Source organism: Papaver somniferum, chromosome 2 (genome assembly GCF_003573695.1).
Source record: "Papaver somniferum cultivar HN1 chromosome 2, ASM357369v1, whole genome shotgun sequence".
Taxonomy (NCBI): domain Eukaryota; kingdom Viridiplantae; phylum Streptophyta; class Magnoliopsida; order Ranunculales; family Papaveraceae; genus Papaver; species Papaver somniferum.
The window spans coordinates 128,719,182-128,789,713 of NC_039359.1; the positions used below are offsets into that span (position 1 = coordinate 128,719,182).

The 70,532-nt window shown below is 37.4% G+C and overlaps 6 protein-coding genes and 1 pseudogene across 15 annotated transcripts; 4 read left to right on the forward strand and 3 right to left on the reverse strand.

Moving 5' to 3' along the window:
- Positions 1–13,366: 13,366 nt before the first annotated feature.
- LOC113349094 lies at positions 13,367–15,555 on the forward strand (annotated as a pseudogene).
- A 219-nt stretch (positions 15,556–15,774) lies between these two features.
- LOC113349093 (TOM1-like protein 9) lies at positions 15,775–19,594 on the forward strand. The gene is made up of 10 exons (XM_026593010.1): positions 15,775–16,034; positions 16,656–16,734; positions 16,917–17,015; positions 17,104–17,217; positions 17,330–17,472; positions 17,596–17,677; positions 17,849–17,934; positions 18,127–18,294; positions 18,388–18,767; positions 18,841–19,594. Exons 1-10 carry the CDS (start codon positions 15,934–15,936, stop codon positions 19,431–19,433), a joined length of 1,845 nt encoding a protein of 614 aa, XP_026448795.1. The 5' UTR covers positions 15,775–15,933; the 3' UTR covers positions 19,434–19,594.
- Positions 19,595–19,772: 178 nt separating this feature from the next.
- LOC113351938 (cleavage stimulation factor subunit 77-like) lies at positions 19,773–21,947 on the reverse strand. The gene has a single exon (XM_026595842.1). It carries the CDS (start codon positions 21,945–21,947, stop codon positions 19,773–19,775), a length of 2,175 nt encoding a protein of 724 aa, XP_026451627.1.
- Positions 21,948–22,311: 364 nt separating this feature from the next.
- On the reverse strand, positions 22,312–26,718 carry LOC113349095 (proteinaceous RNase P 1, chloroplastic/mitochondrial-like). Of its 2 annotated transcripts, XM_026593011.1 has the most exons (7): positions 25,112–26,718; positions 24,939–25,028; positions 24,442–24,623; positions 24,143–24,263; positions 23,618–23,686; positions 23,317–23,440; positions 22,312–22,716 (listed from the first exon to the last, which is right to left on the reverse strand). In XM_026593011.1, exons 1-7 carry the CDS (start codon positions 26,648–26,650, stop codon positions 22,451–22,453), a joined length of 2,391 nt encoding a protein of 796 aa, XP_026448796.1. In that variant the 5' UTR covers positions 26,651–26,718; the 3' UTR covers positions 22,312–22,450. The 2 variants fall into 2 exon arrangements, with proteins under 2 accessions (XP_026448796.1, XP_026448797.1); XM_026593012.1 differs by lacking the exon at positions 23,317–23,440 and having other exon boundaries at positions 22,553–22,716.
- A 449-nt stretch (positions 26,719–27,167) lies between these two features.
- On the forward strand, positions 27,168–31,455 carry LOC113349096. Of its 8 annotated transcripts, none has more exons than XR_003359948.1 (7): positions 27,168–27,253; positions 27,644–27,882; positions 27,987–28,028; positions 28,164–28,226; positions 28,313–28,352; positions 28,715–29,338; positions 30,124–31,455. XR_003359948.1 is itself a non-coding variant. In XM_026593013.1 (7 exons), exons 2-7 carry the CDS (start codon positions 27,865–27,867, stop codon positions 30,142–30,144), a joined length of 387 nt encoding a protein of 128 aa, XP_026448798.1. In that variant the 5' UTR covers positions 27,168–27,253; positions 27,644–27,864; the 3' UTR covers positions 30,145–31,455. The 8 variants fall into 8 exon arrangements, 1 of the variants encoding a protein (XP_026448798.1); XM_026593013.1 differs by having other exon boundaries at positions 28,196–28,226; positions 28,715–28,949; XR_003359946.1 differs by having other exon boundaries at positions 27,644–28,028.
- A 27,592-nt stretch (positions 31,456–59,047) lies between these two features.
- LOC113349098 (protein CURVATURE THYLAKOID 1C, chloroplastic-like) lies at positions 59,048–61,207 on the forward strand. Its single transcript, XM_026593016.1, has 7 exons — positions 59,048–59,188; positions 59,359–59,471; positions 59,856–59,944; positions 60,035–60,121; positions 60,528–60,590; positions 60,679–60,716; positions 60,887–61,207. Exons 2-7 carry the CDS (start codon positions 59,366–59,368, stop codon positions 60,939–60,941), a joined length of 438 nt encoding a protein of 145 aa, XP_026448801.1. The 5' UTR covers positions 59,048–59,188; positions 59,359–59,365; the 3' UTR covers positions 60,942–61,207.
- A 183-nt stretch (positions 61,208–61,390) lies between these two features.
- Positions 61,391–66,741, reverse strand: LOC113349097. 2 transcript variants are annotated; one of them, XM_026593014.1, is made up of 6 exons: positions 66,465–66,741; positions 65,814–66,085; positions 65,067–65,718; positions 64,622–64,821; positions 64,049–64,293; positions 61,391–63,405 (listed from the first exon to the last, which is right to left on the reverse strand). In XM_026593014.1, the coding sequence occupies exons 2-6, from the start codon at positions 66,083–66,085 to the stop codon at positions 61,550–61,552; spliced, it is 3,225 nt and encodes a 1,074-aa protein (XP_026448799.1). In that variant the 5' UTR covers positions 66,465–66,741; the 3' UTR covers positions 61,391–61,549. The 2 variants fall into 2 exon arrangements, with proteins under 2 accessions (XP_026448799.1, XP_026448800.1); XM_026593015.1 differs by lacking the exons at positions 65,814–66,085; positions 66,465–66,741 and having other exon boundaries at positions 65,067–65,149; positions 65,311–65,471.
- Positions 66,742–70,532: the final 3,791 nt, after the last annotated feature.

A 70,532-nucleotide genomic window follows, 5' to 3' on the forward strand; every position in this document is an offset into this window, starting at 1 on the left:
GCTAAAATTATAGCCATGGGAAAAGGAAAGTGACTTTTTATTCTTAGAGCATACTATTTTCTGATGAAAGAAAGGTGGAGTTTGTGATATGTTACGATGCAGATTCACTAGCGAATTCTTTTTTTTCGTGGACAGGAAGATTCTGGGCCACGTGCTCATTTGAATAATTAAGCTTTTTTTCTCTTAATACATAATGATGAAGCACTTAATACTAGTTAGAAATCCTGGGTACTAGATAATGTTGGGGACGAGATATGTACAAATATTATGGGAATTAGTAAAAATCAAATTCGCCGAAAGACTGGTCAACGGTTCGTGATGACTCGGCAATAATACGGAACATCATACGTATGTCTATAATCTGTTTTAAAGATATGAATTCGGGCAAGGAAATTCGGCATATTAAATAGTTCAACTGAGTTATACATAGTCATAACGTGGATTTTGGCCATATACCATATTAAGTCATGGCATTAGGGTGAACAATGGGTGACTCCTGAGTTTGAGGTCACTTATATCCAATCCATCTAAGTGACGGGTGTTAGATGGAGGCAGATGGCACATGGATGGACTTTATGTGGGTGGATTTACGGATTTCATGTTTTTTTTTTCTTTGATTCAAGCCATTGATATATTAATCAAGCACTATCTTGCTTAATGAAGGTTAACAAAAAGTTTGGAGGATCGATCACTCATCCAAATGTTTGAGTATCTCTCTTTTCTAGCATATTTTGCTAACTTGTATGCACACTTATTAACTAATCTATTTATATGTTTACATGACCAAATTTCAAAAAAATGTACAAGACACAATACGTGTTCAATTATTTTTCTTGACTCCCAAGGAACTTCAGCTTCTTCTCCTTGGATAGTTTGACAAGAGCTAAATAATCAGCTTCAATAATAATCTTTTTGTACCCCAACTGTAATGCAAGCTTTACTGATTTCAATACAGCTAGACTCTCCAAAACTTCTGACCCTGAAGCATCCTTGAAATCTGCACATGCTGGGGCTAGGTGGATCCCTACATACGAAAGATTGGTTCATATTCTCCATTCTTAGTGAAGTGACAGAACTAAGCATTTGTATTGATTTTAACTAAATGTCCTTGAGGAGGAGACTATTTATGTGTAGCTGGGATGATAGTTATCTGATTCCTAGGCCTGCAAACAAAAGCATTATCATTAGAGAAATTATTATAGTATGCAGAAGTTGTTGAGCCGTTGAGTGCTTGTTGCTGAAAACTACAATGCATCCGTCCTTCCATTAGTGCCAGCAAATAACAACCATTTTGGCCACCGTATTTTTTTCAGGTAGCTTAACCCAACCAGACACCCATTCTTTTGGAGAGTTTCATTCTGTTTCAGTTACTATATAACCTGTTCCAAACCACACTGCTCTTGCAAAAGGGCACTCCAGAAGAATATGCATTGGTGTTTCCATTTGACAGTTGCATCTTCCACATTTAGTGTTTTCCTGAGGTATCCTCCTATGAATTCTTTCCTTAGACATAATTATATCTCAAGCACTCAACGATATGTCTTAAACATAATTCTTTTCTCGTATGCACATTCCACATAAACAACTTCACCCTGGGTATCATCTCAAGACTCCAAATAGCTTTCCATAATTCAGTTGTTTCATCTTGAATAGGTTCTTGACCATTATGGAATTTGATATTATGTAAAGCTTGATATGCAGACTTCACAGTAACGTTTTCACTTTTAGTTCTAGACAAAATTAGTTTGTCTTCACTATTTAGGGGAATTATAATTGCTAGAATCTTTCATGTTGTATCATAATCAAAAAGACTAAGAATAACCTCTTCTTTCCAACTTTTACTATTTGCATCTACAAGTTCAGACACATTAGTAAAATTGAGATAGTAAGCTGTTTTTGAAGCTGGAGTAGGTGGAGTATCCAGAGATGTTATCCATTTATCATGCTATATGAGAATCTGAGTTCCATCACCTACATACCAAATACTATTATTAGAGTAGATGAAAGTAAAAGTTGAACTTATACTCTTCCAAGACCATGTAGAGTCTGCCTTTTTAGGGGCATAAAGAGCATTACTTTGTTTGAAGTATTTAGCTCTTAAAGATCCTCCCCAAACACTTTTTCACGGTACAAAGTCTCCAAGCAGACCTTGCAAGATGAGCATGATTAAAACATTTCATATCTCTGAAATTTAAACCTCCATCTTCATAAGTACGAAAAATACCAGTCCAGGAAATGGGATATAGACCTTTTTTAGCTGGCTTGTTCCACCAGAAATGGAGTTGACGAGAGTTCATTTTAGATAGGGTTTCTTCAGGTAATTTAAAGGAGCTCATCTGATGCAAATGGACTGAGTTGAGTACATTCTTCACCATCACAGATCTTCCAGATTGAGCCAAAATACTTTCTTTTTAAGCCTTAGATTACTGAAGCTTAAATGGTACTATTACGTTATTACGACATAAAACTGCTAAATTAGAACAAGATTCATGTAATGTCTCCCCACAACTAAATCTAAAGATTCAACGATATGAAACCATTGTTGAAAGCGTCATACACTTCTGGTTACAAATAATACCGGACTAAGTTAAGATAACTAACGTAAATTGTACATAATAAGTTAACAAAAGGGGCTGATTCAAATACCTAAATCTAGGGCACCATAAATGATCGGGAGAAGATTAGGATCACAAATCTCTTGACCACCGTCACATAAAAGAGAATATTTTGATTAATTAATTAAATTAAATGGGGTTGATCATCGCCATCTCTACTGAAACAGTTGAATTAGTCCAAACCCAAAAGAATATATACTGGATATTACCTAATATCTTACATAATTTTAAAAGTATCCACAACCTACAGAGTGTGGGTGCCCAACGGATTTCCAGACTTGTATCCACAACCAACCCATTTTTCTGATGGATTTTAAGAATGTATCGAGGTCCAACCATGTGGATTTGGTCGTATTTAGCAGGTCGGGGGTCACCCCTAAATTAGATAAATTTAGGGTCATGGAGCTTATCTTAGTCACTGAACTATATCTATTGCACGGTCATAAAACAAACCTCAAAATTAGGGGTGAGCAATGGTGGGTGGTGGATGCGGATTCGGTACCTCCTGTGTCCAATCCATTAAAATGACGTTTATTAGAAATGCATCCATATCCATTTCATTATCCAACGGGTAAAATACCCAGGATGAACGGATGAATTGGGTAGATGCGGGTGGATTGACGGAATTCAAAACATAATTACAGAAAATTGATATTGTGTACGATAAACACAGACAAAAAAAATAGTGATCATGCATACTGAGTCCATAGTATTCTCAACTTTGTCCCTCTCTCTCTCACATTTTGATCACAGTTATTTCTCTAGCTTCTAAATGTAAGTATATTTCTCATGCTCTAGATTATCCTGCATATTTTGGTATAACACCAAAACTTCTCTCCGGATTGGGTATCCAACAGATGGGTGATATATCACCCGCGTCCAATCCGTAAAAATGACCGGTTTCAGAAATCCACCCACACCCAATCAGTCGAGAAACGGATTGGGTTTCTACCCGTTGAAATACGGATTGGTTTGGATAAAATCCGTGGATGTGGATGTTTTTTATCACCCCAACTCGCTGATGTTCCTGGCTTCATACGATGAACGACATCGGCGTGCTCCTAAAAAAAAGCCGATAGACAATAATCAAAACACTAAACCTATAATAAGTTTTATCTTAATTAACATAAGGTTCATATATTTACTATGGTATGGCAGACGGCAGCCGCCCAGTTCTCTTTGTACCCCTATAACAATCGTCCTCCATCACCGGGTAACCCGTAAACTGGATCAATAGGGTTGCGAAGAAACATCTTCAGCGGGTCGAGCATGTGATCCCTTTTCTTCTCTTTGGACCATCTTTCTTACCTTGTTGGTGAACTTGTTCTTGAACTTCTCCTCCTTCTTCATCAACTTCCTTCCGACTTTCTTCTTCATCAACTTCCTTGCCACTTTCTTCTTCATCAACTTGCTTGTCACAACATTCTTCTTTATCAACTTCTTCGTCACCACTTTCTTCTTCATTACTTTCTTCTTCAGTAAGCGTAGCAGAATCAGATTCTTCTTGTGTTTGTTGCTCAATTTGAGGTGGTGGGTCATTGATTGGGTACCCTCCGAGCCCCTACGGCGTCTAGCAGCCAAGTTCTTACAACCCTTTCAATGAGGTTTCAGACTCTAAGGAGAAGCAATGTCATGTTTCTTCTTATATTTATTTTCTTCTTGCCTTTGCTTTCCCTTGTTTTCCGTGGACAGTATGGGGATAAACGATAAACAACAACAGAATTCAAAGTATACTTATGAATTCAAGGTAGAAAATCAGTTTACACGATACATATATAAAGACTGATTTGTAACATTGCACAATAACAATAGATTTATATAACTGCTCATGTAATCAGATTCTAACAAAAAAAAATCATACAGAAAAGTTGAGCATTTTTACAGCTAAGAAAACGGTTTATGTGGACTCTAAAATAAACCGATCATGGGCTAAGCAGTTAAAAAGTCAAAGGCTATAATTGGTTTATGTGGACACTTTATGTAATCTGATTCCAACAAAAATAACTTACAGAAAAAAAAGTTATCCCAACCATACCATAATCGGACTATGTGGGAATAAACATGGACCGATTCTGGTTAAACTTTCTCGAACCGGAAGACACATCCAGGATAGTTGGTCTTTGTGGGAATGAACAACAATAGTTTCTTTCACAAGTACATTGACGTAAACCCAGAAAGCTTTGATTATAAAAAATTCAAATTTTGAGCGATTGCGTGTTATTAAAACCTAATTTAGAGGATAGGGTTGATAGAAAAGTATCAGATTCGAGCCATTTCCTCATCTTGTAGTGCGACGGAACTTGGTTCGTCTTCTTCAACTGTTTTCTTCCTCGGTTTGCTTCGAATCGTTTGAACAATTCCGGGATTACTCTCACTGGGATAAGTAACTCGGCTTGTTTGCATCTTGGTCGTTTCGACATTATATAGAAGGAAAAAACGATTAGTTATTTTTTGGGTCGTCGATAATCGACGATATTTTTGTTTGAAAATAAAATAAAATAAAAGAAGGAAAAGAAGAGAAGACGAATCGGTTGATGAAAGAAATAGAAATGAATTTAATTTTAATTTTAGGTTTTATTATTAGGATTTAATGGAGAAATTGGTTGTATTAATATTTAATAGAGGGTAAATTGGTAGTTTCAACATATTGGAACAAGTTCGGTTATATGGGTACTAAACATATAGGGAAAAAAAGAACAGTTCGGTTACATGGCCAAATTTTTTTTTTTTTTTGTAATAAGGGTACAGTTCGGTTACATGGCAGTTTTAAACATTTATGCGAAACAACCGAACAAAGGTGCTAGAGTTCGGTAGTGTGGGTACTAGAAATTTTGGGAAAAATCAAACAGTTCGGTTACATGGATTTTTTTCCTATTTTTGGTAATATGGCTATAGTTCGGTTACATGGCAGTCCAACAATTTTTTTGCGAAACAACCGAACTCACGAGTTCGGTAACCTAGTTTTCAATCCTATAAAACCGAACTGTTCTTCGTGTTCTTCGTTTCATGGAGTTCGGTTAAGAAACTAGGGCAACAATAAAAGACGCTCTAACCGAACTAAACACTGTAACTTCAATTTGAACCCTATTTTGATGATTTCTAATCAATTGAATCGATGAAAATCAAATTAAAAGAAATAGGTTTCTCAGGAAATACCTGAGAATCGGTCCCATGGAAGAATCAGTCTTCTTACTGCGTCTATTATACTGGATTATGGATTCACTTGGCTCTTCCACTTCTTTATGAATCTCAAAATCACTTGGATGATTTGCTAGATGTCCTAATGGGGGACCTGTTCCTTGGAGTCTTTTGGTTTTCTTTCGAAGAACCATTCTTATAGTCGATTGATTAATCGACGATGAAAATTTTATGAATCGACGATTAATCGATGAAGATGACGTTGAAATGGGGAAGAAGAGAAGAACAAGAGAGAGAATAGTTTTCTCCTCAAAACTGTTTTCTTTTTTTCTCTTTTTTGGGTGCGGCTAGGTTTAGTTTAGGTTTTTAATTAGGTTTAGTTTAGGTTTTGTTTTAGATTAAATTAGAGACAGTTATTAAGTTAGGATTAATTTTAATTAGGATAAGGGCCAAATTAGTAATCTCATGATTTTAGGACATCCCTTAAAATTATAGGGTAGGTGGCCTAATAGGACCATGGTCCCCAAAAAAAACCATGGTCCCTAAAAAATTGTTCAAATAATATGCCTAGGACTCAAACTAGGAAGGCAAATTTGGGCCGTATCTTATATGGTAAAGGAGATTAAATATTTGCACTTCCATGAATTCAAAAGACAGAACAGAACTTTCACTACAAACAGATTTTTCTTTCTAAGGTATACATACCTTCAGATTTTTATTTTATATTTGAAGAAAAATAACCTAACAAAACTTGATAATCCGAGGAGTATACTGGCTGCTGCTTCAATGTGGCTGACATTTACGCACCCAGACTAGCTGGCTCTCAAGCCTAATATTTATAAATTGGCCATTTACCCTTGCCCACTCATAAGTGTTTGCCTGTCCATCATTAGACTTCCAGCTCCGGCACTGCTGTAATGCTGCATAAACAGTACAAAACAAACTAAAGGAAAGCTTAACATTTTATTTTATTTCCCTCAACTCTAGTTACCTTTTGTACTATGCATTTGGTTGAGATCTCCTCATCGATCTGGGCCGGTGGCTTTTATTTCCCATTCCAAAAAGAAAGCATAATATTTTGGTACATCTCGACCGGTGATTAGCCATCCTGCAGGTATCATAGTTTCTGCAGACTGGACGTAATCATCGTAACAATTATATTCAACAACTTCTCCATCAGGTAAGAAGGTTTTGAGAGTCTGGATGTTCTCCACTTGAGCGTGCAGCTGATAACCCATGTAGGGGCAGTAGATATTTTGATAAGAACGGGAGCCTTCTACCACCTCGAGATGCTTCGTATGCAGATTGTACAACTCGAGACAAATACCGTCATACCAATACATCAACACCTGATCGGAGCAGGTTAATAGACGCATAGGAGTCGTGGTGGTGGCAGCAGCCGTGGTAGTATTAAAGGGGTCGAAGTTGTCATCACAACGGAAGGAATCGGGTATCAGACGTTCCGGATCCTCAATCTGAAAATAACTAAAAGTCTCCCCCTCGATCCATTCTTGCTTGACCTTGTCCTTCAGTAAATACAGAACAACTTTACAACGACAACAACGAGCACAAAATAATGATAGGCAGAAACTACCGCTACTGTTGCTTATCAATACGTACTCAAGACGTGCAATACAAGGATATCCCTTGAACTCCAGAAAATGATTATCTAGAACTAAATCTTCATCCCCTAAATATTTATGATTTGCCTGTCTCCGAGAAGCTAGAGTTGGGAGTCGAGTGAACTGAATTTTCTCATGATGGAGGTTGAAAGATAGCAACATTTCGAAGTTGAGTCTAGTATGATCGATGTCACTATTTGTCTTCCAAAAAAGATCACCCATACAAATGGTGGCTGATCTAGAAGCTTCTCTTGAAATTCTTGTTACCATTCGCTTCGGAAAACGCGATAAACCAGGTGGTGATGAGATTTCAGCAATAGGAGTTCTTGTCAGTCTCCAATCACTAGTTCCCAAGGTATAGACAGTGCATAAAAATTCATCATTTGTCGTTGAAGTAAGAATAAGTACAACTTTATATACTTGTGATAAGGTATCAAAACCGAAACCTTGACAGAAGTGTACGTATCCATTTTTCTTCGTAAGATTTGGGTGGTAGATGTAAAGTTCATCACCCCTTATCGGATTAACTACGATTCCAGCAGTCATAGGAGATTTATCAACTACTAGTTTAAAGCATGCTAAACCATTACAAAAACCTACTAGTTCAGTTGTGGCTCTTGTACTTAGATTAAATCCATTAAACTTCCTAAACCTGAAAGAATTTTCATTTTCCAAACGGAAAATGTAAGACTTCTTATCAGTTTCAGATATCGGTTGATTTAGGAGATTAAAGAATAGACTCAATCTATTTTGATTGTTAACAAAATGAGAAGAAGCAAATCGTGTATCGTTATAAATTGAATTGTACCATAACTTACTAACGGAGCTGCATGCGTACAGAGCTTGTGCTGGTGATATTCTCGTCAGTACTTGTTCGATGATCAAATCCTCGGGAAGATACGGAAGATCAACGTCTAGTTTTTTCATCTTTTCTCTGGTCTGCTCATCGTCATCGACGATTAAACTTTCCCCCTTCCTCAAACACGCCATAACAATGGCGAAAGGAAAAACACTTGATGTTTTCCAAGAAGAAACCCGATTACTTGGGAAAGTAGAGAAACCCTAGATATGTACAGAATATTACTGAAAATATGCATGGTCATCAATGCACATATATTTTGGCAATTGGCAGCATTATCCGTTGTAAAGATATAGTATCCTCCAAAGATGTGGACAGGTTGCGCGGTTGCGTCCTTACCAAGGACACAGTACCCTTGCCTAGGATACTAATCGCATTGTACGAAATATATAGAGAGGCACTCTACGAAATATTGACAAAGAAACTCATATACTGATATACGAGTTCAAGAAACACAAGTCACATCTAAAGCATCCAATTGTAACAAAGCTGCTAGCTCAAAACGCTCCTGCACTGCCCAAAACGTTCTGAGAAAAAAGACGTGATGGTAATAATCAACAAGGAGCCCTGCCAGCTTTCGAGCGCCTTCGCACCTCGTGATTATAGGTAGCCTTGGCTGCCAGTTAAGAAAATTAACATAGACACACTCACTGTTCATCGAAGTCAAAGTGCGCATTCAAAACCTTAAGGCTAAGTCCTGTGGACTAGATTGACCTGCTAGATTAACAGAAAAGTGTTGCAGTTCAAAAATAAAGTGTGGTCTATTTGTTAACACTAGTTCTCTCTCCTAGCATGTGCTCACAGGTGAAGTAGCAGCGAGATTGAAGCGCTGAGTGGTTCAACACTAAAAAAGTGAACTTTACGCTGAACGGTTCAGCGCTAAAGGAATATTCCAGGGCATCAGCGCTAAACTATTCAGCGCAGACGTTGGCGTTGTTCTGTTCAACGCTCCCACTCGGCGTTGCACCATTCAGCGGTTGATCTTTCTTTTCCCTACACCTCCTTCACACCACCAATGGCTATATTTTTTTTCAAATTTTGATTTCTCTAAATGTTCCCTTTTTTCCTACACCTAATTTACACTACCAACAGCTATATTTTCAAATTTTGAATTGTGAAATGTTTGACAATTTGTTCCAATGGTTGTTTGTTCCAAAATTTGAAAATTTACCAAAATAAAGGAAATCTTTCGTTAACATTGCATAACAAGGTTACAATGATTTTTTGAAGAAATTAAAAAAGTATATTGAAATTAAAATAACTTAAAAAATAAAAAAAAGTACATCGAAATTGAAATCCTACTTCTAAATAACTTAAATAACTTAATTAAAAATGAACTTCTAAATAACTTAAATTAGTTTAGGGGATTGGTGGTAATCCATTACGGACCAAAATCTCGTTCTTCCGTAGTTTGTAGAGGGGTTTCTCCCACTCCTCTAATTCATTCAAGTTTTGGCGTAGGATCTTCAAGTCATCTTCCCTTTGTTGTGTTTTTGCCAAGATTGTAGAGTTTTCCGTGCGCTTCTTGAGGTACTCTTCCTCAGTTCATACTTTGCAACCCTTTGTTCTCGTTAACTCTTGAATTTGGACATGCATTTTCGGGAGAAATGGGGGAGAAGTGGGTGAGAAGTGAAAATAGGGAAGAAGATCGATCTTCTGTGAAGATATTGATTTTTCTGGGCGCTGAATGGTGTGGCGCTGTCAACTCAGTTGAATGAGTCAAGCGTTGTTCTGTGCAACGTTCAGGTTGGCGCTGAACTATTCAGCGACTAGCTGCTAGATTAGTACTCCCATAGTACTTACGAGGTTGCCCTGACTGACGTGGAAACAGTACTTGACGATGATCCATCTTAAGATCGTGTAATTTTGGTTGGAGATAAGATTTTTTAAGGGCAAATTAATAAAGTAACCAGCTTCAAACCATATAATTAATAAATCGGCCATTTTTTTGAGGTCTTTTATAAAGTGGCCTTTCCGTTACTTCTTTCACTCGGTCCCACCAAAATGGTCCAATCAATTGACTTAGTCAATATTTAGGGTTAAAATTACCACTATATTCTCATCCTTATATCTTACGATCTGGTATTCTTCATGTTTTATTTCCAGGGGGTTAGTCCTCGAGTGATTTCTGGGGAGTTGAGTGTATTTTAAATCTCAGGAATTTTGAGAGATTTTGAGAGAGTGTAGGGAGTTTGAGAGAGTTTGGTGTTTTTGAGTTCAGGGAGTTTGGGGGAGTGTAGGGAGTTTGAGAGAGTTTATTAGAGGGAGTTTGGGGGAGTTTGAGAGAGTTCACTCCTAACTCATTCTCTTTTAAGAAACAATAAACCCTCATTTACAAATAACATTGATCTTTAATCAAAAGAAAAAAAATAAATGAAAATGATCATATCTCTGTATCAATAATATGTTATTTTGTGCAACGAGATAATTTTTTTCCCCTTCAATTTAACGGTCTCCATACAATTCTAACTCCCTTTATTTATTTCTGAAATTAGGGTTCTTATTTGGGGTGGTTAAGGGAGTAGTGGTTGGTTATAGGTGGTGATGGTAGTGATGAGAAAATAGTTTTGACGGTGGTTGCAGAAGTGGTAATGTAATTCAACTCAGGGAAGCGCTAATTGTGAAGACTTCTACTTTTTTTTTTGTTGGTGCATCTTACGGAATATGTAGATCTAAACAAATCTATATATCCACATGTTTTCATGGACTCTAGATCACTATCCTAATATCTTCATAGAAATGTTTCACCGTATCATAATGGCCATCATCTGATAATCATTTCATCATGTTGGGAACAACATTTTTGTTGCTGAGATTTGAGAAATCCGTATGATTTGAAAAGAAAGATTTTGAACCAAATTTGGTTGTGAGACCAAAATACACTAAAATCTCTACTCTTTTGAGAGATTTTTTGTGAGATCAAAATACACTAAAAACTCCTTCAAACTCCCCAAAGAAACCAACTCCCTAATATTGTAGGGTTTTATGACTAACAGGGAGTTCAAGAGCTTTTATTAAACTCCCCAGCGACTAACAGGTGTTTTCTAGGGAGTTTAGGAGACTCCTCTAAACTCCCCCACGACTAACGGGGATTTGGAGAGACTCCCTCAAACTCCCTCAGGACTAACAGGAGAAAACCCAAATACTTTAAAATCTCTCGAACTCTCCCACGACTAACCCCCTCTTCGTTTCTTCTTCTTCTTATTTCTGTCGCTCTCTCACAATTCTTCCGCCGAAACTGGGTTAAAAACTTGGGTTACTGATGAACAAGAAGTGATCAACAGAGAAGACATGATAGTGAAGTAGAAGAATCATGTATTAGTGATGTCCGGAATTTTTGAAGTTTTAGAGTTTCATTGGATGCGGCGAAGATGAAGCACAAATCGAGGATGAAAAAAAATCAGAATCCATGTAAGATTTTTAGAACCCACATAGTATTTAGCTTAGTATTGATGTTTAGATAGGGAAATCGATTTATTTCGATTGATTTGAATTCTAGGGTTTGGGGTTCTTTCCCCCTTTTTGGTTCTCTATATTACATGATTTATGTCTATGATTGATCATCTTTTTTGTATTTTTTTTTTGTTTAGTTAGGGTTTAATTTTGTTAACTTATGTTTAAATTTTTGTTGCAATGGGTTTCTTAGGGTTTCTGAAATTTTCTTGTTCATTTTTGCTGTAGCTGAAATATGGTGATGAATAGTGAAGATTGATGATTATAAAGAGTTCCAGTGGTTTTAGTTGAAATGGATTCACAGAAAAATTTGTTGAGGAAGTGCTGGTGTTGTTGTTGTTTCAATGTTTGTGCATGATTAGGATTGTGGGTTATTTTTGTGTTTCAATGTTGTCGAAATATGAAATTACTGCAAGGTGTTTGTGAAAAGGCCTGACTTTGCAGTTCCTTAGCTAAACTAAGTTCTGTGGTTCTTGGAAATTGAGGAACTGTAGAAGTGGGATGAGTAAATGGAAGATCGGTCTTTGAATTGATTTAAAGGGATAAAATACTTGGAAGAAAATTTGGAGTTTTTGTGAGGATATATAATGCAGACAAAGAACAACTATGGGTACGAAACGGTTGATGTTTTGGCTGAGAGATTTGTCCGAGAAAATTCTAAGGGATAGTTGATGGTTTGTCTTTGAGTTTATGGTCATGGCTAGAAGAATTCATGGCTTTCAATTTGGTTTGGAATTCTAATGAATTTTCAGGACATTTGGAAACAATTTCAAAGTAAAGATGGGGAAGTGACCTGACGCGTATGAATGTTGGGGATTTACATTGAGCTTGGAAGAATGGGATTTACCTGGTAAAACCAAACCATTCTCACCTCATGCTTTCATGTTGTTTAGGAGACTGAGTTTGTGTGAGATATAAATTCAATGCATGGAAGGATATATGGAAAAGTTTACAAATCAATCACTCGTACATCTATCCCCTGCTTACTAGTTCGGACGCTCAACATGTATGTTGAAATTCCTAAATGATGTTCTTTACTTGGTCTGAGTCACTGAGTTGACTCGAAAACGACTCATAACACTAACTGGACCTAGTCCTTCCATGTGAGGGGTGTACATGTCTTTTACTAGGTAGCATAACTGCCACATCTGCAGTTAACTTCTGTTACCCGTTTTTCAGAAAAACGGGACGGAAAAGGTCTATCTCGGCCGGTTTATAGAAAGATTCAAAAAAAACGACCAGTTTCTTAATTATGTGTCAAAAAGATGATCACTTTATTGAAAAATCCTTTTTTTAACTTTCGAAAAGTTTGAATTTTGGTCGCATACATTTTTTCTTTAAAGATGTCCCAAAACACCGTCCACGTACAAACTATCCTGAAGATCCGTCGAAGGTGCTCTGAATTAACCAAATGCTCACTCACACCCCTTTTCCATATGCACCAAAACGTACTAGTCCTCTAGACATCCACGTCATCTCTTATTTATTTATCACTTCAGGTCACAAAATCCAAAAATATACCTGCTTTCTGGTAAATATCTATTTGGATTCCTATAGTCGGCCGGCCAATTCGTCCTTACTTGGTTTTAGTCAGAGACGCAAAATGACGCAAAGTCGGACTCTGCAGAATAATCTGCAGAAACGCACGCCAACCTGCGTGTCATTACATGTGACGAAGATAAGTACTTTTAATCCAGCTGTATCCTATCTCAACCGTTAATCACTACTCCAGAATATCAATCATTCTCCCCTAGTTGGCGTTCCCTACCTACTAGGGATTATCTTTGAGAGTTTGATACACTCAAATCTTTCTTCTTCACACCAAATTCAGTATAATTGGTCTGATCTACCTCTTTTAAGATCACAAAAGGAAGTTTCTGATCAAACTCATCAATGGCTACAATTCCTTCGTATCTACAAAAACCCACATCAAATTCCCTATCAAACTACACCAAAATTGCATCCTCTTTTGATTCGACGCAAAATCTTGGGTTTCAGGGAATTGGGTTTCGTCAATTTGGTCTTACAGCTCATGGAAAATCACTTCAAACACGAGTCAAGGCTGTTCAGACCTCTGGTCAAACAACAGAGTATACTAATAACAGTACTGTAATTCATGATGCTGTTCCGCTTCTCTCATCTTCAGAGGTTCATTTCTTTATCTTAATTACTTGCTTTTATGTTCATGTTTGTGCAATTTTTATTTTGAGTTTGTATTTTCTTAGTAATAGGTTATTGAAAAGCTAAGAGCTTACAGAGGAAATCATGAAAGTAAGGCAGAATTACATGGCTATGTATTCTAGTGTTGTTGGTGGAATTACTACTGATTCTTCCGCGATGGTCATACCCATGGACGATCACATCGTTCATAGAGGACATGGCGTTTTTGATACAGCAGCAATCATAGATGGGTAAGCATATTTACTGCATATTTTTACTTAATATATTCTTCACATAAATGAGTTAGCAATTCAGTTTATGACCAAACCCACAGATGTTGTAGCTTATTATCTCCATTGCGCATTTCTCCACTTTTCTACTTTGCATTTATTTTTGCTTGTTAAGTAACTCACAGTGAAGCTAGTTTCTCAGCTTTTGTGTGGATAATTTTGGTGTTTTAGGAATTCTCCAGTTAAATGAGTACTTACTTTCATGTTCGGTTCTAGCAATAATTCAATCCATTAGTCAGTCACTTAGTTGATTTTCGACTTCTTGGTGGTAACCACTAATCAATCTCTGTAATGTTTTTATCTCCATCTTAGACATCTCTACGAGCTAGACCAGCATATTGACCGTTTCTTAAGGTCAGCAACCAATGCAAAGATCAACCTCCCTTTTAGCCGGGAACAGATAAGAAGCATCCTGATACAAACCGTTGTAGCATCAAAATGTAGGGAAGGATCTCTACGGTATTGGCTCTCTGCCGGACCAGGAGAATTTCCAACTATCTCCATCAGGCTGTCATCAATCCTCTTTGTATGCTATTGTGTTCCAGGATCAAAGTCCTCACCTTCAAGAAGGCGTTAAAGTGTCAACTTCAACGATTCCAATTAAACCACCCCAATTTGCCACGGTGAAGAGCGTCAATTACTTGCCAAATGTGCTTTCAAAGATGGAAGCTGAAGAAAAGGGTGTTTTTGCTGGAATATGGTTGGATGATGATGGCTTTGTTGCAGAGGGACCAAACATGAATGCGGCATTTGTTTCGAAAGAAAACGAGTTTCTGATGCCATACTTTGACAAAATTCTTAGTGGGTGCACGGCTAAAAGAGTTTTGGCTCTTGCCGAGTTGCTTGTGCAGAAGGGAACAATTGCTGGAATCAGGGTGGGAAATATCACTGTGGAAGAAGGAAAAGGAGCCAAGGAGATGATGCTTATTGGAAGTGGGACTCTTGTGCGCCCTGTGGTGCAGTGGGATGATCAGGTCATTGGCAACGGTAAGAACACAAACAGATGTTCAGTTTCAAGTTACATTATGTTTGGGACTCTTCAGGTAAGATTCAATTTAACTTGTCTTTGTGATTGGTTTTTGGCAGGCAAAGAAGGTCCAGTTGCACTGGCACTTCTTAGTCTTCTTCTGGAGGATATGAAATCTGGTCCTGCCTCAGTACGGGTACCTGTTCCTTACTGATCCTTGTGCCATGCTATTTCTCGGTGTACCAGGATAGGAAGTCGATCAACGTGTGGACAGCAGAATAGATAGCTCAATTGCTATATGTTTATATAATAATTGCTCAAGTCAACTTCCAATTTTTCACATTTTCTTTTGTGATTTGAGCAATTTATCTAATCGTGTAACAGAAGTTACAGAACGCATTTAGTTCTTCAACCATTTAGCATTACAAATTTGAAGAAATTCAAACCTTTAGATGGTGTACATAACGTAATAATTTTGGATTATGTCACCAACTCTTAAACAAGTCGAGCGGCAAACCCATTTTCACAGGATAGGCTGCAGCTCTGTGCCGCTCAAAATGGGGTCATCCAGCACCATACGGCCCATTCCCAAAAAAGCAGCTGCGGTGCAATATCCAACGGCAAAAAATTGCCCACCCCTAATAACCATCATGCAGTTTATTAACCATCCGTCCAAAGAAACATGGATCGCAAAATCCGAGAGATTGCTGTTTTGCAGAAACGAAAGAGAAAACATGAAAGAAAGATTAAGAAAAGAAAAGAAACAGAAATTTTAGAGAGAAAAGGGATTGAAATTCTTTCACGATTTTATTGAGAAATTCTTTGAAAAATGGTGCATCATTTGGTTGAAAGAGCAACAAGTGATAAATTAATTGGTCCTGATTGGGCAATGAATGTTGAAATTTGTGATTTGATGAATCGTGATGCTACGTATGATTCTCATCCTTCTTCTTTTTTTTGGTTTCGGTATAAATTTATTTTCTTATGATTTTAGAGATTTTGTATCTGTTGTCAAATTCATTTCTCAATTCTGTTGTATATTCTGTGCTTGCAATATCTTTCTTGCACCAATTTCATGCAAGATAGTGCAATAATTGTATGATAAAGGGTTTAGAAGTCCCCAAAGCTGGTGGCCGGACGGGAGGCATTAGGCCTGAAGATTAGTTGATTGCCACTCACCAAGTCACCATAATGGGATGTTGCTCTATTAACCTGCTTGTCTTCTTATATGAAATTGGTGTTCATGCAAAAACTGCGAATGAATCCCTTGTCAATTTAGAACCCTGTTTCGACCAAGAGCCGCAATGCACAAATGAAGATTCATATTCCTGTAGAATTTGATAAGATGCTGAGTTTCAGTTTACATATTCCAAATGTTTAGCATTCACTCATTCCCTTTTGTGCTATGAACAATGTAGAATTCATGTTTGCTGAGGCTTTTTGGTTTTTGTATTTTTTTTTTTTTGTATGGAAAATTTACCCGAGTGTTCATCTGCTACTGCAATATGCTTGTTTGGATCAATATTCTCACTTTCATTTTTGGTTCATCAGGCAAACCAAGGATATTGTTAGAGGCATTAAGAAGCGGCTTAAAAGCAAAAATCCAAAAGTCAAAGTTCTTGCTCTTACGGTCCGCATCTTAATCCCTGTTGTTAATCAATGTGTTGATCATGTTTATAACTGTTGCCACCGTAGTGGCCCCTTGTGATGTTATAATGGTTGTTCCAAAAAATATAAGCAATATTTGTAGCATTCCAGCCAAACAACTCCAAATGAATGACTGCTAATTTGGTTTCCGTTTTCCTATACCAGCTTCTGGATACAGTTCTAAAGAACTGCGGAAATTTTGTGCATATGCATATTGTGGACAAAGAAATTCATCTTGTGTTGGTGAAACTAGGAACAAAAAAGGTTTGGATATACATAATTTTTGTCAATTCAATATTTGGACCAACCTTTGAGTTTGTTGTAATTATTGTTTGTTCCATGCTTTTCCCAGTACAATGAGGCTGTCTCAGATAAGCTAGACTCCGTACTTGAAACATGGAAAGAAGTTATCGGTAGTGCTAGGCGCAGACATCCACAAATTTATGATGCACAGTGCGATACTGCGGTATGATTAGGATTTGGTATATAGAAATGGTTCTTAATGCCAAGACCCCATTGTGATTTTTAATTCTTCATTTTTATGTTTACTTGGACAAATTATCGGTTTCTGTTTCCAGCGTGGAGGTGGACCTGTATTTGCCAAGAGCTCTGACATGCCCTTACCCATGTATACTACTACTACTCGAATGCATCCTTCTACGTCAGATACACAAAATCATGGAACTGACTCTTCATCTGATTCTGAATTTCCAACCTTGAGGTACACATATGAGCTTCTAATTCCCTATGTGTCACCAATGTTTAAAATTTTCATTAGCCTAACTTTCTAAGGAGAATGTGCTGGCTGCTAAGGTGCTCTCTTAACTTGTATTACTTTTTCTAGCCTGACAGATATTCAAAATGTGAGCGCGCTCATAGATATCCTGTCAGACATGCTAAGTGCTTTAGATCCTGCAGATAAAGAGGTGAAGTGAAGTTCTTTTCTTTTTTCCTAGTTGGTTCCTTTCCACAAACGAGTTATTGCACTCATATCTTGCTTTAAGATCGGCTAACTATTATTCTGCACAAAGCATAATCAAGAAAGCAGCTTGCAGTTTCTATGCGATTTCTGATCATCTCAGTTGGTCGTCTAGCAGGGGCTCAAACAGGATGTGGTTGTTGATCTAGTTGCACAGAGTCGTTCCTACAAGCAGAGATTGGTACACCTTATCAACACAGCTTCGTAAGACTCTTGCTTAAGTTTCATTTCCCATAGAGGAACACCAATATTGCATTACTGGACAGCCCATAATGATTTTAGTTGCAAGTTTTATGTATTTTCAGTCTATTTTATTACCCAAGTTGGACAGTATGTGAAATGTTGTTTATAATGGGCATTATGAATATTTTGCCTGAAATTATGTTAGCTGTTTAGGGATGAAGAGCTTATTCGTCGGGGACTATCACTGAACGATGACTTACATCAAATACTTGCGAAGTATCAAAGCATGGTTTCGGGAACGGCTGTACAAACGGAGAAGCCTGACCCAGATGCACCACTAATGGATATCAAGGATCTTATTGTTACAACGGAAGATGTGGGGTAATGTTCAAATTTCTTAAATCTTCTCGAAGCTTCCTTATAGATACATATCGGACTCGAAAGACCCTAAAAAGTATTGTTCTATCAATGCAGGTCGAGTGCAAGTACTAGTGCAGCAAATCAACCTCCACCAGGTCCCATCATGGACCTTCTCAGTTTTGAAGATCCCGGCTCTTCTAACACAGGCGAAGAACCAACAAAGGAGAACTCACTAGCAATTGTTCCTGTGAATGATAATGAACAACAGCAGCCAAACGGCGTTGCAGTATCTGAGCCGAATAATGCTCTTGTTCTTGCAGGATTGTTTCCTCAGACAGCACCAGATCCTTATAATTCCCATCTAAACTATCCGGCTGGACAAATGTCACCGCACTCGTCGATGCTACAGTCTCAGAATCAGCAACAAATGTTTTACATAAACGGAAATGGAAATTCTCCACGAAATTACAATGAGCAGCCGCAACCTCATTACGGTATGCTATATTTCCATTTTTTTTCGTACTTTTCTTTTCTTTACCCCGTTCTCACCCTTTGAATCTGCAACAGGCGGAAGTTATGAAAGCAGTGGTTCCCTACCACGACCACCTTGGGAAACTGACGACAACAGCGAGCTGGTGGGAAATCATCAACAGCCTCAGCAGCTACAAGTCACTCAATTGGTGGTCACACACACACAACAAATGCCTGGTGCAACTCATTCCTATCAAATGGGAAATGGTAACATGGTTGGGATGCACATTCAACCAATAACGGATTGCCAGATGACAAACATCAATTATCAGACAATGCAGAACAACCAACTTGTTGGTATTCCTTATTCAACCCAAGGAGGCCAAATGATGGTCATGCTCCCCCATCAAGTACATGCTAGTCAGATGAATCCACAGATGATGCAACAGAACAACCAGCAGTTCCAAGGTGGTTATGGATATGATCATAGTCAAGGGGTTCAGTTTATCAACCAGGGTATGCATGGTCTCTCCATGAGAGACGACAGCTCTACAAGAGACTACGCTTCATACGTGCCACCGATGAGGAAGCCAAATTCAGGGGATAATAAGCTGTTTGGTGACCTTGTAGACATGGCAAAGGTGAAGCAAAAGCCTCCTCCTGTCCATGATACAGGTGCAAGTGCATGAGCTCACAGTTTTCGCCATCTTAATCTATCTCTATACACATTATCTGTCATTAGTACTACCTATCCGGTAAAAAGGAGAAATGTATGTATAAAGTTAAACATAAAAACGAAAATTCAACATTTGACGATGATGAAATATAATGCTAACAAATAGTTACAGAATATAATTGCAGTGAATTTCTAACTCAGTCCTGTAATGCCAATTTTCATAATTGTGGTTGGCTTGTGGCCTTGCATTAAATGTTTAAACAAAATACAAAATTGAATTACATTCACAGTGGATTTACAAAAGGCAAATTGCAGTAGAAAAAATGTCAAAATAATGACAATTTAAAGTACATCAATTACTGGAAACTGCCTGAGAGCTCTCTCCTGAGAACGAACTTCCACTACTGCCGGATGCGGATCCAGTTTGTGAACTGGTTACTCCTCGAGCTTTCTTGATTTGTCTAATATTGAAAACATCTCTTGGAACTGGTTGGCTTTGGACAGGGGTTTCATCATTTTGTTGCCTGTCCATGTCTTTTCTCTTTACCCCTGAATGCATTTGTTTAGTTAATTTGACAGGCACACCACCTGGGTTGGGGCGCGACTTGTTTGCGCCAGAAGGATCATTCATGATAATAGGTCCAGGGGCTAATTTTCCTGTCTGTACTGGAGGAAGACTACTCTGCAGTAATATAGGTAAGACTATGTCCACATCCGGCGCAGGCCCATCAACAGAAGGCAAGTTTCTTACAAATCCTGCCAAAGCTGGAGAAAACGCTCCCAAAATTTCATTAAGTGATTTTGTTGCCCCAGTCCCCCCAACCAAAGGTGCAGCAGGAGCAGGTAATAGGGAGATTGAAGTAGCTGGGGATTCTGTAGTTTTAGGAAGTAATGCAGCATCTTTAGCAGGTGTTGCAGATGTTTTTGCATCGTTGACACCATTTGGTAGAACCGACTTTTCGACCTTCTTATTGATGTTCTTCACAAGACAGTCTTGACGCGCCAAATAATCCAGGTCTTTAGATGAGCACGGCGAGAGACCCATAAAACTGTACCTTGATACAACATCATGTAAAGTACCCTCGAATGCAGAGGCTCCGTCTTCTCGTGTTTTAGAAAGAGCTTCTTTCCTCCTTTGCTCTACTTTCAAAATACTAGCCAGATTGCCGTATGTTTGCTCAAACTGGGTATACCGCTTCCAGACCTCTACAGATTTCTCTGGTGGGAGCGAGCTCAAGGCCCGCTCGAACAATGCACGGACATTCTTATCATCATTTAAACGGCACAAGAAATCTGCGTATTCGAGGATGTACTCAGGCTCATGCATAAATCTTTTCATACCAGATTCAAAGACATTGTGCGCCAGCTTTGGATCTTTGTCCTGACAAAATGCCATCATTGCATAAGCAACAAAGACATGATACGTGCAGTTTGGATGCTTATGAGCATCTACAAAGTATTTGCGAGCGGCTTCAATTCCTTCAGTTCTTCTCAGAAAACGGATAAATTGTATGTGTGCCAGTGCACTTGCATTCACCCCATCCCCCAAAAGGCTCTCATAAATCTTCTTTGCAGGAAGAATTTCCCCACGAGATTCCTCCATTTCCGCGTAGGCATATTTCAGCAATTCAGAATCAGGCAGAACCTTCAAAGCCTTCTGATAAACTTTAACTGCAAGATCCATAGAACCATTATCTGCATGCCATGTAGCATAGTCATACCATACATCCGGATAATAACATAAATACATTAGACATTGCTCGTAGCTGAGGATAATTCGACTCTTCGAAGCTTCACTATCTATCCTTTGCGGGTTCCCTTTCTCAAATGCCAAAAACCTTTTCCACGCCATGCATTGCTGCTCTTCCTTGTCAGATCCAGTTGGAGGCACAGCAAGCATATTCCAATCAATGGCATCAACCAATTTCTTTCGCTCTCTATAAACGGCCTTTGCACTGTTGTGTTTCGGTTGGTATTCGGACACTAAACCTTTTGCTAATGCACGGCTGACAGAGTTCTCAAAATTCCCATAATCCTTCCAAATTTGCTCAACCTGATGAGTGGGTGTAACGATAGCCTTCTGGTACACCTTCCTTATCGAAGCCGTACGCTGAGACTCTTCCTGTGGATCTGTAGCCGGCAATGACTTCAAAAACGTAATGTACTCGATCCATACTGGTCCAGATGCTATGTCAGGACCAACATAATTAAGCATAAACTCAAAAGCATTGTTGGTCTCTTCTTGCCCCTCTGCACCCTTCTTGTCATTCAATTTCCTTATCAAACGAATATAACAGCGCCATAGAGCAATTTGACGATTATCTAATAAACAGCTACCGAATACCTGTTTAGCTGCAGCATCATTGTTTGCAATCATGTATGCCTCCACGTACTGCTTCCAGTATTTAGCAGCTGTTGGAAACGCTGAGAGAAGTTGCTCGTATATTGGTGCCGCTTCTGTTATTGGCAAACGCTGAGCTTGATTTGCTAGAATTTCCGAGGCTTCAACATTATACTTGTCACCCATTAAAACATCTCTGGCTTTCTTTACCTTCACATCTGCCATATTCATCTCGGTTTGTCAATCGGCGAGAGATTTTTTTTTTGCAGAAGCTGAAAAAACAATCGCATGGGATGGGAAATATAAGATGGGGAGTGCCTTCCTTTTTTAAGCTTCTGTACGCGTGATGGTAACGCGTCCTAGCTGAGGAAGGTTTCCTTTTTTAGAGTGCTTCTAAATCTAGTAATCTCAGGCCAAAACCGCCTTTTGGCGTTGCTTATTTTTAGAAATTGCGCAGAATCAACTGGAAGCTTTATATTTACAGTATTCCTTGAATAGGAAACCCATTTGAGTTGATTGATGTTTGGAATTTGAAATATACAATCCTACCTGAGACAGAAATCAATTTACATCTCCAGAAATTATATTCTCACACAGCTTAAACTCATATAATAGCATGACAAGTAGGAAAACTAAATGCTCTTCATGGAAGATGTAAGATCTGTGCTTTGAATAGGAAGAGGTGCCACTCAAATTTGGAAGTCAATTGTGCAGCCACCAAGTTTCTCGGCATCCTCAATGTCAGCAATAGGGGTTTGATAGTTTGAAGGGGTTTGATAGTTTGAATTTGATAATAGTGAAGCTGATAAAATATTTCTAAGGTTCCTGTAGGTTTCTTGTGCAGGAGGGGGTTGAGTATTTTCATGTATCGTTGCACCTTCACCATGATCTGACGATGGCTGCTTCATGATTTTACTTGGAGATTTGCTCTTCATGTTGTTTGGAAGATGTGCATCTGTTTCAGGATATAACATTAGGTCAAGAAAACCAGATGATTTACGAAATGGCATTAAGCAACTAAGACCATTTCACGATATGGTAGTAAAGAAGGGGCAGTTAAAATAACAACGAAACGAAACAAATAGACACTATTCGGCAGAATTCTACGCCAACTTGGCCAGCTTCATTCTACATAGAGCCTGCACTTACATGGGTACTGATCAAAAACCATAGTTAAGACTTCTGGCTGAAATGTTGCGACAGATTGTGCTTCAAGTCCCAGTTTTGGCTAGATACTGGACTCAAAAATCATCTTGAACTACTACTTATTTCCGCGTGACTTCCAAAATAGGTTGGTAAACTATATCAAGAAACTACTAATATCACACTTCACTAACAAAGAAAACAAAACTTCTGATAGTGTTTTCTTTAAAATATTTCTTCTGCAAAATCAGGGTGAAAAATGTGGTAGTGTTAAAAATGAAAACCAAAAGTGTCATAGAACTAGGTGCAGGGTCTCATATAACTCGTGAGCTATAAGAAAGTCATAGTCCATCCATGCTCCAGAGAGAGAGAGAGGGAGAATGATATTGGCAAGTTGGGTTCTAGTGATTACCCTCATGTCTTTTGGGAAAATCTTGATTTTCAACATGCATGCGTGTTGCACAAAGCCAAGTTCTATCGCGTTCAGAATCTTGTTCTGATGCAACAGGAATATGCCAGTGTCCACACTCTGATTCCTGTATCATAAAGAACGGGGCAATTATGTAACAATTGTTATAGGTCTCCAGTCTCCACGTATCGACAGGGTGAAAGTTGGTATTTCAGAATCAATGCTTCTCATTAAAGAGATAATACATGAATTATTACTTCACAATCATAGACATTAAAGCAGGCTTGGACGAAGTGAAACTGACCTGAATAACAACAGAACAAGGAGGAGGCATTTCAAATTCTGGACCCCACTCACTGAAATTGAAATGTACCTTCATGAAAATCAGAATATGACTTGTTAGCGCTACAGGTGTAATTGGAGAACATATTCGACTCAGAACCTTTCTTTCATCTGACAGAAAAATAGGAAAATTACTATCTCTTCGAGTGAAAGTCACAAACACAGATCAAAGAGTTGTTAAAGAGTCTGGAAATAGTTTTTTGGGGTTTCCCCGCAAAACTCGCTCATTTACATGTTGCTTAGATATCGCAAACTTGAAGGAGTGAGATAGCAATGCATTAGTTGATCAGAAAAATATTCACTTTTTCAAATACAAAGGAAGACTTCAAATGTTTCTTGTCAGTTCAGTGCAAGAATGATACAGTGTTGTTTGTGTCTGTAAGACTTGAAATTTCAGCAAAAAGAGATTTTTTTCTTTCTGTAGTATTGAGTCTATCAAACCATGCAGAGAACATAAAAGCTGTGTACAATGAACAAAGTTACCTACCTGATGCCTTTCTTTCCATCTTGGGAAGAAATCATTTCCTAAAAGTTGAAATATATGATCTCGCATTTCATCGTTGGTCACCAGTAAGCACTTAAACTTTATAGCTGCATATAACCAGTACCTGGAGCGAAGGTAATTAATCTTGAGGAGTGAGAATACAGAAGGAGAAAGAAAAAGAAAAACAAAGTGAGCGTGAACACCAACAGATACACTGATTTGTCAAAATATAAAAGGATAACAACTCATTTTGGAGCATAATATAAGTAAACTTTGTGGGACCCAGATTATCATATGCTCACCAATCATCATTTGATCCAGTTGGTGTAGCGAAGATTGCATCTGCATTCTTCCACTTCTCTATAATTTTCTTATTTGCTGGTTCTTCCATTTTGCCTCCTTCAATACGCTTATGATGCACAATAATCAGAGGCAACTTCTTTGAAGGAAGCCTCTGGCGAATTCCATTGACAATAGCATTCACCTAGAATTGCGACTAAAATTAGAAGCATGGTAACAGATATATATAATTGTACAATGAAATTATTGAGTTTGTGTATAGTCATCCTAAAAACAACTTGGCAGAGAGCGGAATGCAGCAAAGATCATCAATTGATAATATTCAAGGTTTAATAGGATCTCATTGTCCATGTGGGGCTATTCTCAAAATGCCCCCTCACAAGTGCTGTTATATTGAGCCTTTACACTTTCCACTGTGTAGTGTGGAGCTCGCAAGGACCCTGGTCTGATACCATGGTAAAAGAAAAATGAAGCTAGCCGAAGGGAACAACAAAATTACCTTAGATACTGAAAAGCTCTTTTGGGTAAAAAGACCCACATTAGCACCATCTACCACTGCTTCAAAAGGTCCATAATAGTCTAGCCATTTCTGTAAATAGTATGTCCCTAATTGATAAAAGCCATAAAACAAAGTCGAACTGAAATTGAAAGTTGAGGGATACCTTTTCATACTTGGAATCTCTGAAAGCTTGAGTTTTTTTCTCTCTTCATAGCAATAGATGCAACACATTTAGCAAAGTTCTCAGTCTCAATTGGATCTAGATCAATGGTAACCAATTTCTCCCCACAGCCCTCACAGTAACCATCAGCTCCAATGTACGTTCTTTTCACTGCCCAATTTCCCTTACCCAACCAACCCTGACCATGCCAGCCGCCGCCGCCATTTTTAACTGCTTCCAATATCAATGCCTGATCCCATTTTCTCTTCCCAACTCTTGAAGCTGCCTTACTTCCAAACCATTTCTCAATTAAATCTGCAGTAGAAACTGATACTTTCCGGACACTACTTCTCAGTTTATGCAACACGTAGTAGACTTTATCCGCGGTTCCAGTTTCAACACTTACTTTCAACAGTGCTTCAAGTTCAGGCCCTTCAGGGTAAACCCCATTTTCCAACATATGTTCTTCAACTTTGAATGCCTTTTCAACGTCTCCTTTGCTGCAAAAAGTGAATAATGCAGGTCCATACGATCTTAATCTGGGGTTTATACCAAGTTCTTTCATTTTGTTTACCATCTGGAGTGCCATTTCTCCATCACCAATCGACATTGCCAACCGAGCAACAGAAGTCAAGGCCGCTTCATTCAACGGAATCTTCTCCGCACGCATCTTTTCATAGACTTCAAAACCCTTCATGCGGGCAATTCTCTTGACATTATCATCTAGCCGCACTGCACCATCTTCCTCCTCACTCATTCCTTCAACAACATCATCTCCAACACTCATTATACTGAAAGTCCTGCTATCATTCCCACTTTTCATTGGGGTGACAACACCAACAGCCGCAGATGAACAAAGATAGAGAAGCACAGTATAATGGTACTGACCTAACTCAAGATTCCCTTGTTTCTGAACTGAATCATACAATGCAATTGCAGTTGAAAAATCCCCTCTTTTAGAACACTGATCCAGCTGAATTCGAAATTGAACTTCCACCATATCAAGCTTCTTTTTCTTAGGATATTTCTCCTCATTCACATCAGACTTATTCCCCATCTTTTTCCCTCTAATAATACTACCTCTACTTCTCTTAGGTTTAATCTCTACCTTTTCACCATCTTTAGACCTCAAAGAAGAAACCCCAGAACCCATTTCTCTCTTTCTTCTAGGCTCACCATCATTATCTCTTCTTCTATATTGTCTCTCCAATTTCTCCCCCATTAATGAATTAAAATCGGATTTTTTCTTTACCCTTTCTTCTCTAGACCTTAATGGAGATAACCCAGAATTCAGTTTTTTATCAGAATCAATAACTTGTGTAGCATTTTGATGTTGTTTATTAGGTATCTGTGGTTCTAATTTGCCACTAATACTTGCTTTTGTTATAAAAAGTGAGGAAATTTCTTGATGAAGTTTGTGTTTCAGAGTGAAAGCATGAGAAAGGAAGTGATTGGTGTTTGAATTAAGATGTTTAGATGAGCACTTACTTGGTGTTAGGCTGAGGAAGTGTTGTTGTTGTTGGCGCAGAGATTTGAAGCTGAAGGTGGCCATGGCCGTTGGAACTGGAAGAGTTCTTCCACCAGTTCTATCTTTTGAAACTGCTTTTAGTACTTTCCATTTTTTATTTTTATGTAAAAGAGGAAAGGATAAGGTAGAATTCGCTTACTTGCCCCAGTGAGTTTCTCGATTGTTAAAAGAGGAAATCCGCGAGTTAATGACGATTTTTTGCTTTCCCTGCACAGATTATTTTTATCTAACTCCTTTAAAATCCTAAGCTCAGAAGTCTCCACATTGAACGGTGACCTTCACCCACTCACAAAATTACTTCGTTTCAGAGAAGAAAATGATTTCTACTCACAAAATTAACAAATTTATTTATCCAAGAAAATAAAAAGTAAAAACATCGAGAGAGAAAAAAAAAACGTAGAACAAAACCTAAAAAAAATTCTTCTGCCTTCTTCTCCTCTATTCACTGCCAAAAAAAATTCTTCCTCCATCGCGATGGTTCATTCATCCCGTCTATTTGGTTCTCCGTCCTTTCTTCTTCTTGATTCTCTATGTTTTTCCTGATTTACTATTGATTTGTTTTGTTTTTCTGTCGCAGGTGATATACTTTGATAGGGAATCTGAAAAGAGGACTAATTCTTTTACCATGTACTCCCTCCGTTCTTTTTTAATATGCCAGTTTCTATAAATAAAAGTTTCAAAAAATTAGGCCAGTTTCCTAATTGGGAAATTCAAATGTTATTTTAATTTTTGGGACCACTTTTCTCTTAACTTCTTTTGATGAAAAGTGTCATGTGGACCACTTCACTTTACTTCTTTTGCTAACAAGTGTCATGGGGACCATTTTACTTCACTTCTTTTATTGACAAGTGTCATGAGGACTACTTTCAATGATTAGTTCTCTTAATTTCCTTAAATTTCGCTAAAAACAAAACTGGCCTATTAAAAGAGAACGGAGGGAGTAATTCTCTAAAGGATCAAATAAGATTCCTAATTTGTTGAAACCCTAACCCTAATGTGTTTGATTTTATTTTCGAGGTACGTTATTTTCTCAAAAAGATTCATAGTTTGTTGGTAAACCCTAACCTTAATTTCTTCTTTTTTTGAGTTTTTGGTTGTACCAATGCTCTGATGGGATGGGTTCATCATATATATTCTTAGTGTTTGCTTAATAGTAAAAATCGCAGGATTATAGAAAGTTATTGTATTGCTTGAACAACAGTAATGAGGCTAAACCTCCACAGTACTTTTTATTTCCCATGAATTTCACTGAAAAGGTATGAGCTTTGCAACAACACCCTAACCCTATTTTGCATTTCTCTATTTCTTCTCATAATTTTAGCTTTGATATTTGATTGTATAAGTGTTGTTATGGTGATAGAAGCGTAGAAATTGGAAACGCGACCAGGAAAATACGAGCTTTGTGAGTACACAAATTGTACATATATTTTCAATCAAAAAAAAATCATTGATCTCACACCTTATTTACTATTCGTAAACCCTCACCCTAATCTATAAACCAAATCTTTTGTTTTGTTTTGTTTTGTTTTTTGCAAAGATTAATGTTGATTCAAGGTTTTGTGTATTTAGAAAGAAGAAATCCGGGGTATTATGAACCAAGGTATGTGATCACCGTATTATGGTTTTAATTAAATCATTGTTTCTGTTGATTCTTATGAATCCGTTTGCATTATGAGTGATTTTCAGGTCCTAAAAGTTTGGGACAAAATTGGCTTACCATTAGAAGGTGGGTTTATGTTAACCTCTTACAGTATTTTTTTGATATATATATTCTGATTTGGTCTCCATCAGGTACATATTTGTTAGACAATGTAAGGCAATTTAGAAAACAGGGATTTTATTGTGTTGCATACCGGCACTCTAACATAAGACAGATTGGTAAAATGTATTATGCTGACTGTTCACTTGATTATTCCATTTAAGTTATTCTGCTATACATTTGAAGGGACCGTTTTCTTTTTGATGTTTATTAAGTTGAAATGCAAGGAACTATTAATTCACAAATTTGAATTTTCTGGTATTAACAATTATTTTCTCAGTGTAGTTGGAAAACTCAAGCTTGAGGTTGTTTATGTTTCTGTTTTGTAGTTTCTGGGTCTTTATGGAGACACTCGGTCAATCAAGAACGCTTAGAAACAGCATTCAAAGCTCCTCCTGTGCCACAGGGGCTCTTTTCATATTCGATGGGTGCATATCCAGCAGCGCAAAACGTGTGGCCCGCAGGTTATGGATCTCAACCACATGCTTGGAACCAGGCTTCCACGTGCATAGAGACAACAATGGAACACTGGATGCACTCAACAGGCGGGAATTCATAGTAAATGTGAACTTTTTTAATTTTTTTGCAATTCACAATTCTCACTACCCATGCTCATTCATTTGATTCCTGGGACACTCATAGATTTCTCATCTCCCTCCACAAAAAGTATCAGATGTTTAATGGATTTGAACTTCAAATTGTTTTGATTTCTCATATACCAGAAATTCATGGTTTTTATTTCTCATATACGAGAAATTAGGTCTTACTTGGTTAACTAGCAGTTGGTCATTCATGGATTAATTCTATGTTCTCATCTCCCTCCAAAAAAAAATAACAGATGTTTAATGGATTTGAACTTCAAATTTTTCTTCTAATGGTGTTGTTGATAAGAAGGAGAAAAAGGAAAAAGATTGTATCTTTCGTACCATTATTCGTGCAAAATCCCAAGCAAGGTGATTTGATCATTTTTTTTTTCTTTATTTAAGCATGTATATATGCTTATTAAAAATCCCACGAACTCCAGAAACCATGTATGCTTATTAAAATTTATTTCACACTCTTGCACAGTCTATATGTATATGAAGTAGAGTTGCAGAAACCATGTATGCTTATTAGAATACTGGAGTGACATATTAAGTTCTTACAAATGCATGTTTTTATTTTTCCACGAGCATATAAAGAGTTCTCGGTTTCCGTAGTTACGTTTGTATTTGGAAACAAAATCTACAAATTTAGACTATTGATTCAGGTGTTTATCTATTATAGAGTAATTTTAAAGAGAATGCGAAAGGAACATAAAGGTTTTGCACTGTCGCAATATGCAAGAAAATTATCAGGAACATTAGGTGATTGCAATCCCGTTGTTATTTTTTATGAAGGATTATTAGTATAGTCACTGTTATTTAGTCATCTTTAAGGATCTCATCAAAAAACAATTGGAAGAGAGTGCATCTTTGAAAGCCGAGGTGCTAGCTTTTCTGAGGTGGGAATAGATTAGGATGCCTTCTCTTTTAATGTACTTTAAGACTTGACTCATGGATATTGCCACCGAAATAGACTATGAAAAGTACATTGTATATAACTGTGAAATGTATGTCCACGGTGCAAAAATTGCCACTACTAACCAACACTAAACTCGCTTTATATGTGAACTGTACTCGCTTTTGTTATTATTCTTTTTGTTTTTGTTTGATTGTTAAAACTTAACATTCTAATGTGATTTTAATGACTACTGCAGTGCAGCCACCGCAACAATTAAGTATAACTGCTACTGGATGCAACTTATGATGCAGCCACTGCAAAAGTTAAGTATAACTGCTAATGGATGCAACCTATGAATATGGATATTTTTCATTTCAGTAGTTACAAGCCAGCCTAGCTCTACCATCTGCCAATTCTAATGGCACAGATTTAATTTTCTGAAAGTAATCAAAAAGTTGTTGTTTCAATTATAAAAAAATGCAATTTGAATCTATTCGGTTTTTTGCTTCTTAGTTTTTTTCTTTATCATCAAGGCCATCGAGAAGTCATGCTTTGGTCACTGTCTGAATGAGATACATGAAATGTCTTCTGACAATGCTCATGTCATCCAAGACAAGGTAAGTTTACTCATCATAGTAACGAAAATTTACAGTACGTTGAATTCTACTAATACACTTCTCATATAACCAATGTGGATCTCATACGTTCCCTTTTCTCCTATTTAACCTTGCATATTTGTTGTTATATCCACGGTATTGCACTATTTAACCCGTGTAATCCATACGAGACTCCAACAGTCTCCAATTCGGTCCTCAAAATCCATCAGTTGATGTCGTACCAGGAACTTTAAGAACGGTCGATGAATAAAAGAAAGATTAAAGGCATGTAATTTCTGAAACCACCCTACTGCTCTATATATCATGTACATGTCTAACACAATTTGATAATATTTGACAAACATTTGATCGTAATCCCTCTAACCAGAGTTCAAGAGCCGAGTACAAGGCGTGTCTGGCATTGGCTTGGACCTGTTTAGAAGCCAACATGCAAACAAGGTACGGTGCTGGTGATATGTTTACAATGGGTGTTGACAAGGTTTGGTGGCTGTATTTTGCAGTTGTACGGTGCTGGGGAACGATCTGTTGAAGGATATCGACTGCATTTAAGCCGATAAACTGGCGAGAAAGGAGGGTCCATGGACTGCTGCTACCACTGATTTCGTGTGGCAAAATGGTGATGAACGGAGAGGATCATGAGGTTGTTCTGAGATGGAATTCAGTAAGGATGATGGATGGATATACAAAGATTGTTGCTATGATTCAGGGATTCAGGGATTTGACCTAAAATTGGCGTGGGTCGTAGTTAGAGATGATCATAGGTTGTTTTACTCTGTGTTAAAGATGTAGTTAGATTTTGGTTTTTGCAGAAGTTGAATTACTTTTGGGACCAGAAGAAAGGGCAATCCTTGAGCAAAATGAAGCTCCTGATCTTACTAAAATATTAATTGTTAGTTACTTGAACCTTTGTTGTCTACTTGATTTTTGTTCCCTTTAAAATTTCGCTAAAAAGGGCATGCATTCATAGTTCAGTTTTGGTGTTTGAAAATTGGTAGGACTCTTAACATAGAAAAAGTGGAGACCACTGCATAGTCAAGTCAGAATTATTTTATGCATAAACTACTTTGAGATGGTGTAGATATTGATGGTATTGATAAGGAAAAATTTGTAGTTGTTGTAAAAATGCTTCAGTGTATGAAAGTTTGCTTATTTTATTGAAGTCAAATGAGCTTCAATAGGTTTTGTAACAAAAGAGCCTGTTATTAGTCATATTTTAAGAAAATGCGCAAGTCCTCATGCTACAGACAGGCCGGGGTAAGCAAAATAAAGTCAGTAAAATATTAAATATGTCGAACAGTTTTCTTAAAGATTATAAGACGAAAGTAATGATAATGTATGTGGCTAGGATGGCGCAACCGTTCTTCATTATGCAGTTCAAGTTTATGGAGTTCTTACGTCTTGAAAGGGAAGGCTGATAAGGGAAAAGCTATTGTTGTTAGTTTTACGAAATCATATCGGGACTGGGCGAGGCGAGGTGAAGCCAAAGCCAAGCTTTACCTACATATCTGCACGGGGCGAGGCGAAGCCAAAGCCGAGATTTACCAAATCATATTTGCACGGGGCGAGGCGAAGCTGAGCTTTACCAAATCAAAAAATGGTTCAAAGAAAAAGAAACATTACTCCTATGGTTGGTTGATATTTGTAGTTGTAGATTGAATTGGTGAACCAAGTTTGCGAAGCCGCCCGGGCGTAGCACGGGTACAAAATCTAGTTTTGCTGGATAATGCTAGCTCTTTACGTTAGAGAAAGGGCTAAACGAGTGAGACATGAGCTAAAAGAGTGAGTTGGTGACCGTGGGGAAGGAAAATAATAGTCTAAGAGCATCTCTAACAGAGAGTCAAGTTTTTTGTTTTTCATGACACGTAGAATTTTAGACCCCCAATGCACATAAATCCATTTCCAATGGTGGGATCCTACAAATTAGGAGGGATGAGAAAATAAATATGAAGGTGTTAAAGAAAGTCTTATTTACACCTTCACTTGCACCTCCATGTCATATTTTTAATTATTTTATTTTCTTAGAAATTAATTTAAGTTTTTTGTTTTTCTGTGAAGATCAGCCGTTTGCTTTTTTTTATTATTATTAAAAAAAACCTTGAGTGTTTTCTATTATTAAAAAATACATTTTTTTTTGAAAAATTATGTATGTAGGCGGCTGATGTTATGCCTCCTGTGTTGAAAATTACAACAAACGGTTAATGATTAGCTGTTTCTCCATCTTTCATTTTAGAGGCTGAAGATCAGCCGTGCAGTGAAGACTTTACAACGGTCACTCGTTTGAATGAATGTATGAGTGATTCAAGAGGCAAGTGCACACATCCACTGCCCACAGTGGCATCATATTAGATCAAATGGAGTGAGACTCATTCAAATTGAATGAGAATCCTCGCTCCATAGCCGCTCTTATAGTGCAAAATGCCTAAATGGTATGGTAGGCTATGAGATGAACATATCATACAATTTTAACATTCTTTGATAATGAATGTGTGAATGTGTGCAAGGCTATGAGTTTCAAACACCCACCCCACCCCCCACCCCCCCTAAGCTATGAGCTGAATATATTCATCTTAGCTCTTCACAATACTTGCTCTGTTCATATTAGTAGTACTGGCAACGGATAAGAATACGCTGGATATTGGCAATACCGATATGGTTAAGGGTTATCGGATATCCGGTATCCGATAATATCCGGCGGAATCCAAGAATTCCATATCGATAGGGTTAAGCTATCGGATATCGGAATTTTATCCGATAATATCCGGTTTCTGGGAACAAAAGTAAATTTTGAAACTTAACAGGGTTTTTGTTTGAAATGTACAGTGTAATTGAAAGACAAACCCACACAAACACTACTCCCAGTCTCTCAGTCACATCACACATGAAAAACAAACTACAAACACTCAAAAACAGTCTGCAAACTAAAGTACAAAAACTGAAAAAATCATGTCTTCTTGTAACAGACTTAATAACAATGTCAACACTCAACAGGCTAGTGATGATCTTCCTTGGCTGCCTAGTTGCATGTTGTATCATTGCATCAACTTCAGTCGTCGAGGACTTCCATATATGCATTCACAAACAATCACTTAGAAAGAAAAACAAATAGTGATGCAGACTGATAACAGTGCTTAAGAAATAACTTCACTACTGACTACTGTCTAATTAGAAGTAGATGGACAAGAGTATTGGCATGAGTATTTGGATTACTATATGCATATATTTTCTTAGTTTTACTTTCTAGATTTAATCAAAGAAAAGCAAAGGAAAAGAAGATTTACCTGCATCAAAGAAGTCTGGCATCCAATCACTTAAACATAGCAATGCTTGGACTAAATCTGGAGCTAATGAAGTTTTGTGTGTTGTTAGAACCCTTCCACCATCAAAGAAACAAAGAATGAACAAGAACAGAAATCAAAGAAACCCTTTCTGTGCAAATTTAATAGAATCAACAAACCAGGACAAACTCCAAAAATAGATTAATTCAATCTCTTCTTTACTCTGATTCAATTCAGTAACTCATCAATATTGAGTTATTCTTCAAACTCATAACCACCTTATAAACCCATCTTAAAAATAGATCAATTCACTCAATCCCTAAACTAATAACTATCAATATTGAGTTACTCTTCAACCTCAATGCCTCATATTCTTATTTAAGTTAAGCCATCTCAAATATTTCTCTAATTTCATCCATACATGTAAGTAATATCAAACCCTAATTTTTTATTGCAAGACAGAAACCCTAATTGCATGACAATCGAACACAGAAATAGAAGAGAATCAGTACCTGATTGAGTGGTGAGTGATTGATAAACAAGTGAGTGAGTGATTGATCGATCGATCGAGAGACAGAGTGGAGAGGCGACTGACGGACTGATAATAGATGGAACTGGAAAAATTACAATTATATCCCTAACTCTATCGGATATCGGATATTAACGAAACGGATGGAGCCTAATACGACATCGATAGGTTAGGAAAGAAATATCCGATAAATATTCGTATATGATATCCTATATCCGATACAATGGATAAAATGATGAGTGCCAAATATTGTATATATTTATCCCTTTTTGTTGGCATTTAACTCATCTTTTGTGCATTAATTCTACATTTTATCCCATATTCTGTATTTTCATTGTTTTCAAGAATAAATATTTTTCTTACTTAATTTTTCATTTTTAGGTAATAAATAAAGTTTGGATGAATAGCAGAGCGGAAAAGAGCAGAAAAGTAGTGAAAAGCCGGGAGGAATTACACAAGGAAGCCGCGAAGAATGGTGTGCACAAGACCAAAAGGCTAGAAGTGGGCTTGAAGAAGAAGAATTGTCCTTAAAGAAGATATGGGCTTGGCATACCCAAGGCCCAAAACCCTTACTCAAACACATTTCCATTATCCAAGCCCGTCTCGGATTTCAGCCGTCAGATCGAAGCATTTCAGCATCCTACGGTCGCTCCATCATCGCACATCAAACTCCGAAGCCCCCGCTTTACATCGCAACGCCCATCTCCATCTTGGGTCGTCCGTTTTGCTACATCCCTTCATCCGACGGTCGCTCCACGCTTACCTCCGTATCGCCGTTGGATCCACCTACCATCTTCACATCCGACGGATATCCTCGCTGCGCATCCACTTCAGATGATCCCGCTCAACACCTTAGCCATCAAACCCATCGACCCAAACAAACACCCACCTTCTTCCCCAAAACTCACTTCCCCCAAATTTCTCCTCTTCCCCCGACCATGGCAGACACTGCCATGTCTGCTCCGCCGTCTCCATCTCCACCACGACCACAAGGACACCACCACCATCACCTACATCTTCCCTAGTCGTGTCTGTCTTGTTCTTAGCCTTAATTTTTGATGCTACCAAGAAGACAAACATAGCTAGGGTTTCACAGTGGAGAGAAGAAGGAAATTGGAGCAGCGTTCGAGTAGAGGATTATCAGAGGAGGAGAATTACAAGCATGGGTCGAGTCTAATTGCATCAGAGGGTGAGTTAATTTTATTATTTCTCGAAACCCTAATCCTGCTGATTTGGGGATTTTCCAATTAGGGTTTGTAGAAATTTAGGGTGTTGTAACAAACTATAAATTGATGTTATGGGTGTGGTAGAAAAGCTCTCTGGGCTAGCCAGTGAACAATATTTTGAATCAATTCTCATTTTTCCAATTTCTGTTTTAGCAACAGTTGATTGTGTGTATCATGTATGCATGTTCCATTTTAATTTAGTTTGTTGGATGAATGCTGTTGTTATACTCATGTGTAGTATGAGCTAATTAGCAACAAGCTAAGGCTGTGATGAAGCCTTGGTGCACTGTCAAATGGTAAATTGCTAGGAGAGGATGCCATATGCTTGTTTTTCTTGTGCATTGGGAAGAAAGCAGTGCTATGATTGCTTGTGATTGATTGTGCTGTCAAAAGACAGTCAATACTAGGGGTATTTCTGTTAGCAAGCTGTTTTTCTTTCCTTTCTATTGTATGCATAGGACTCAACTCAACCTAGGAATATGCTATTTGATTAGGACACCAGGTGGAATCTAAGCCTTAGCTTAGCCACAAATCTTTTTTTTTTCAGTCACTCAAGTTCAGTTCTGTGTGCTTTCAGTTCAGTTTATTTCCTTGCCTGTTTTTCTTGCATTTTGAAGCTGTGTGCACTGAAATCAGTGCACAATCTCACCCCTGCCCTTGGCTTACAGCCTTGGTTCCTTGCTGTTGTTATTTTATATCATCTGCCATCTAATCCTTGCTGTGCTGCCATTTTGTGTTAACTGTTTTAGTTCTTTGTATCTGCCTTCATCCATCACTGCTCACTGCCATAGTGCTTTGCTCCCATTGCTAGCTTAGGAAAATTTCTTGTATGCTCCCACTCCCTGTGGACAAACCCCTACTCATCCCTATACTATAAATCTTGGTCTTGTATACTTGCAAGTGTTTTGTGTGCTCCCCATTTTCACACCAAGTTTTTGGCGCCGCTGCCGGGGAGCTGGCTGCCATATTTTTTTTGAAGTTTTCATAGCTGTTGTGGCCTTGCTGTGCTTGCAGAGTTGTCTGAGCTAATTGCTATCTTGTTCACTCACCTGTTGCTGCTGGAGCTGTGCTGTATTTTTTTTTTTTTTTGCTGCTGCCAAAGCTGCTGTTGCTGTTGGAACTGCAGTGAAGCTGAAGTTCCTGAACTGGTGCCACTGAGTTGCTGCTGCTGCTGCTGTTGCTGCTGCTGGTGAACCAAAGCAACTGCTGCTGCCAAGTGAAGCTGCTGGGCTGCCAACTGAAGCTGCTGGGCTCTGCCTTCTACTGGTGGGCTTGTACTTCTCTGAATTGGGCTTCACCAACTTCAACTGAACTGGGCTTGCCAAGTGCTGCTGGGCTCTGCCTCCTTTTGTTGCTGGGCTCGTGGTCTTCTGTGAGCTGGGCTTAGTTGCTGCTGCTGCTGGGCTTGAGCGAGAGCTGCTTAGGACGATCCTAAAGCCCAACTGGGCTGTGCAACTAAAAGGGAACAAAAGCCTAACTGGGCTTCCCTCCTTGACCAAGTAAGCCTAAAACCATGAGTAACCCACTTGGGCCTCATTAAATATTCAATTTGGGTATGTAATAATTAATTTATTTTTAATTTGGGCTTGTAATAATTATTTTTATTTTTATTTTTATTTTCTTTTTCTTTTATTTTCTTTTATTTTTCTTTTATGGGCTTGTAATTATTATTATTGTTTTTATTTTCTTTTATGGGTTGTGCTAATTTATGCTAGGTTTAGTTCAAAAACTTTTCCAAAGCCCAATTTTAAACCAAAAACAAAATCCCTTATTAAAACCAAAATTCCACTCCTTAAAACCAAATTCCACTTAACCCTTTCAAAACCAAATCCTTATGGGCCCTGTTTTCTCCCTTATCTGTGGGCTTGTTATTTCATGAGTGGGATATGATTGTAACCTTTAGAGACCAATCAAATAGACTAGTTAGAGTAAATCAAATAGACCCAATTGACATACCCACAACTTCTGAGGAAAACACACCGGACCAATCTGAAACAATGGGAGAACCCCGTACCCTCAAAGATTATATGTACCCAACTAGAGCCAGTCAACCTTCTTGTATTGTGCTACCCGAGGCTAATGGCCATTATGAGCTGAAATCAAGCACAATACAGATGCTTCCTATTTTTAGAGGTGTTGAGAATGAAAACCCTTACCACCACGTGAGAGAATTCGAGGAAATTTGTGGAACTCTGCGTTTCACTCAAATGTCCGACGAAACCCTAAAGTTAAGGCTCTTTCCTTTCTCCCTGAAAGATAAGGCAAAGGCCTGGCTGTATGCTTTACAGCCTCAATCCATCATGACATGGGATGACCTCATAAAGGAGTTTTTCAAAAAGTTTTTCCCGAATCACAAGACTGCGACAATTCGTCAAAGTCTGAATAGCTTTGTGCAATTAGAGGGTGAGACCTTAGCTAGATACCTGGAGAGATTCAATGAATTATTGCTCCAATGTCCCCATCATGGTTTTGAAAAATGGAGACTTATGCAAATTTTGTATGAGGGTCTAGATGTGTCCACCCGAACAACGGTTGAGTCAATGTGTAATGGTCTATTCGTAGACAAAACTGCTGATGCGTCTTGGGACTTCTTGATTGAAGTAGCTGAAAAGACGCAACAGTGGGAATCCATCCGTGAACCCAGAAAGACTACTTCCGAAGCTAAGGCTTTTAGGATTAAAGCAGATTTCGAGGGAAGAGCAAACATGGCATCAATAGTTAGGAGATTAGAAGAGTTAGAACTTCATAAAAATTCAAAACCTTCCACCACTACTCTCCGAGAACATGTCGCTTCGTCTGTATGTGCCGCTTGTAACGATCCCAACCATCAATTCCAAAATTGCCCCGATTTGCTTGCAGTCCAGGAATCTAGGCTTGAACAGGCACAAGCCATGTTTCAAAAACAAGAGCATAACCCCTATTCACAGACCTACAATCCAGGATGGAGAAACCACCCTAACTTTTCATGGTCCAAAGGACCCACTCAGGGAGGACCATCTCAAACCAATCAGAGCTATCAAAACAATCAGGGATCTCAGAACAATCAAGGTTATCAATATCCTAGGAACCCTCAACAACAATCGAACTCTCAACAATCATATCCTCAACACAATACCGACAAGAGATTATCCACCCTAGAGGAGATGTTCCAGAGTCTAGTGCAAGTCAGAAAAATCTTGATCAAAAGATGGTCAAATGTGATTCCATAAGTGAGAGAAGAAAAGGGTACACTTCCTAGCCAACCCCAACAAAATCCAAAGAGGATATTTCAAACAGGCACAACATCCTGCACTGAAACCTCACCCGATCAAGTCCATGCCATTACCACCCTCCGAAGTGGTAAAATCATCGAGAACAACGTGGGCGAACCTAATGAATCTGATACAAATTCCACGCTGTCTCCACAACCCCAGAAAACCAAAGAATCTGAGCAAGTTGGAAAGCCTGACAATTCTACTGCTGTGAATGTCCCTTTGCCAACTCATTCTCCTGTTGCCCCATTTCCTCAAAGATTGATCTATCAACAGAAAAGTACCCATTATAATGAGATGTTAGATCTGTTCAAGAGAGTCAACATCAACATTCCTTTTCTTGAAGCAATTAGGCAAATCCCTGCTATGCTAAATTCCTCAAAGACTTGTGTACTCAAAAGCGCAAGCTTAATGTGCAAAAACGTGCTTTCTTAGCTGAACAGGTGAGTTCCATCATTCTGAACAAAACTCCACCCAAGTTTAGGGATCCAGGATGTCCAACAATTTCTTGCACTATAGGAGAACACACGGTCAATAAAGCGTTATTAGACCTAGGTGCAAGTGTTAACCTTCTGCCATATTCTGTTTATGAGCAGTTAGGTCTTGGGGAGTTGAAGCCAACATCTATCACTCTACAACTGGCAGACCGATCTGTCAAGATTCCTCGTGGAGTGGTCGAAGACGTTTTGATCAAGGTTGACAAATTCTATTTTCCCGTAGACTTCATTGTCTTAGACACTCAACCTGTACAAAACCCAGACTGTCACATTCCTGTCATCTTAGGACGTCCTTTCTTGGCTACGTCCAACGCAATCATTAATTGTCGTAATGGAGTGTTGAAACTGTCTTTTGGCAACATGACGGTAGAATTGAATGTGTTCGATATTAGTCAACAACCTGTGAATCTTGATGATGATGATGTGCATGAAGTTAATATGATTGAAGGATTAATACAAGATTCGTTGACTAACATTCTATCCGTCGACCCCTTTCAAGCATGTATGGAGAACTTTAACTCAGATTCCTATGATGATGCATACTGTAGTGACGTCCTATCTCTGCTCGAATCTGTACCTCAAATGGACGTCACTGAAGGAAGATATGAAGTGGAACCACCCTTACTCTCTGATTCCAAGCTCATTCCATCCATTGTTGAGCCACCCAAGCTTGAATTGAAAACATTGCCTAGTACGTTGAAGTACGCATTCCTAGGTTCTTCTGATACTTTACCTGTCATTATTTCATCATGTTTAGACACGGAACAGGAAAGTAAGCTTTTAGAAGTACTTAAGGAACACAAAGAGGCCTTAGGATGGACCATCTCAGACCTCAAAGGAATAAGCCCACCATTTGCATGCACCACATTAATCTCGAAGAGAATGCCAAACCATCTAGGGAAATGCAAAGGAGACTTAATCCTAACATGAGAGATGTAGTCAAAGGGAAATCCTGAAACTACTTGATGCGGGTATCATATACCCAATACCAGATAGTAAATGGGTTAGTCCCATTCAAGTTGTGCCTAAGAAGTCAGGCATTACTGTAGTTCAGAACGACAAGAATGATTAGTCCCTCACGTACAACCACAGGATGGCGAGTATGTATCGACTACAGAAAGTTGAACACAGTAACAGGAAGGATCACTTCCCGCTCCCTTTCATAGACCAAATGCTAGAACGTGTGTCTGGACACAGTCACTACTGTTTTCTAGATGGCTTTTCCGGTTATAACCAAATTCACATTGCACCAGAAGATCAGGAAAAAACTACGTTCACGTGTCCCTTTGGGACATTTGCTTATAGACGCATGCCCTTTGGGTTGTGTAATGCACCTGCTACTTTTCAGCGATGCATGATGAGCATTTTTTCTGACATGATAGATAGTTTTCTCGAGATCTTCATGGATGATTTCTCCGTGTTCGGTTCTTCGTTTGATAAATGTTTAAGACATCTTACCCTTGTGCTGTCCAGATGTAAGAAAAGGAACCTTGTTCTAAATTGGGAAAAGTGCCATTTTATGGTGAATTCAGGAATAGTTCTAGGACACATCATCTCGGAAAAAGGCATTGAAGTAGATAAAGCTAAAGTAGACCTCATCCGACATTACCAAAACCCCGCTCTGTGAGGGAAATTCGATCATTTTTAGGTCATGCTGGTTTTTACCGGCGATTCATCAAAGACTTTAGCAAAATCTCAAGACCTCTGTGTAGTCTACTCGCCAAAGATGTTACCTTCAATTTCGATGATGCTTGTGTGAAAGCTTGGGAGGAATTAAAAACTCTTCTCACCGCCGCTCCTATAGTCCGACCACCCAACTGGGAACTACCGTTTGAACTCATGTGTGATGCCTCTGATTATGCTGTTGGTGCTGTTTTAGGACAGCGTGTTGATAGACTACCATACGTGATATACTACGCTAGCAAAACCCTTAATGATACTCAACTCAATTACACAACTACCGAGAAGGAATTGCTTGCTGTCGTTTTCGCATTAGACAAGTTTAGATCTTATCTCATAGGATCTAAGATCATCATATACACTGACCATGCGGCTTTGAAGTATCTTCTTTCCAAGAAGGATGCTAAAGCTCGCCTTATTCGATGGATACTCTTATTACAGGAATTCGATCTCGAAATCCGTGATAAGAAAGGTTGTGAGAATGTGGTTGCTGATCATTTGTCTAGATTAACCATTGAGTCTATTGATGAGTCCATGCTAATCAGAGAATCATTTCCTGATGAGCAATTGATGTCTGTCAACCTTCCTTGGTTTGCCGACATCGTTAACTACCTTGCTGCAGGTAGGATGCCCTCACATTGGTCGAGACAAGACCGCTATAAGTTTTGGCTGAAGTTAAACATTTCCTTTGGGATGACCCATATTTGTTTAAGTACTGCCGGACCAAATCATTAGGAGATGTGTCCCCAACACCGCACAGAAAGATGTGATATCTTTCTGTCATGACCAAGCATGTGGAGGCCATTTCAGTGCCAAGAAAACCGCTGCAAAGATCTTGCAGTGTGGATTCTATTGGCCATCATTGTTCAAGGATTGCCATGATTATTGTGTTGCTTGTGAACGCTGTCAAAAGCTAGGAAGCATTTCGAGGAGAAACATGATGCCATTGAACCCCATTTTGATTGTGGAGATTTTTGATGTTTGGGGGATCGACTTCATGGGTCCATTCCCTATTTCTGACGGTAGATTGTACATCCTAGTCGCAGTTGATTACGTTTCTAAGTGGGTAGAAGCCATAGCAACCAGAACAAATGACCACAAGGTGGTACTTTCATTTCTAAAGGAAAACATATTTGCACGTTTTGGTACCCCTAGAGCTATCATCAGTGACGGCGGTTCACATTTTCGTAACAAGTACTTTGAGTCTTTAGTACGCAAGTATGGCATAACTCACAAGGTTGCTACTCCGTACCACCCTCAGACTAGTGGACAAGTAGAAGTTTCTAATAGGGAAATTAAGCACATTCTGGAGAAGACGGTCAACCCGTCAGGAAAGATTGGTCATTGAGATTGAATGATGCTTTGTGGGCCTATAGAACAGCTTATAAGACACCAATTGGCATGTCCCCCTATCGTCTAGTGTATGGAAAGCCGTGCCATCTACCTGTGGAATTAGAACATCGTGCCTACTGGGCAATCAAAGAGCTGAACTTCTCTCTGGACGAAGCTGGAATTCAAAGGAAACTTCAACTCAACGAGTTGGAAGAATTGAGAAATGAGGCTTATGATAGTGCCAAGTTATATAAGCAGAAGATGAAGATGTTTCATGATAAGCGTATTCTGCGCAAATCCTTCACTCCTGGTCAGAAAGTTTGCTGTATGACTCCCGATTACATCTTTTTCCGGGAAAACTGCGTTCCAGATGGAAGGGTCCGTACCTAGTACGCACAGTTTTTCCTCATGGAGCTGTAGAGCTGGAGATGTCTCCAACAAGAACGTTTTCAAAGTCAACGGGCAGAGATTAAAGCCATTCCTTGAACCATTCCACCCGACATTGAAACAACCAACCTGGAGGACCCGGTCTATGTGGACTAAACTGGTCCACTCTTTCCCTAAATAACCAAAAAGTTTTCCAAATGTTTCCCTAAAAACCAAAATTTTTCTTTTTCCCATCAAAACCAAATGTCTCCCGACAAAACCAAATTTTTCCCAAAAAGTCCAATCCCATTAAAAACCAAATTTTCTTGTAGATAATGTGTTAGTTAAATTTCCTTTTGTATATATTTTGTGCTCATCCATTGTGACTCCTAATATGATGGATTTTTGCCTTGAATAACGGAGTTTTAATCGAGCTTTCGCCGTACAATCGGGTATTCTCTCTCCTTTTACTCTACTCAGCATGTTCCTCTTCATATATTGTTTTATAATTCTTTCCATATTTTGAAACATTGAGGACAATGTTTAGTTTAGGTTTGGGGGTATAGAGTAGATACCATGATAATTGCCATAATTGAAAACGAACTCCCATCTTTTTGAAAAAAATTCCAAAAAAATTGAAAAATCAAAATTAAAAAAAATTAAAAAAAAATCATAAAAATGGAGCTCATTTACCTTGAAATGTTGACTCTTGTGCAAATATGTATTATTAGGAGTCTTAGTCTAGATATTTAGGCACCCTGATTCTAGCACAATTCACATAGTGATAAGAAATTTGCACGCGCACGATCTACCAATACATGTATGGCCTCGATCTTCAAGGTGTTTGATAGGAAGTACGATTGCCAATCACTTTAGAATACTGAACGAAACTTGACTAGCTTGTTCTTTGGTTGGTTGGGATAGAAGGTGGAGGTTACATTAAGAAAGACAACCATCGAATTTAACTGGGTGCATCAAAAAGGGCTACCTCTTGCAAAGTGTCATGTAATTTTTGTTTCTTTTGTTATGTATCAAAAGTGTTTCCTTGTTAAAAAAAAAAAAAAAAAAAAAAAAAAAAAAAAAAAGAGAAAAAAATATCAGAAAAATACAAAAAAAATCAAGTATTTATCAGTTCCATCATCTCTTGTTCCAAAAATAAAAAGAGAATAGTCAATGTAAATAAGAGTCATGTAAATAGTCATCTTTTGTTGTTTCATTGTAATAAGCAAGGAGGGTGTATGCCATTGATGTACAACGCGAGTAATTGTGAAATACCTCCAACTCATTCACAATTCTCGTAAAGTCCGGACAGCTAGCTAGATTTCGACCTCAGTTCTTAGCCTGAGAAACTATCTCTTGGTGATTAGTAGTCATAACTTCAGATCTTTCTTTACACATGTGTAGATACACTTTACACTCTTATCACATGTCTTTTTTTGTTATCAGTGCTAGGATTGTGCCTTCGATATCTAGATTGACATCTCCATTTTGCTGTGAGCTTAAACTGACTTGCACATGTCACATTTGATGGAATCTGAGCTTATATTTTGACCTAGAACTTTGTAGGTACGTTCTAAGCAAACCTTCATGAGACTTCAACTCGTCCACTAGGGACACTTAGTGGTTTAAAAGGCTTGGTGCATACGCTAAATGCATTCGAGAGACCAGCGACAGTGGTATAGGTAGGATTTCCTTAGTTTTGTTTTACTTGAGGACAAGTAAAATTCAGGTTTGGGGGTATTTGATGAGTGCCAAATATTGTATATATTTATCCCTTTTTGTTGGCATTTAACTCATCTTTTGTGCATTAATTCTACATTTTATCCCATATTCTGTATTTTCATTGTTTTCAAGAATAAATATTTTTCTTACTTAATTTTTCATTTTTAGGTAATAAATAAAGTTTGGATGAATAGCAGAGCGGAAAAGAGCATAAAAGTAGTGAAAAGCCGGGAGGAATTACACAAGGAAGCCGCGAAGAATGGTGTGCACAAGACCAAAAGGCTAGAAGTGGGCTTGAAGAAGAAGAATTGTCCTTAAAGAAGATATGGGCTTGGCATACCCAAGGCCCAAAACCCTTACTCAAACACATTTCCACTATCCAAGCCCGTCTCGGATTTCAGCCGTCAGATCGAAGCATTTCAGCATCCTACGGTCGCTCCATCATCGCACATCAAACTCCGAAGCCCCCGCTTTACATCGCAACGCCCATCTCCATCTTGGGTCGTCCGTTTTGCTACATCCCTTCATCCGACGGTCGCTCCACGCTTACCTCCGTATCGCCGTTGGATCCACCTACCATCTTCACATCTGACGGATATCCTCGCTGCGCATCCACTTCAGATGATCCCGCTCAACACCTTAGCCATCAAACCCATCGACCCAAACAAACACCCACCTTCTTCTTCCCCAAAACTCACTTCCCCCAAATTTCTCCTCTTCCCCCGACCATGGCAGACACTGCCATGTCTGCTCCGCCGTCTCCATCTCCACCACGACCACAAGGACACCACCACCATCACCTACATCTTCCCTAGTCGTGTCTGTCTTGTTCTTAGCCTTAATTTTTGATGCTACCAAGAAGACAAACATAGCTAGGGTTTCACAGTGGAGAGAAGAAGGAAATTGGAGCAGCGTTCGAGTAGAGGATTAGCAGAGGAGGAGAAGTACAAGCATGGGTCGAGTCTAATTGCATCAGAGGGTGAGTTAATTTTATTATTTCTCGAAACCCTAATCCTGCTGATTTGGGGATTTTCCAATTAGGGTTTGTAGAAATTTAGGGTGTTGTAACAAACTATAAATTGATGTTATGGGTGTGGTAGAAAAGCTCTCTGGGCTAGCCAGTGAACAATATTTTGAATCAATTCTCATTTTTCCAATTTCTGTTTTAGCAACAGTTGATTGTGTGTATCCTGTATGCATGTTCCATTTTAATTTAGTTTGTTGGATGAATGCTGTTGTTATACTCATGTGTAGTATGAGCTAATTAGCAACAAGCTAAGGCTGTGATGAAGCCTTGGTGCACTGTCAAATGGTAAATTGCTAGGAGAGGATGCCATATGCTTGTTTTTCTTGTGCATTGGGAAGAAAGCAGTGCTATGATTGCTTGTGATTGATTGTGCTGTCAAAAGACAGTCAATACTAGGGGTATTTCTGTTAGCAAGCTGTTTTTCTTTCCTTTCTATTGTATGCATAGGACTCAACTCAACCTAGGAATATGATATTTGATTAGGACACCAGGTGGAATCTAAGCCTTAGCTTAGCCACAAATCTTTTTTTTTTCAGTCACTCAAGTTCAGTTCTGTGTGCTTTCAGTTCAGTTTATTTCCTTGCCTGTTTTTCTTGCATTTTGAAGCTGTGTGCACTGAAATCAGTGCACAATCTCACCCCTTCCCTTGGCTTACAGCCTTGGTTCCTTGCTGTTGTTATTTTATATCATCTGCCATCTAATCCTTGTTGTGCTGCCATCTTGTGTTAACTGTTTTAGTTCTTTGTATCTGCCTTCATCCATCACTGCTCACTGCCATAGTGCTTTGCTCCCATTGCTAGCTTAGGAAAATTTCTTGTATGCTCCCACTTCCTGTGGACAAACCCCTACTCATCCCTATACTATAAATCTTGGCCTTGTATACTTGCAAGTGTTTTGTGTGCTCCCCATTTTCACACCATAAAATCCTATAGGATCCCGAATATTCGGAAACGGATTCCGGATATCGGACAAATATTGACAGGCCTACATATTAGAGTTGGCAATGGCGATTGTAATTCTGCCTGAGTTTATGAAAAGTTCCAAACCCCTTAGGCTAAACACTACGGTAGGTTGTTTCCCCGAAAATGTTATGTTGACAGCTTATTATAACAGCAGAATGCCCGCATGCTGATGTGGCACCCAGTGGCAGAGGGAGGAGAGATTTTGATATCCACGTTATTTCTCTTCTTCTTCTTTTGATCGATCGAAGTTCATTTTTCTCCTTCTTCCTTACATGATCAAGACTAAAGCAACGAAACAAACTTGTGTGGAATCAAAACATGATTAATAGGGTTCATCTAGATCATAAATACGATTCGACCTAAGAAATTGCTTAGAAGATAAAAGAGGTTAAATTTCTTATGAAATTTTAATTCCTATATTCTCTATGAACCTTCATCATAAAGAGATTACCCTACTGATGACATGTCCCCTTCTCGATATATTGTTATCTCTTAGTTGGATAGAATCATACAAATTAGGTTTAAAAACATTTCTCCTAAATCAGTCAACTCAACTCATCATTATCTTCCTCTCAGGTGTATTGCATCAATTCTGAGAGTCTTAAAACTCAACCTTATATGTTTTACTGGAGATAAGAAGCTAACCGAATAGAAAAAAAATATGACTTTTTCTGAAATGCATTTAGTGCCCACGTGTAATGAATATCTCTATTCTCTCTGCCACAGGGGTGACACATCACGTTGCAGGCAATAAACTATTATTATAAGAGGTTCATATAGCACGGTTGTTGTTCCCCTAGTTATAGCTTATTTATAGTGAAAGACAAGTAGTACGAGACATTGCTTGGCTTTAATGCGGTGAATTCGCTTGGCTTTTAACTAAAGAGTGGAACAGATCTCTTTCTCCTTTAAATTAAGTTTGTGTGACAATTTAGACGGATATTGAGTTTTTGTATCCAACTTTTACTTTTTAAGTTTTAACCTACTTTTACTACTATTTTTATTTACTAGAATACTCTTTTCTCTGTTATATCTTCTTTTTTCTTAAATATCTCTTAACACATACCTTCTTTATACTAAGCAAAAAAAAATGGACGGAAACTTAGTTTCCATAATGCATTATTTGCAAGGAAACTCGATTTTCATATCTATGCTAAGCGATGGAAGCCTCCCATAATGAAGTGCACTTTCACTCTCATTTCACTTTCCTACATTTATGATATACCCAAGTGAACCCCAATCATAGTGCTTGGCCTTAGAGACACAAATTTAAATAAATAAATAAATAAATAAGTTAGGAACAATATTAGACGACATGTCTAACAATGTTACAAAGCTTATCTAGTAAAATAACTTTTGAGATAGCGGAGCTTTCGAATACGTCCTATCTTTCATCAGAAATATTTTTTAAACTTTTACGGTAAATATACTATACAAATAGTGTATAGGATTATACTGAATCCTACCATAGTGTTCAATATGGTGCTCTTACAAAAAAATAAGTGGAGTTGACTTGCGTTTCATGTCGGAAAATCTTAATTTTTTCATAAAATACATTAAAACATATGTCGTTGAACAACATTCAACGTTGGTTCCTGACTTATCTATACTCTTGAAGGCATGTTTTTTTTTAGATGAATTAGCTTAGAATACTCCCAAAATTTAGCATTTGCTAAACATGCATAACTGCATGTGCTCATGCGTCAAGTTTAATCATAGGCAATATTTGACAAGTTGATCTCATCTTTGACATCTTTCTCACTTGAAAATAACATGGAGACACCAGTTACCTCTGTGTCCACATATTTATATGAATGTTTTAAGTATTTCACTTTCTGAATTGATACGACGATAATTATTCAAAAATCACAGATTATAAAGAACGATCCACGTGTTTTTTTTTACGAATTTTCCATTATAGAGTGTAACTTCTCTACCATCATCACGTCTTGTATAAGATGGATATAATTACTCTGCTTTTATGGTTTTTGGTGCAAAATTCTTCGAAAACCGTTTCATGAACTTTTCGTTCTTCTTACAAATAATATCAGTTTATAAAGGACGTAAATATACAATTCTGATTCAACATGAAGATCTGGTAAACATGTTCGAACAACCCTTTCGTAGTTATCTGGACTACGTAATTTGTCTTTTTCATCAAGAATCATAAAATTGTGGGCATGATGAAGGTCATTTTTCTAAAATTCAACAATATTAACGTGTCCATCTACTTTTTCTGGAACCCCCTTACTGAACATATCTGCTTTCATTTTTTTCAAATTTAAAATAAAACACTCTTGTTGTTAGATCTGGCATGTCATACACATATTTCCCTGGTAGTAATTTGTTTTGGATATTTTCCCAATTAAGATTACATGTCATAATTAGAAAAAGATCAGGCTTGCCTTACTTGTGAACCAATGACATGCTCTATTATTAGCCCAGATAGTTTTCGTTTCTAGTTTTTCGGTCACCTTTCAATGGCTTCCTTAGCCAGTCAGTGTCAAAAAAAGAAGGAGGCGCGATATGTTTGATGCATGTCATGTAGATTTTCCATGTAGGTAGGATGTAGAATAACTCTTTATCTAATATCACCTTCAAAACACTACCACTAATTTAGAGAATTCAAACAGGCAAATGATTGGACACCCCAATTTATAAACACCTGATTTTTACTATTTTTGTGAGTTTTCCATTCTCATAACGTTGCGTATGTGGTAGTGGCGCGGGAGCTCTGTAATGTGCCAAATACTATAGAACATTACCATAAACATAGTTGTAATACTGTAATTCATGCATTATACTAGTACTATGTTCCACCATAAATACACGTACATGTAATGAAATTCAGTTGTACAAGGAATTACTGAACAATTAATGCGAAATCAATCGATTCATCAATTCATGGTCGATGTCGTAAATGTACACCCGAAAGAATCTTGGTCTATTATTTGGTTCTGGAACGAGGCTACCAATTCCATGATACATGGTACCTTGAGCATAAATATACATTATTTTGTTACAGTTAGCCAAGATTTCATCGATATGTACCCCAATGCAAAGGACGTGAAGGAAAAATCATGATTATATGAGTGAATATGGTGCCTAAACTAAGCTATATCTTCTAATTGTGCATATTATATAGTTCAATGAGTTTTGGACGTACAAGAAAATCTAGTAATTTAACTTTTTCATTCAAACAACAAAACTCGTTGGCCTCATAAGGTAACAATTTAGCACCACAATGTTTATATGATTTAATGTTAGTTATGTACATGTGCGAAGGCGAATGTAAGTCGATAAAACCCCTTACAAAATTATGAAACTCTCAATTATCCAAACATGTGTTTTCTTCTAGTGTTTTTTATTTGAATAAAGTGGCCTATACAATCCGAAAGAAATAAGTATAAGAGTTCCGGCATTTTGGCTTTCTTAAACCATAGTTTACTGAACCATTAACTTACTAATACGTATAGTTAAAAACATCAATGTCTTAAAAACACATCCTAATCAACATTTGTGTTTTGTTGCTTGCAAGCTCACAATTATCTTCAAAGGTCATATGCATGGGAGATGTATTTTTAATGGTAAAATATTAATTAATTGAGGTGTGTTTGAATCATATAAATGTTTTTGAAAATATTATTGGTCCAAATGTATTAGGATGATTTTCAAATTCCTGGTTTTTCTTTTTAGTTTATTATTCTAAACTTAAACATTTGAATCTTTTTTTCTCTCTTTGTACATTGAAAACGAAAAATAAGTAAATTAAAGATATTTGTGTTATTTTAAATCTTCAAAAAAAACCTCTTTCTTTTCGTTCCCCTTCTTTTCCCCCAATTTTCTAAACTTCCATTAACCCTAAAGCAAGTAGATGAAATAACTCTATTTAATTTTATTTTATTTTTAATTTTGGTTCGATGTTGTTGTATTGTTAATTTTTTTTATTGCACCATATTTACAATTGATTTTTGTAATTAAAAATAAAATAGCGTAAAACAAGTTTCATACTCCCATGCCAACGATCGAGATGGTACTCATATTCTTAATACAGTGATGTTCTCTTTAAATGGTTATTAATAATATCAGAAACCCCCTTGAAAATTTTGAAACCTTCGAGTAACAAAATATGTCCTCTTATTTTAGTATTATTTCCATGAATAGATTGACAATTAGAAAGCAATAAGCATAAGAGTTCATAATTCTAATGTTAAAATGAAAATATAAAATTGAAAGTCAATCCCTGATTCTACATGTATGTCATTCTCGACATCTAAGTTAATGTTGGATTCATTGAAATCAATCCCAACACCCATCCCGACTGATTTCGTCAAGTATTATAGTAAATAAGGTGTGCAAGTGTTAAGTACATCCTATCATGTTAGCTTTCTTCCTAACTTGATAGTTTCAATGACTAGTTTTTTGCGCCGCAAAAAGTACCATGGATGTCCTACTCTACGGGATAGAGGGTTTAATAAGAAATATTCTAGCAACGTAAGAGAAATAGTCGTTGTATGGCGAGCTAATAGTGCATATAACCACATCCTCAAATTTAAAAATTAATTATTTGTTGTTACTTTTAACCGATAGTCCGAAGTCGGAGGCAAATATTCAGCCCCTCATGCTTGAATTTTATAAGCAGCGCCTTCGGATTTTGTATATAATGCATATTCTCTTGTGTTAACATCCAATGAGGAGAAAACTCATTTTGGACCATAATTTCCCTAAGACTTTTTACCGTCCACTCATCCAGCACAGTATAATTTAGATATGCATATTGTTGTTTATTATCAAGATCATACTTTTTTTCACTACAAATGATTCAGCAAATCCATTTGTTACAATAGTAAAATGAAAATTTAAGGGAATCCTTTCCTGAAACCATGTATCGAAGGCACTCACTATTGGAATTTGACTGACATAAATAGTGATTTCACAAGTTAGTTGTTCACATATTTCCTTGAATATTGTATCCATTTGTCCAATCCCACCATCTGCTACAACCATTTAATAACTACACAAGCGGTGGATATGTGTCTTCGTGAAGATGAACATAATTCCTGGAAGTTCCAACCCCAACATCCAGTCACTTAAAATTGATGATTTCAATGCCCTTATATTTTTATAAGATGGAGGAGTTTGAATAATAAGAACATTTGAATCTCCCCACAAGTTGTAATTATTACATTCCCAATGTTCATAAAACTTGTCCAAACGACTGGGTAAGTCTTCTATTATTATCGATTTATAACTCCCTCCTACTAAGGTTTGTTTTTTTTTGAAGCGTCCCTCCTACTAACATGTTTCTACTGTCTTCTGCCATATAAAATCTGAAAGAAATTTAGGATAATTTTATGAGTGAACAAGACACTAAAAAGAAAAAGAACATTCGATCATGATCAAATAAAGTTTATAGATTTGACAGAATACAATCACTATTAGTATTAAAAAAAAAAGTTGGAATAATGAAGTGAAATTACTCATTAAATATATAAGGGAAAAAAAAGAAAAAAAATCAAGATAAATCCATCATTCTTTACTCAATAATTATCAACTCATGCTTCTAAAGAAAAAATATTCAACCCATAATATGATTTTCAAAACAAAAACTTGGAAAAAAAAACTTGATAGAGGTAGTGGGTGAAGAAGGCTTACATCTCAAACAGTTAAATCCAATTTCTAATATATCAAGTTTACTGAGTTAAGGGATTACTCTCCAAGATGATATGGAACCAAGAAAAATGAAGGATCGATCTCCAATATGACTTGGAACACAAGAGGAAAAAAAATTGTACATATATCATGCTCAATACACTATGTATTATAGAATTGGTAGCCTCACTCCAGAACCAAGTAATACCAAAGTTCATTCAGCTATATATTTACGATACTGAACGTGAATTGCTAAATAGATTAAAGGAACAACAACTTGTTGTAAAGATAAACAACATAAAAGATCAACCAACTTGTTGAAACAGAAAAACTACTTAACAAACAAGTTTTTTCTATCTTGAAAGGATGTTGGACGGATGCATCCTTTATGTACGTGTTATTCAATCGGTTTCACAAGGTACTAACTTACAATATGTTTGTGTACGCACAAAAGATAAACCAAAATACCGTCGATTGTATAACATGCCAACATCACCACACGTGGGGACTGGATTGGTTGCAGGAGAAGATCCAAGTGAAGTGCTACCCACGGACATATTTATTAAACAAACTCTAGGAAACTTCTGCATATTCCTGACACAACATGTTTTTATGATCCATTGCAATATCCTTTAGTACATCCTTATGCAAGCTTTAGTGAGGATTTGACCATTTTTACCGATAATGCTAAAAAGATAAGTTTTCGAGCATACTATTCTTGTATGCTAAAGGTAAAGTTAATTTACGTTATATAAGTAAATTATATAGTCAAGGATTCATTCGTTGTATGCTTTTTAACTGAATAATATCACTGCATTAGATTCGAGAAAACCAAAACACAATTTTGTTACACGCGCGGAACTTTTACAACAATACCTGGATGTGAAGATATCTACAATGCAGTTGAGATGGATTCAAGATTACCAATACAACTAATAATAATTCGACGATTGTGATTACATGAGTTTGATTATAGTAGTTGACTTCTCATTAGTTGGTTACTACTTCCTATACAACTATTCCATAAACTCAAAATGTTATCATCGTCTAAAAAAGTTGACTCTCGATGAGACTAGGTGGACTTTGAACGAGATGTTAGTAATGCTAATTTTTTGTTGAATGTCATATACCTTATTACAAACTCTATCAATAAGACTTCGCTGCCTATTAAGATAGTTTTTTACATGTTTTTAACCTCAATCAGAATATCTTTATTTTCCCAAACAATTATATGTTTTTGAGATCAGTATTTATAGTGATACGAGTCATTTATAACTTTTGGCATCACCCTGACTACTTCCAAAAATACAAGATATTCAACTTGCTCGGATCTTATCAAGACTTTTTGCACTGCGTCCCCACCATTTTATTGTAAAATCAGGAAAAATTAAAATCATGCACGTATAGACATTGTTTATATCATACGATGCATCATAATATTTCAAAGTTATAAAATGATGTATCGGAGGTTTTCATTGAGGAGTTGTAGGAAATCTACTTTGCTCACAGTTAACAGTAATGCATAAATTAGTGCGTTTTTCAGCCTTTACCAAGTAGATAGAAAAGTTAGATTTTTCATAAACGTTTCCTTGGGATCAGGTTTCTCCTTCTAAAAGTATAATCACATTTATCTTTCCAGATACTCCATTACACAAAAGTCATATTTAACCAATTTTCATGATTCCCAACTTTTCTCTTAAATCAACCATTCTTCAAAAATTAGTGCCACATGATTGTAATTCTAACTGAGTTTAAAGAGTATTCCGAACTCCTTTGAGACATTAAATTAAAATAAATAAAAAACTAAGAAAAACATTGGATAAGATCTCTAACGATGTCACTAAGTGCATATATGTATGAAGCTTGAGATAATTGGGTATATGCGCCCAATCTTTTATCAAAATGTTAATACTGTGATTGATTGACTTCCAAACGTTTATGCATATAAATGGTATATATAAGATTGTAGTGTATCAATGCCACCACTGCATATAATTGTGGCGCTCTTAGTCCTATTCCTATGCCCCATGTCAAAAAAAAAAATATTTGCCATACCATATGGCATGGAAAACCAGTCGCACCACTACGGGAAAACAGTAGAGCTATGGTGTCTCTAGTGGTCAAAATTGACTATAATGTCAGCGATAAAGACTTTATCGCTAGATATGAAAACAATATCGCTCGATGAAATGTCTAGCGTCAGCTGCTAGTTCTTTATCACCTATAAATATGTAATTTTCAAACTAAAAATTTACACCTAAATTTTTACTAAATTTTTTTCTCTATTTCTCTCTTTCTTAATCTCTCAAATTTTCTCAAATGGCAGAATTTCATACCCAGCTTGATTCGGCAACCCAACTTGATTTTTTGGAGTAGTACTTGAAGTTGTTGTTAAAAAGATATGTCATACTTATAAATAAATAGGCAAAAAGTAAAGAAGTCTTCGATTTTTGAATATTAACCAGCCCAAACCTGCATCCACAAAAAGGCAAAGAAGAGTTCAAGGCAAGGAAAATCAAGGCAAAGAAAATTCGAAAGTGAAGAAGAGTACTAGTCACAAAAACAAAGGACACTCCGTTCATGAGCGCATTGATTGGAAGTTATGTGCAGTAAAGAAGGAAAACAATATGAGAAGATTTTTCAAGTTTTTTATTTTTAAATTATTTTTTTTTTTTTTTAATTTTTTTTAATTTAAAAATAATGATATTACTCCTTTAAAGAAAACAATAAATCATGAATCATACAAACCTTTGGTTGGTAACCGAGCGACAAGCTGGGCACCAACACCTTTTTGAATAGCAACCCCCAACCTATGAAAAATAAACCTGCCTAAGCCGCAACCAAGCATCATTACTAACCAATGTTTGAAAAACAGGTCACGGCTCAGGTCATGGGCACTAGGCGTGACAGTTACAAAGGGTTTTGATGGGTGTGAGAACGTTCTGGGCAAAAAACGAGTTTTTTTGTACGCTTTTTCATAAAAACGGGCGTTATAACGGTTAAATAGAAAATTAAAAAAAGTTGAGATCTGAATTTCCTATGCAACGGTTACAACGTGCGTGAAAACATTATAACGTGCCTAAAAAACGTTGTGACCATTCATTTTTAAATTTTGTCCCACTAATAGATGATCTATATCACTAAACTACCATTTTAATTGATTATTGTTAATATAAGAAATATGTATAATTCGATAGTCATGTTCATATTCTTTACGTAGGTGTTTTAAAATACTTTTAACTATACAAATTACGAAAGTTTGATAAAATTCGTACGGTATAGCCATTAAAATTTTGTCGGCTATAATTATCCAATTTAAAAGAATGCATAACCTATTTAAGTAGACTTGTCCCTTTATTAAATTGCAGAATTTAACTTTTAACTCGTCAATAGATAGGGTACTAATTTCTAAAACTCAATCAGTGAATGCTTAAAATAGAGTAAACTAGGCATGTGCATATGGTCAGTCAGGTAGAGTCATCAACCCATTAATAAAGTCGATCTAAAATTCCACTTCTGGTCATATCATCACATCCAAGACTCCCAAGACATGTACCCCACTGCCATTGGATGATGATGCATTTATAGTTTTTATCCCATTTCATGTTTTAACCTTTAACAAATAAGTGGACTTGGTTCACTTAGAAATTTTAAATGATCCAATTTTGGGAGGCAAAAATTTATAGTAATTTGAATTTGTAGTTTAATTAAGTAATTTGAATTTATAATAACAATTTTACTTTTCTTTGTAGGCGGGAAGAATTCGAATGATGCAAGGTTAATTTGCATCACCATCAGCACGTATTGCAGCTCAACATGGTGATCCTGTAAGTTGGTGGTTATCTTATGGTGTTGGGTATCCATCCCTCCAAAAGATTGCAATAAAGATATTAAGTCAAACAAATACATCGTCTAGATCAGAGAGAAATTGGAGTGTGTTTGAAAGAATCCATACCAAACTACGCAATTGTTTACTTTCATCGAGAATAAATGATCTGGTGTATGTCCAGTACAATTTGAAGTTTGGGCAACAAAGAATTAAAAGTAAAGCAAGACGACATAACATTGATGTTCACGACGTTCATAGTCTACTGAAGGATGACAATATGCTTGACTGGATAGCGGGGGAAGATGAAACACCGGTTTTACCTCAATAAGAACAGTGGTTAAATATGCTGGAAGAGGAGGTCGTTAATAATCCAGAGCATGTCCCTCTACCATACAACTGGCATGATCCTGAAGTTCAAATCCCATACGAAAGGTTACTGGTGAGTTACTTTGTTTATGACTTTGGTAATCTTTCATTTGGAGACAATACACAAGGCTATGAGAATGTGAATCCAACATATGATTCTCGTTACACTTGCGATCGCTCTGACCATGGTGTTCAACATATGAACGAAGGATATAATTCTAATATTGATAACAATAATGAAGTAGGTAACAATAATGATGATACTGAAGGAGGTTATGATAACGATAATGACGGTTATTATGATGATGATACTTATGCAAACGAAGATAGCCAAAACCCCCACAACGATGACTACGATGTGGAAAGGAACCGTCGAGAAAATGAAGAATACATGAATAAATCAAAAAAAGGTGGTGATCGTGGTTGGTTCGTGTAGCTTTTTAAATGATGAATATTAGTTTAACAATCCGATGTTTTTTAAATTTGAAGTTTTTAATCCTGTAGTTACTTTCCTTGTATCATTTAAAAAAAATTAATTCGAAGTTTTCATCTTTCAATTCAGAGGAAAAAAAAACTCAAAAAAAATGGTAAGAAAGTTATTTACACGGTTATAACGTGCGTGATAACGGGAAAACAGTTCTAAAAAACGCAAGTTAAAATGTTATTTAGAAGAAAAAAACATTCAAACTAATTTTAGAAAAACGGTTATAACGTGTATGAAAACTGAAAAACGGTACTAAAAAACTGTCGTTATTTCCTATTTATCGGCATTATAAAGGCACGGGATTCGGGGACCCTCACGGTCACGGTATATGGGTGTGACCGTTATAACGGTCGTTTTTCGGTAAAAACGGGTGTTTTTCAAACCTTGTTACTAACTAAACAGTTCTTTAAACGCTTAAAAAACAAATCATTTCCTCACCAAGCTCTCCCAAAGTAGTGAAAGCTAAAACGCCCAAACCATACCCGTTTGAAGTACATTCATCCAAGTATTTAGAACGTTTACGCGTAATTGCTTTGGAAATGGCTTGCTCTAGGACGAAAGAGCGAACCCACTCACCTGTAAAGGGCGAGACACCTGTGACTACTTTGGATGAATGACTATTAATGAATAACTCGAATTTATATCAAAAAAACGCACTTTTTATGAATTTGAGATTTTGACTTGTGCTGTTGAAATTTAAGCTTGTTGGATCAATTCAAGAAGTATTATTAAAAGTTAAGCTTGTATTTCTTAATTTAAACTCACATTCTAATTAGAATTACATTTTGATTTAAATTAACAAAATAAAAAAAAATATTAAAACTTACATTTATGCTTAAGTTGACAAGTAAGAAATTCAAAAACATAAATGTGGATTATAATTGGGAAACCTTCTTAAGATCTCAAAAAAAAACTTCCATATTGGAAGTCTTTTCCGTTGATGCGGCGTCACTCCGCCCAACACTTTTTTCAAGGTCAATCATGATTTCACCACTCCTCATATTTCGACCCGCTTGCATTACTAAAACAAAATACGAATTAACTTCCCCATTGATCACGTTGAAGCGACAACTCAACGCGTTCACATCGTGATTGTAGAGGTTCATTGTTTCATCTTGAAATTTAACAAATATTTTTTCCCAAACATGGCTTGGAGTGCAGCACCAGCAATAAGACGTTGATCAAAAAAAACATAGTTCCTGCAAATACATTCATATTCCGCAATAGTAAATTTTGGACTCCGCCTTCTTATTTGATTTTCGGCAGTATGCTGGTTTTCTAAGAACTCAGCCATGTTCGTATTTTGAAAAATTGGAAGGGTGATGAGAAGTATGGAAGATGTGTGAGTTTAAGAAATTCTACTGTAAGTTGAAATGAATTTGAAGTTGAGTATTTATACGTGTGAGAATTCCTGTCCATTGGATGAAAATAACTGAGCGATGTTCACAGCAGCGAGCGAAGGAAAGACCATCGTTGGGGTTATAATGACCATCAAGCGTTATTAAGACCAACGAGCGATGAAGTCTCTATCGCTAGAGATCCTATTGTGTATGCCTAAGTGGTATATTTGACACTTCCATTTGAAACTTTGCCATATCCATAATGGATGCAAAAGTGGCAAACCACTTGATATGTCATGTGCATAGGAGTAGGCCTTACAAAATCAAATTTGTGCAGAGGCTTGAGAAAAGTGTTTTTATTATCGTAGTCAACTCGTTCTGGGGAACATGAATCGGTCACACACTGCATAACTAAAAAAATTAAGTTGTTCGGATACCCATCCAAAAGTTACTTTTTGATTTCCGGAAGAAAAAAAAAGTCAGAAATTATTTTGGATACACGTTTCAGAATAACTTTTAGAAGCATAAAAATTAACTTTTTGTAAAGCAAAATACTTCATCTTTTGGTATCCAAACACACTGTAAATCGGCGTTTTGAGTTCACACAAATAGACCGAGACAACAGATATAACCATAAGGCTGGCTCTAATGGTGACCCAAGATTCAACATTCTTGGGTTACACACGTCATCAAAATTCAAAGCTCAAGCGTAGTGGAAATTCAAGATTCAAAAAAAAAGACGCCATTTGAAATGGCATCAGACGTCGTCTGAAATGACGGCTGATGTATCAACCATTAGATCACCAATGAGACTGTGAAATCAACGATTTATATGATCCTGATGTTTAAATTTCCATAAAGTATTTCCAAGACGCTATTTCTTTAGACGTCTGGTGCTTTTTTGGGACGCCAACACTAATGACGTCCCGGTGTTGATTCCATCTCACGCTCGCTGAATTCAAGCAAATCGCGAGAGTCGCGACACATAACCGACACTTCTCTCACGGGATGTTGAATCTTACATTCCCACTAGAGTAAGCCTAAGGATCACGGGCTGCAAAGTACAAGGGCCAAATTGGCAACCAACGGACGGCTAATCTTCTTACCAAATAATTTCTGTGGATACTAAAGTAAACGACTCTCTCTCTCTCTGCAGCAACCAAGAGGTAAGCTTTCCAATTTTCAGCTCCCACTTCAAATAATTCTGTAATCATTTCCATAAAAATATTATTCTCAAATGCATAATCAGACAATTCAATTATTTCCAATTTATTTCGGATGATATGGAAAAATCAAAAAATAAAAAAACTTTAATTTTTATTTTCTAATTTTTCAGGTGAAAAATGGCTTCAATTACTTCTATTACAACCCCAACTCCCTCACTGATCCTCCAAGGAAGAAAAACCCTTTTCAGACCACTTCAACAAGTACAAGTTTCTGCTACTGGAGGTACACTTTTCTTTTGAAATTCACCAGTTTCTTGAATTTACTATTCATTGTACAGTACTAGTACAAATTTCAGGCTTTTCACTGGTTTCTTTGTGGATTCTGTTGTGTATGATTTCTGTTCTACTCCCATTAGATATAGAACTACCCGTTAACGGATATCGATCACAATTGCAAAGGTTGTTTAGTGTCTAGAAAACAGTTTGTTTTATGAAGTGCATCTAGTTTTTCTTTAGCAAATTTAATGTTCTTGGTTTAGTATCTCATATGCAGTTTAAGCAACTAAAATGGGTTTGAATTATACCGGTTGTCGGCTAAAGATGTCACCAATATTGGTTAAATTACAATGTATGGTTCTTCAGTGTTGATTGTTTTTTCGCATACCAGGAAAACGAAGATCTATTGCATTTGTTGTTAAGGCTACACGGGAAAGCTCTGATTCCTCCCCGAGTATTGTAGAATTTGTACAAAATGCTGTAAGTTATATGCGATATTCTTTACTATGCTCACTTTTATTTACTAAGTAATGAACAGCTTTAACTCGTTCTGTACCTTGTCAATATCAGTGGATCAACTCAGAAGATCGAATTGCTATTGTTGGTTTGGGATTTGCAGGAGTTGTAGGTTTATGGGCATCAGCTAATGTTGTCTCGGTAATTACCCTTACCGCCTTACATGTTTTGTTCTGAATGATGGTCGAAAAAAATTGCTTAACTAGAGTAAAAAGTGTGGAGATACAATTAGAGTAGGAAGACAATGGATAATCACAATGGAATGATTCTTTGTGGCTTTGCTTTTGCGTATCCTTTCATGTCATCAGTTGAATATCGGAATCTGTTATTCCACTGTAATTTTCTTGATGGACAGTAAAATTGGTAGACTTTGTTTTTCGCATTTTGGTGGAATTGTTGAGATTAAATTTCACTATCATGGTATAATTTGGGCTGACATAATTGTATATACGTGGACAAGTTCTTGTGTCTAACTCTCGTACTTTGAGCAAAGCACTCACAAATTCAGTTTCTGACGATTTATTTCTCTTTGGGGTTTCCTGTGTAGGCCGTTGACAAGATTCCTATTCTCCCAAGTACACTGGAATTCATCGGGATATTATTTTCTTGGGTAAAATAGTTTAGTTATGTTAATACTGTTTTTCTGAATTGTCCATTTTCTCATGTAAAGCTGTTTCATCTTTTTCTGTCTGTTTCAGTGGTTCACCTATCGATATCTCTTGTTCAAGCCTGACAGGTGAGGAACTATACAATTGATTTCTTTAACTCGTCTTTGTAATCCAATGGTTATTGTTGTTACAACTTAAAATAGAAGAATTTGCAGTATGAAGTTTGCATTAGAATCAGTCATTCAAAATGATTCACATCTGACACGGATAAATGTGCTTGGTGTTTGTTCTCTTACAGGGAAGAGCTTTCACAAATCGTCAAAAAATCAATTTTAGAAGTGTTAGGGCAGTGACAATGTGCAACAGTTAAGCCAGCTACATGAAAATATTGAAGAGAATGACTGATGCTTCCCAATGAGTTTAGTGCCCGGTTTCTTTCTGTATCATGTTACTGTTATTGGCCATGCTAATGTGATAAGCATAAAGAGAGCTTCTGTTCAACGCTGCATGTCATCAGTTGTATTATTTTGTTTATAATATTGCCTATACCAGGTCTTAGTAAAGCAGCTTCTTGTGAATAGTGATTGCATGAAGTGATGCTTACTGGAGGGCTTATGAATGTCCTGACTGCTTGCTTTCAAATGATAGCAACAATCGTCCAGAAATATGATGGTGCCACCGGCACCTGATAAATGGAAGAGGGCTCAATTCATCTAATTAGAGGAGGTAGCTGCGCCTGTGCCATGCATCTGACAAATAAGTCTGCAGGTCACTCAGGAAAACCATGGTCTGCTATCATCCATTTCTAAATTTGTGGGAATTGGGATCAGTCACATTTACATTATTAATGGGTCAAACTATTTTTACAAAAATGAGTATGTACCAAAAAAATCTTGCATTTTATCTAAAATAGTAAAATACTACTCGGAAGATGAAAAAAATAACTAGTAGATTATTCACATCAACCAACACCCTTTTCACCAGCCATTCCACTATCCACAACACGCACAGTAGAAGAACGGGTCCGGCTGTACTTAATCATGCTACGAGTCTTGACAGCTTCAACCGTATTGCTGACAGCTTCTCTGACCCGTAAACTCGTCCTTGAGGTAGTACCTCTAGTTCTTTCTCTCTTGCCAAGTTCTGCATCATTAGAATTCATGTCTTCCTCGACTAATGAGTTACCACCAGAAACATGAATCTGATGAGGATCTAGCTTTACTGACGGTGATGTATCATCATCAATCTCAATGGGACCAGTTGCTTTCTCCACAGCCTCAACACAAACACATACGACATTTTCACTAGCAACTTGTTCACCAGAAGTATCACCCGCAACATAACCTTGTGACTCGCCCCCAACACTAGAATCAGTTCCAACAGAAGATAATATACTCTCAGATTGCACATTTTTAGTTACAACTACTCCACCGTTGCTACTATGTAACTGATCGACATCCATCTCATTGGAACCTAGTTCACCACAAGCGCCATTTTCACTCACCAAGCGATCAGTCTGCATCTCACTAGTAGAATCACCAAGGTCATTTAGTTGATTCCCTTTTTCAACTCTAGAATTGGATGAACCCCTGCCAGTACTTCGCTTCTCAATAGAATGAACCACATTCTTGACAGCTTCTATGACCCGTAAACTCATCCTTGAGGTACTACCTCTAGTTCTCTTTCTCTTGCCAAGTTCTGCAACATTCGAATTCATGTCTTTCTCGACTACTAAGTTATCACCAGAAGATTGAATCTGATGAGGATCTAGCTTTACTGACGGTGATGTACCATCATCAATCTCAATGGTACCAGCTGCTTTCTCCACAACCTCAACACAGACCACAGTTTCACTAGCAACTTGATCACTTATCTTCTCACCAGAAGTATTACCTGCAACATAACCTTGTGACTCACTCCCAACACTAGAATTGATTCCAACAGAAGATAATATATTTTCAGATTGCACATTGCTAGTTACAATTACCCTATCGTAATTACTATGTAATTGATCAACATCCATCTCACTGGAACCTATTAGTTCACCTTCAACTTCACCACAAACACCATTTTCACTTTCCAAGTGATCAATCTGCATCTCACTAGTAGACTCAGCGGCGTCATTTCTTAGATTCCCTTCTTCAATTCTAGAATTGGATGGACCAGTGCCAGTACTTCGCTTCTCAACAGAATGAACCTCACTTCGGCAACTCTCTGGACCAATTAATGAATTTAGTTGCATTTGGACGCAAACAGCTAGAGAAATCGCGTGATCCCGAATCAAAGAATCATGCGGTGGACAATGCAGCATATTTATCAGAGTCTGCCTATACTTATAAAGGCTGATAGACATTTTGGCAGACCCCTTACTTCGACAGATTTTACTCACCTTTATTACGTGCTTGCAAAGATTACCCATTCTAGACCAGTTGCAGTCACACATTGCAAATTCACAACCTGGGTTCCAAACAAAATGAGCCTTCTCTTGATCATGCTGGCTTATTACTTTTGCATATCCACCTTCAAAAGTAACATCAGCGTCAGGTATCTGCAATGCTCGGCGCCATGATGTCAAACCACTCATCCACTCGTCTTTCCTGTATCGTGCAAAATCTTCTTTTCCTTTATACCCATCAAGCCAGAAATAAGAATGCACTTTAGTACTCAGCTTCTCAACAAGCCAATCGGTGCGTTGGTAAACTTTCGGATCCTTCTCATTTAACAACCTGAGCTTCAGTTGGTGATGGTAACACTCCAAAGCTGCACAAGTCTCCTGGCTGGCAAGCGGCAAATTTTTCAGTGCACTTATCCACAATCCTGAGCGAAAGGATAAATAATTATTATCTCCATGTAAGCATAGATACATATAAACACCTTTAAAGTGGTTAAACTTCAGTAGCCATTTTCACAATTTGTAACAAAAATTTACAACAACTATCAGTGAGCACCAATAATAACAGGGTCTTATTGATATGATAATTTCTACGGTCATGACAGCGTACTACAGTCTGAAAAGTTTCTCAACCATTTAGATATTGGAATCTCTATGTCCAATATTCCAGAATAATGATAGAGATGCAATCTAACAGAGAACAAACCAAACATTAAAAATAGGTACTCCTGTGGCATCCAATCACATCTAAAGTGAGGCGTATTTGACAAAAATCCATTTGGATTTGGTATACGTATTTGCATCGACTCAGGATCTATTTGGATTTGGTATGGTTTCTGGCTAACCTGATTTGTTAATGACTGAAAGTCCAAAACAACCAATGAAACCGAGTACTTTCACAAAGAGCCACAAACCTCATAGAAACATATATATATATATCAAGAAAAACATTGAACTGCTTTTTGGAATCAAGCATGCAATGGGAAAGTTTGAAATTTATTCAGTGTGAGAAGATGATGGCATCACATAAAGCACAAAACAATAGTTTATTAGAAAAAGAGGTCGAACCTATTCTTGGAAGCCAGTTTGCCTTGTAGTACTCTAAGAAATCTGGGCAGTCGACAAAATCTTCCATGAAGTCCTTAAACAAATTCAGATCACCATATCCTTGACAGACACTATATACTGCCTGACCAAGGCGTTTAAACATCTCACAGCGCATCTCAGTTTCTGGACATTTCTTCACTAGGTGTTTGTGCCAAGCATGACGAACCCGCCAAAAGCATATCAATATAGAACAACGAAATACTTCCCTGCGTAAGTCAGTTACACATTAGCAAGCAAAAGAGAGAAAAAAATATACATTAAACATACAACTCTAGTCTCTAGGTCCTTCTATGATAACGAGGTATTCTCACCACGACACTCATTCTCCTCAAATTAACTACCTTGATGGGGAATCATCTCTTGAATAACAAAACCACAGTTTTAGTTGATTTTCAAATTTTAAAATGTCAGTAAAAGGCATGCTTTATAACCTGGGGTATATTGGTACAGCATACACGATTTAACAGACATAGTTTGCAGCAAAAACAAAATGTGGGGATGAAAATCATCTCACTCAAGTGTAAAGGTCAAGACCTGATGGCATGAACATCTGCAGAAGGATCATCCACCACAAACCCACCCAACTTCCATGTAGGATCTTTTGAATGGACTTTCTTATAAAGAGCCCTAACCCACTTGTGGGTGCTCTCATTTCCAAACCGTGAAGTAAGAATCCAAGCAACTGGAATAGCTTTGTTTTCCGAGTCAAACACCAAGAGACTGAGAACGGGATACTGGAAGAAGAAAAAAAAAACAGAATAAGTAAAAAAGTTCAAGAAATCTTTGTGGAACCGACGAACAGATGATTTGTATCATCGTCCAGCAAGCCCAAGTTAACACCAATTTTCTAATCTGTAATTACAACCTAAGCTTTTTGGCCTGCCTTCGTTAACCATTAGTATCCATGCAACTATTTGGTAGGCGTAAAATCACATGTAAGAAGATCGCAATTAGCATATAGAAAGAAAAAGAAATGAACCTTCAATTTATTCATTCCAAATCTCGAATCAGATACCACGAGGCTGTTATTGCCAAACCGAATCATTTGCTGCAACTGCCATTCTGTTTGGATGCCAAGAACGAAAGGGTCTTCATCAGTAAAATCTTCGTAAAAGAAAACATGACTCTGGTGGCTTTCAACCCACATGCCGATGCTAACCATGTCATCTTCATCCAATTCGTAGTTGGAACGACGGATAGACCTCTCTAATCTCCGTACATACCTGTGTGTGAGAAGGTCATCACGGTTTAGAGGGCCTCCTTGCTTCTCAACAAATTCATTGTGTCTTTGCATTATTGTTTCCACTGAAACTCCAACATGAAGCAGCGATAAAACTCGTAGACGAAAATCATCTGAGATATAAGGAGCGAATGCTGCCCTAGTTCCAACAGATTTCTGATCTTGTGGACCATGGCAAGGTTGCTCACTCTTGTCAACATGCTTATCCTGATTATAAATGATAAGCGCGATTGATGGGTCTGCAATTAAGCGCTTCACAATAAAATGACAAACACATCCTCTCTTTGTATTTGGTCTGCCAGCAGATTTCTTTTTCGGAACGTAAGTACTCCTGCTAGGTCGTACAATCCCTCCTTTCCTGTGATCGTCCGGACCAAAGGAGCACCAATACCTGATACATTCAACTTGGATCACCCAACTGATAGAACTAACTACAAGAGTTGATAAGAGGAGCATTCATAATAGAAACTAACAATCAGGTCTTACAGAATATATTCGAGAATGCCATCAACTTTCTGTTTGCAATGCATCTCCGGAGGTCTTTTTCTCCTTGCCTCGACATGAAATCTGGTGGGGCATTCTTCATTTGCCGATTCACCTCTCACAAAGTCACCAACCCTTGGATAGGGAATTCGAGCAACTCTATCAATCTTGTCACGCCAACCTACCACTTTAGACCAGACGAGATCAGCAGCAGAGAATTCCAATGTTGGAGGACTCTGTACCGGAAGAGAGAATATCTCATCCCACCTCAGCATCTGGAATGACACAGGAGAAGCACCCACTTTCTTAATACACAAAACCCTAGCCTACTAAAAAAAATTCAAACTTTCCCAGTCAGGGAATCAACTATTACTCTATAAAAATTCAAACTTTCCTTTACTATTCACTACAGCAAACAGTGAACTTCACAAAATGATGGAATACGAAAGTTGGGTGTGTGTTTTAACCCTCAAATAAGAAGACTGAAAAACCCAAGCTTCCACATTTATGCACCTTAAACGAGATTGAAAGCAGAGTACATGAAAAACCTAATAGACATTAATTCAAATACCTTTCAGTCGTAATGGAAAGTTTTACATTTTTAATCTTATTAGACATTAAAAATAGAAAAGAAATGGGAGAGAATCAAAGTACCTTTTAGGTTTGGTTGATTGAACGAAGAAGCAACGCCAACAAATTGGAGGTTGAAGAAGAACAGAGGAGAGAGTAGCAGAAAAATTTCCTTGCCCTAACTTTTATCAGAAGAAACTAGGGCAAAATAGGAATGGATGACACAATTTTGAAGAAGGGTCATTCGACTCATTCCTTTGAATGCTTTCGGTGTTGCACAATCTCACAAACCAAATAAAGGTAAATTGACTACCATGCCCTGATTTTTAGTTTTCTTTTTTCTTTTTCTTCGAGAAAAATCAAAAAATCCCTAAAACCCAAAACAAAGCTTTTTTGTCCCAAGCTTGTTTTTTTTTTTTTTTTTTTTGAAGCATGTAATTAATAACAAAGTTGGGAGAAAATTACACGAGGGTATTTAGTATCCATGGAGTCGCTAAGTAGAATTTGCTTAATGAAATTTGGGATTGTATATGTTTCCAAATTTTGGTTCCAAGATTTCTCGTTTGGCTTCCATCTGCTGCGTGATTAGCAAGGCCATCCGCCGCTTGGTTTCCTTCTCTGTAGTTGTGGTTGATGGGTCTGTGTGGTATCTGATTAAAATGGTGCTTGATTTCCTTTATCATTCTCTTTAAATACCAAGGTGGTGTTGTAGGGGAGGTGACAAAGTGCAAAAGAGTTTCAGAATCCGTCTCGAAAATTACTTTCATCCATGGTCTATCTGCTGCGGTTCTTGTGGCTAACAGCAGCGACCAGGTTTCTGCTTTAAAGCAGTAGTAATTCCTAGCGGTTGCATCCCAAGCTTGTTGGGGTAGGCTAGAAATGTGATCCAAGATAGACCATGGGGTCGGTATGCCTCGCTTTGTTCGGTTCGGCAACACTCATCAGGGACAGTATCGCCTCAAGCAGGATATCTATGGGTTTTATTTCATGAGGATATGACAGAATTTACGTCGGCCTGTCAGCCTCGACACAACCCATTCATTTTATCCTAGCTAAGGTACATGCTGTGCAGGATACACAAGCAGAATGACAGTTTTTTACGCTTTTCGTACTGGGTTCATTTTGGTACAGGGAGTGGGATTACCACAATAATGATTTTACATATTCACGGCCATTAAAGTAAGCGTACCCGTTGTATCCCTACCCGGTCAACAGAGCAAGGGGCAAGTATTACTTGCTCATTCATTTTATCCTGGCTAAGATACAAGTTGTGCAGGATACACAAGCAGAATGACAGTTTTTGACGCTTTTCGCACTGGGTTCATTTTGGTACACGGAGTGCGATTACCACAATAATGATTTTACGTATTCATGGCCATTAAAATAAGCGTACCCACTGTATCCCTACCCAGTCAACAGAGCAAGGGGCAAATATTACTTGCATTCCAACTAAAATGGGTTTACATGTTCGCAGTTGGAGATTGAACCATCATGCTTGTTTGACTTGATCCCTCAAAATCAAATTTGTACACACCTCATGAGTTATGGAGTGGAGTGTTTTTATTTTTCCTTTTTATTTAATCAAAAATTCTAAACATTCCCAAAAATATTCACTCACAACCAAGCCCATGAATGGGGCCTCCTGTTTTCCTTAGGGAAGTGAGACAAACTACATGTGTGAGAGCCGTCTTGAGTAGTTTAACAGGATGGTTTAACCAGAACTACAGTTACTTAATAGAAAAGATAATCTTTTTAAATAGACTGACTTGCTATATCTTATAACTGGATCAGCGTACCAGGACTTGAATCCAGTTAGGTCGTCATTTATCCACTTTACATTTTAAAAAATTGATTTCTAACAAATTTTGTAATAGAGTCTGATACACTAGTAGTACCTTTGTGTACATATAACTCCCTCTCTTTTCTCTTTGTTTTCTTCTCTTATTTATCATAAAAGTTGTCAGATCTTTCTTACTCAAGTTCTGAGCAAGGATATATATATATATATATATTTTAGATAATAATTACTCAAGTAAGATGTTTTTATTTTATTTTTGGTGTATTTCAATATATTTTCTTTGTCGTTTGGGTCAATTTTTCTTCGTCATTGTGGGACGATTTATGATGTTTGGTTCATGGCTTGACATTCTCGATTCAACACCGTATCGATCTAAATTCATACCCAAGCAACTTAGGGCATTTCGCTTTTCGTGATGTGTCTTTTTGCCTGGTACGTCATCCGCGTCTTCGGATGCCCCTCTGCATCCGAGCGAACATAACACAACTTGGGTTTTATTCAGAATTGCATGTCCTCGCAATCTTTTGATATCCCTTTAGCTCTACCGCTCCGCTTTATGTTTGAAATTTTGGCTCCATCCTGTGTATTTCCTCTGAGGATTGCTCAGTAGGTAGCACTCGCATGGATTATTGTGAGCTTCGTTTAGCATCGTTGTTGGTCCGACTTTAACGTTTAGGGGGATTAGTCTTAGGGGCTCCATCTTCTCTCTACCAAAGTTAAAAACCTTGTTTTTTAGCTGTTGGAGGTCGTAACAATGCATTTTCTTGCATAAGTACATACTGTAGAGTAATAAATATACTGAGCTTAATGCATCAACTAATATTCTTTTGATTTCCTAATCGTTGATTGTTAGGGTTAATATTAAAGGATCAAGGGTAGTCTGTATCGTCGTAATAATCTTTTTGGAATACAATCGGCAAGGAAGGCTTCCTGAATTCTCTCGTTGCTCTGCTGGTGTTTTCATAGATGTTTTCTTGTATTCATGCTCATGTGTGCAACCATTGGACAATTGGCTGAGACAAATCTATCAATACTTCGCTTCTTTTTACGATCATGCTTACAACGTCACTATGTAATATGTATTGTTGCATCTCTCCTTCATCCACTAGGTTTTGCACCAAGTTTTTCAGATGTCGGCAGTCGTTTGTGGTGCACCTCGAGTTGTGACGGAATTCGTGATAGACCAGCCATGTGTTTGCCATCTTTTCAACGTCTCTCTTTGCTGCAGAAGTGATAATGGTGTTAGAGCATCATTTGATCAAACTCACAAGTTTTGGTATATCAAGCTTATTGTCATATTTTGTTGATCAAAATTATATCTTGATTTATAGTCTACTAGAGTCAGTCTCGGACTTGGAATATAACATGGTAGTTAAGTATCAGAATTCACCAATCTACCTTAATGATGGAAGAACATCAGCGTCAACAAAAACTTCATCAATAAAGGTATTTGAACACTGACTAACCTATTTACTCATATTCTTTACCATTTTATATTCCGATACATGTAGTATGATTCTAGTATTATGATGAACATTGTGAAGAAGAGTTCAAGCAATAAGAAGTATTCAAGTTAGTTCTTATGTTCATAAATTGTTTTACCAGTTCCCGAACTTGAACTTATAAAAATATATACTTGATAATTAAATCCCACATGTAAACAAACTGATTTGCTCAGTTCACGAACTGGTTAATTTTGAGATAATCCTAGATACTATTTTTTTTCAATATTACACGAACTGATTTACGCAGTTCTCGAACTAGTTGATTTTTAGAATTTCATGTACACATTTTATATTCAAGTACACATTGTTTTGGACAGTTCACGAACTTGTCAAAAAAAAAAATACTAATGAGTTAAGAGACGACCATTTGTTCCCAAACTGTTCTGGACAGTTCACGAACTGATATCCTAGTCTTGTAACTTTGAGTTTGTTGGTTCCAGAACTACATAATTGTTATTCTTGGAAAACCAGTTGGTGCATAAAGTATACTTACAGTTGTACACATCTTCTTTGTGATTCAAACCAAACCTATCACATGCTTACATGAATAATCTATATGGAGAAGTTTTAGCTTGCTTGATCACAAAGCAATTCGTAAACATGAAAACTAGTTCAAGAATCAAAATTTATTTGTAAGCTACAAAGCCTTATTCATCAATAAAAGTAGAATAATTCTTGCCAACTAGAATCTTAATCCTGACACTTCTTTAGTTGCGGCTAGAGTTGAAAAAGTTGGGGTATAACAACCACATCCAATAATTCGTTCGGCAATCTGTATGGACTAAATCCAATATAATTTCGAGAGCACCAGCTTATAAAGCGAGCTCAATCAAGAAATATACCAAAAAG

What these genes read in the sequence shown, in the direction of transcription:
- LOC113349093 (XM_026593010.1), top strand. Translation starts at nt 15,934, where the DNA reads ATGGTGCATCATTTGGTTGAAAGAGCAACAAGTGATAAATTAATTGGT. An exon ending in TTGATGAATCGTGATGCTAC is followed by an intron (nt 16,035 to 16,655) that starts GTATGATTCTCA and finishes TTGGTTCATCAG; the next exon opens with GCAAACCAAGGATATTGTTA. An exon ending in ATGCACAGTGCGATACTGCG is followed by an intron (nt 17,218 to 17,329) that starts GTATGATTAGGA and finishes TTCTGTTTCCAG; the next exon opens with CGTGGAGGTGGACCTGTATT.
- LOC113351938 (XM_026595842.1), bottom strand. Translation starts at nt 21,947, where the DNA reads ATGGGTGACAAGTATAATGTTGAAGCCTCGGAAATTCTAGCAAATCAA.
- LOC113349095 (XM_026593011.1), bottom strand. Translation starts at nt 26,650, where the DNA reads ATGGCCACCTTCAGCTTCAAATCTCTGCGCCAACAACAACAACACTTC. An exon ending in ACTGGATCAAATGATGATTG is followed by an intron (nt 24,264 to 24,441) that starts GTGAGCATATGA and finishes CCTTCGCTCCAG; the next exon opens with GTACTGGTTATATGCAGCTA. An exon ending in CTTGTTCTGTTGTTATTCAG is followed by an intron (nt 23,441 to 23,617) that starts GTCAGTTTCACT and finishes TTTATGATACAG; the next exon opens with GAATCAGAGTGTGGACACTG.
- LOC113349096 (XM_026593013.1), top strand. An exon ending in CCGGGGTATTATGAACCAAG is followed by an intron (nt 28,227 to 28,312) that starts GTATGTGATCAC and finishes AGTGATTTTCAG; the next exon opens with GTCCTAAAAGTTTGGGACAA. An exon ending in GGCGGGAATTCATAGTAAAT is followed by an intron (nt 28,950 to 30,123) that starts GTGAACTTTTTT and finishes TGACTACTGCAG; the next exon opens with TGCAGCCACCGCAACAATTA.
- LOC113349098 (XM_026593016.1), top strand. Translation starts at nt 59,366, where the DNA reads ATGGCTTCAATTACTTCTATTACAACCCCAACTCCCTCACTGATCCTC. An exon ending in ACAAGTTTCTGCTACTGGAG is followed by an intron (nt 59,472 to 59,855) that starts GTACACTTTTCT and finishes TTCGCATACCAG; the next exon opens with GAAAACGAAGATCTATTGCA. An exon ending in TCGGGATATTATTTTCTTGG is followed by an intron (nt 60,591 to 60,678) that starts GTAAAATAGTTT and finishes TGTCTGTTTCAG; the next exon opens with TGGTTCACCTATCGATATCT.
- LOC113349097 (XM_026593014.1), bottom strand. Translation starts at nt 66,085, where the DNA reads ATGCTGAGGTGGGATGAGATATTCTCTCTTCCGGTACAGAGTCCTCCA. An exon ending in GGCATTCTCGAATATATTCT is followed by an intron (nt 65,719 to 65,813) that starts GTAAGACCTGAT and finishes TGAATGTATCAG; the next exon opens with GTATTGGTGCTCCTTTGGTC. An exon ending in AAACTGGCTTCCAAGAATAG is followed by an intron (nt 63,406 to 64,048) that starts GTTCGACCTCTT and finishes CCTTTCGCTCAG; the next exon opens with GATTGTGGATAAGTGCACTG.